At 37.7% G+C, this 72,089-nt stretch overlaps 1 pseudogene; it reads right to left on the bottom strand.

Annotated features, from left to right (window-relative positions):
* Positions 1 to 24,606: 24,606 nt before the first annotated feature.
* Positions 24,607 to 32,079, bottom strand: LOC125166514 (short coiled-coil protein B-like; annotated as a pseudogene).
* Positions 32,080 to 72,089: the final 40,010 nt, after the last annotated feature.

Raw genomic sequence — 72,089 nt, 5'->3', positions numbered from 1 at the left:
TCTCGCTTACTTCCTTGAGTCTGTCCTGAAAAACTTTATGTATCATTTCTATTGCAATGGCACAGATGTTTTTAAATTAAATTGTGCTTCAAACTACTCTCAATGTAAAGCTCTGAGGACTAGCAGCAAAGGCTATACATTAATGATGAAAAGGGATACATTTGTTTGTAATTCGGAATAGACATCCCAGAGACGAGAAGTGTTTCCCTGTCCTCAGCCCACAATCCATCAATCCAGTCATCAAAATTAACTACTACATGGGTATTTTCTCAAAACAACTCCTGAGTGGGAAATAAAAATACAAGGAAATAATTGAATACTGTAATGTCTCCCATCTCAATATGTTGGTGTATGTGTGTGGAAAACACTATTTTCTGTATTTTACCTCCTCTGAAATGCTTTCTGTCATCAAGTACCTAGAATTACATTTTGACACTAGAAAAGTTCCTACTCTGGAGTCAACCCTACGTGCAAGCTCACTTAATTGTCTGCCTAAATTGTTTCTGAAAACAAGATTGTATTATCCCTGTGAGCTTATGACTGCAATTCTGTTCAGTTTTCTAGAATTCTACATGTTCGTTTCTCTGAATATTGCATGTTTTCTGACTTTGATCGGGGCACCTTGCCAGCTGCACATTTGAGAGCTGTACTGACTCACCTAGTCAGCTCAAACATTATAGAGGTCTGAGCTAGGTCTGGACTACCTATCAGAATTTATTACTTACTGGATTTCTAATTTTAGAGTATTGAAAACAACATTCTATTTCTTCTAAATACTATTACCTTAGTATAGATACGGCAGACCACCTATTTATTTCAATTTCCATTCAAATAATCTAAATAACCATATAGGCATTGTATATGGAATATTTACTACCATAGTGTGTAATATCCATCTACATTACTTAGAGAGAGAGAGAAAAAAAAGGAAACTATTTTAAAATGAAGAACCCTGTAAGTACTTAGCACATAAAATGTGATAGTACAAATTCTACAATATTGCATTATTTTTATCTATATAAACCTACGTCTAAGGCCACAGTTAGTTGCAATTCCCTAAACTGTGGCAGATTAATCCATGAAGGTTGTCTCCCAAATCTCTAATTATAATTAATGAATCTAATTACTGATGGCTTGAGAATTTCGCTTTTGTCTCATAATGTACTGTGTCTGTTTTCCGTTTTCCATGAAAAGAACATCACCCTAAAATTCAAGAACGCTGAAAATTTCCCCTCCAAAAAGGAAATTCAACTGTAATAATGCTGAGTGTATTTATTCAAGACTTAACAAAGTTTATTGAGTAAATGATCAGACACCTTCCTACATTCTGGAAGTTTTTGAGAGCTACATAAATTTTATGCCATGTGTGTTGGGAAATATCTTTAGGCTATGACTATGATATTCTTCTTCATGTTTCCAGAAATCGGGCAGTCAATTTTCAATTATGTCTTCTTTAGATTTTATTTGCTTTTAAATCATATTATATGGAAGATATATTTTGACATCTTCCTCCTAAATGAAATTTTATGTAAGTGAAAAAGGAAACAGCATAAAGCAACATTCCTATGTAATAATTACTTGCTAAGTTCTCTGTACATTTTTAAAAGCTGGAAGAAGTGGCATCTTAATAGACAGATTTGGGAAATTTGATTTCTATTGACCAATTCTTAATCAAGAGTAAAATATCACTCAAACAGAAAAGAAGTACATCTTCAGAATGTCTTACTTCACTACCAATCAAGTTAAGAATGACTCTTATGTTTTACCCTGGCAAGTTTTGGTTCCATGTAATTGTGAATAATCAAAGTCACTGAAATAAAACATTTACGAATGATGCGTTTTTCTAATCCACAGGTTATATTAGCAAACATACATATGCCTAGATTCATGAATCAACAAATAAAAACAACTTTAGTGCCACTTCCTATATTTAATGACTTTTTTTTTTCCTTATTCAGCATCCTCCCACTCAGAGGAAGGTACAGTCATAAAGTAATTGCCGAAAGCAATGTTGCATTTTTTTTCAAAGTGAAGAAACAGGCCTGGTTGAGAAATGTACCTAAGAGTGTAATACCATCCATTCAGCTTACTCATTTAAATTATTCATATTATTGAGCATAGAAACCTAAGGATTGGAGATAGATGCCAGAAATAGTTAAAGGAAGAGCAAACCTTTTAAAAAGGTGTGAGAGATGGAAATATGGTAACAGCATCCCTGGATCTAGACTCATGGAATTATAGAGCCTTCAGTTTGAAAGAAACCTCCGTTACACATGTAGTTCTCTCACCACTATCAAATTTCTCTCAGACAGCCCTGTTTATACGATTTTGATAATTGGGAATCCACTGCTTCACAAGGGCAGCTGAATTCATTATTTAAAGAGCTCTGGCTATTTTAAACCTGTTATTTCATCGGTCTCCCTAAAACTTCTATTTCTGAATCTGAGCTCTTCCCTCTGAAGTTAAACAGCAATCCACTATATACATCATCCCCTCATGTATACAAAGGTAATCGCCATGTCTACTGTCTTCACTTCTTCACTTCTACAAAGGAAATGTCCTCCATTCATACAAATGTTCCTCAGAGGGCTTGGCCTTCAGCCCATTCAATCATCTTGATGGCACTTTTGTCATTGTCTTCTGGAAGGAAATACTCTTGTGACTTAACAAGAGGGAGTTCAATAAAAGATGAATGTGCAGATATGTCCACTGATGTGTCTATGTTTATTTGGTAATTCAGGATTACTAAGGGACAACAGATGTCCATTGGGTGAGGAAGCGTGGAAATGTGATCTTGACCAAATGTCTTCAATGGAATCTGCTCCTATCACTAGGGGACTTGACATGGTGGCTGAAGATAATTTCAGGTATCCAAGAAGAGAGATTACTCTCACCATGAAGTGCATAATTTTAAGGATATGGAAGATCTGATGATGGAAGCAAATTTACAGAGCAAGGTTACACTGGTGCCATTCATGAAGTTTTGTGCTGCTTTGGACCCCCACCCTTCCCACACATATATGTGCACAAATCAGAAAGGAAAACCTTTCTATTAATGACTTCTATATCAATACTACTTTTCCTGACTAACTTTCTGAAAAATTAGTCTCACCATTCTAAAAGAATAGTCTCACCAGTAGAGAAGAAAAAAGCCTGTAACACTAAGACTTTCTTTCCCTCACCTGTGGTGTGGTACCCTACAAGATAGCTAGAAGAAGAGAAGATTCAATGAGCCTCAGAAAAATCCAATATTTCTCTACTGAATATTGAAAAGAGACCGAAGTCAGGTTGCATGGTTTCATTTGTTTGTGTGTGTGTTTGACTTTGGAAGCCACACGTCCAAGAGGTGGGGCAAGGGGGATAGGCAGCCACGGCCAATTTGTAGACATTCTTTGGCCAGATACAAGACTCTAGATGGCAGCATGTCACTGAGTAGGGTAAAGGGCTAGTTGTTTTAGAAGGTGACTCATCTTGAGCACCAAAATAGGTAGTGATGGTTGTGGCATTCACAATTATATGCATAGAGCTCCACACTGCTCACCTAACTAGAACAGCCAGTGACCATGGCTGCAACAAATATTCACAGATGCACTCTCCGGGCCCACAGTGAGCACACTGAGCATCCTCAAAGGATGATAGAATCCCAGAAATTTCAATGAGTAGGAAAATGTCAGAGCAAAGAGTTGACTGGAACATTTGGAGAATCTCATTTGGGGCAAAAAAAAAATTCCATGCTTGGGACCTGAACACCATCTCCCATTTCCCTAGATGTGCACACATGCAAATTGCATGAAAACAACAAAATATCTCCTCTGCATTTTACAGCACAAACTCCCTTGCCCTTATTGGGCAGCTAAAGAGGTGTATTTACTAAAACATAACAAGCAGAAGGAGACAGAATTTTGGCTCAGGGACAGAGGCGAACACATCTATTAGCTCAAAGACTTTGGGAACATTGACAAACATAAAAAAAAAAAGAAAGAAAGATTTGATTGGTATAATACTCAACTAGATGATGTTAAATAAATACTAGTAGAAAAAATAATACAAACCCTTTAAAAATCTCCCACTGCCCCAACTCCTTTTTTACTCCCTTATCTCCCACTCTGATTATTTTTCAAAATCAATTCATGTTATAAGCTCATTTGGTCAACAAAAATTCCAAGATAGGTTTCATATGAATCATGTTCTGGACAAGTCTTTTCTCTCTTATGTATAGAATTAATAGCATGAACCTAAGCGCAGGTCTTGACTTTGATTTCTATTAAATTTTATCTGGTTAGTTTGGGTCGATTATTTGAACCTATTGAAATAATTTTTCCTCTTGGCTCTCTCATCCATTATATTATCTCTCTCATCATTGTATAAATTAGTTGATAAGTAGTATCTTTTATCCTTGAGGTCCAAATGGGCCAATAACAAATAAAAAATGTTCCTTAAGAAGTGATTCTCTTCAGTCTATTGACTTTTGAGAGCAATCCATTTGCCTATTTCAGGTTTAATGAATGTACAGGTTATGAACTGAAGCTTTGTCTAAAGACTAATATATATAGCTTTTGGAACAAAGCATCATTAACCATGATTTGTAGAATGATCATCAATCAAACTATTCTCCTTATTTACTTACATTTTTATTAATGCACTTAACTTTTATTATTTTTTTCATACACTTCCATTTTTCTATAAGACATTCCCTAAATATTTAATAGTTCAATTCATGGAAAGGAAGGGAGAAGATAACAAAATTCATGATTATTCCATATGATTCAGGAACTGTGCTTGACATGTTATGCTTGACACCCTTCATCCCCACAATCCCATGCATAATGTCTTATTCTCATACTTTTTATAGATGAGGAAACTGAGGTTCTTAAAAAAAATTATGTGCATTGGCTAAAAGCACCAAGTTGGTAACTGGTGAATCTATAACACAAAACCAGATTGCTCTGCTTCAAAAGCTTGCCTGGCTTGCTTTCCATGGAGGGTGCACTCTCCTGAGTTCACAAATCTCCCTTGCTGATTTGTATTAAGATGTTGCAAAAAGCACTCAGGAGAAAAAATACAAATAAAACCAAAACCAAAACAAAACATACACAATCAGCAGGAGTAAGGATAGTAAGGATAAGACAGGTATAAGAATATCTTGAATACAAGATGAATGAGACCGGCAACAAGAAAGATATAAACACTATGGTTGGAAAAGAAAGAGAAGGAAAGCTACCTTTTATTGAGGAAGCTGTATTTGTCCCATGCCCCTTCCTTCATCTGGACTTTCATCCCTGATTGCATGGTTCATTCTAGCTTTTCCCCACCTCCTTTATGTTGTGGACAACCACCCAGCACAGGAAAACAGAGCATGCTTTGGAATCAAGCACACCTGGATCTGATCCTTGGGCATGTCACTTTACCTCTCTAAATCTCAGTTCCTTTTTCAGGAAAATTGTCACATTAGCACCTGAACACAAGATTGTAATAATAAAATAAATTATATCATACATGTCATGTTGGTATTCAGAAAATGGTTTTCCATTGTCTTACTGTTTCTCAAACTATTTTTCTTTGAACACTATTTTATGTGATGTGTAATTCCTGGTTTTGGGTGTTATATGTCACTTCTCTCTTAAGAACCATTAATGACTCCCTTTGCTTTCCTTGTCATTCTGTGCCAGGTTGATAAAAATACTTCCTAATCCAGTCTTTCTTACTTGAGGACATTTTATCCACAACTGTGTATGAATCAGAACAAGAGCACTACTAACTTATGAATAGGCCTCACCCTCACCCCAGTCTCAAGGCCTCTGACCATTTTTACTCCCTCTTTTCCTCTGCTTATTCTTCACACAAGTCTTATTCATCACCTAAGACTCAGCTCTGGTTCCACCATAGCTACAGTGAATTTCTCCCACTTTATTGATTTATTCTTCCTCCTGTGAACTCTTACAGTGATTAGTGTTCATAGAAAAGAATTTAGCACTTCATTTTCAGCTCATCTCCAAGACTCCAGCCTTTTTCTTCCCTTCAGACTCCCACAGGTAGGCATCCCAACTTAATCCTATCCTGATTCTCAGGCCAATGTGAAGATGCAACTTACAGGTCTACAAGTATTATGTAGGCTCAAATCATGCTATCCTTTTCCTTTTTTCAGATTGTTTTCTTTTTTTAATTTTTATTTTTTTAATGTTTATTTTTGGAGACAGAGAGATAGTGAGTGGGGGAGAGACAGAGAAAGAGGGAGACAGAATCCCAAGCAGGCTCTACACAGTCAATGCAAAACTCAAACTGTGAGATCATGACATGAGCCAAAATTGAGAGTCGGATGCTTAACTGACTGAGCCACCCAGGTGCCCCACATGCTATTCTTCATACAAGCTGGTCCAACTTAAGATCACTCAGGTCCAGGCCCTCAGTCCAGCACAGCCTCTTAGGCTTCTACACTGCTCCTTGAGTCTGTTCAATAGCATCACCAAGGTTCCTCCTCAATGTCAGTGTGTTTTCAATTTATCTGTTCTCTAATGTTGGCTCAAGGCACAAAGCTAGATGTCTACCTTGTCCCTCAGATAATCTTAGCATTCAAAACCTACTTGGAAACTATCGTCCTCGTGCACTTACTTCCCCCCTCCCCTTGGTTCCTTTGCTGCTTTTGCCAGTTATACTACCCCCAATTAAATACTACTACTACTGTAATAATAATAATAATAATAACCTCTGTTGAATGTTTACCTTGTTTTAGACACTGTTTCAAGAATTTTACATGTCTTATTTCCTTTTATCTTCACAGCAATCTGATGAAGCTTATTAAAATAAAAACCGAAGCAGCAAAGGATAAATATCTTTTCCCAGGTCACATGGCTAATAAGTGTGACCCAGCAGAGGGCACAAAGCAAGACAAACAGTCTCCACAGTGTACCTTCATAGCATTACTCCAGAATTAAGAGTTGTACCACTTCATACCCATTAAAGAAATCCTTGAAAGGTGATCAATTTTGCCAGCTGGACTCAAGACACGATTATAGCCTAGCTTACCCAATCTGAGCTTCATTTTACTCAACTGAAAATTCTTAAAGCCAAATTCTTAAAACTTGGGCCTCATATACCACCTCTGTCATTCAAACTGGTCCCAGCTGGATCAGTTCCCAGTATCTGGCAATCCCAGTTGCACAGGTATTGTGGCACAGTCCAGCTCCCATAAAATGGGCAAAGTCTTAACTTGAATGTAATTTTCCTAAAGTCAAATAGTGTGCAATCTAATTGACATGCCATCCTATATCTGCAATTAACCATCCAGAAATAAACGTTACGTACAAGCCTATACACACTCCCTGGGGAGCAAGATCTAAAGTCTTCAGTGATTTTAAGAAAGCTGGGGAAAAAAATCTGAAACAAAAGAAACATAGGAAGCATGAGGCAAAAAAAATAGAACATACAATAAAGAGATTCAATGCATGACCTCTCCAGTCATGGGTTTAAGTAAGGACATACGTGTCACCTCTTTTGGCTGTACAATTCTGGGCAACTGAACTTCAGTGTTCTTCGCTATAAATTAGGGATGATAATTTAGACCTACCGGAATGTCTTATGAGAAGGATAAAAAAGTGATAGTACATATAAAAACACCCATTACCCTTAAATTGCTATATAAATCCTATAGCTTTGCTCAATTTTATTTACACTTCAAACAACCCTATTGAAAGTATCACCTCAAATTCCACAAGCAAATAATTCTAACCACACAACCTCTATCTACACATACAAAGTTAATGAATCAGTACGTAAAGGTGCTTTTTTTTCTAAGTACTTTAAAGTTTGTGACTGAGAAATACATTTGGTGAATTATTCTCTTTCTTTCGCATGTATAGAGTCAACCGTGTCCTTAACTCTCCCAACTCAGACCTCACCATCTGGTTCCCGGCAGTTCTTAAACAATGTCACTGGTCGGTGGCATCTCTACCCCCAGGCTAAATCTGACAAAAGTCTTTCATCAAGTTCCCTCATTTCAGTGCACAGAATTTCAATGTATTATCTGTATTAAAACACACATTCGAAAGCTCAAACAAAAACAGCATGTCTACGCCTTTATTTTAAAACATCCACATTAACTTCTTGCTCTTTGGCTTCCCTGTTGGTTGGTAGAATGACACCGAACACCTGAAAACACTACTGCTCTGATTACCAGAATAACGTGCTGTTCTCTCTTCTATTTGGTACAGGGTTATGATTCCATCCTGAGTCTGGAATAGCTCTGAGATGGGTTATATAAGCACGAAAACACCTTGTCATCATTTGCTTCAAAACTTTATTTGAAAATGTTTTAAATCCTAGAAAATCAGGGAAGTGTCAGCAAAACCTAAATTTGGTATGGCATTTGAGAATCACAAGATTAGAGTCCTCTGTTGAAAAGATGACTGAAAACACGGTTGTTCAGAGATGTATGTGCTATGAATGTGGTAAGAGGCTGCAGCAAAAGAGCTTGGCTTTGATGATGAAGCAGCAGAAACGTGAAATGCCAAAATAGCTCTGTGCTTTCACAGAATTGGTTAGAATTACAGGAGATCATAAGCAGAGAATCATAATCTTGTTTGGCATTTGAGAGTATTAGGTAAAATATCTGGTTTTATTTTGTGGACTATTCTATAAGAAGAAGGAAGTGATTGGATTAAAAACAACAAATTATTTTTTTAATTCATAGCACTTTTATTTGGGACTGTCGCTTAAGAAATATTGCTTTTAATTGTCACTTAGAATGACAGATATTAATGAATTGGGGACTGTTTTGCAGCCCTATCCTTGGAATAGAAAATGGACCTAATTTTAAAGAATTTCAGATCTACTCTCTTTGTGAACTAAGCTAAGAAGCCTAAGGACTGGTAAGTTTTTCTTGGTACAGATCATTTTTCATATCGTTAAAGCATTCTGCAAAAGAGATATAAAAGCACATAAAATTTTGATAGGAGAATTTTCCTTATTGGTGATGTTGATCTTAAAAAACAAAAGAGCCGTTATTTTACCAGCAAATAGAGTTTATTCAGAAATAGCAGAGGAATAGCACTTTGGGACAAGCAAGTATGGGAAACCATAGGCAAGATAGAGGAGAGTGGCTTGCTTTTATAAGGGAAAGGAAGGAATTGGGTAGGGCTGTTCTGCTGAGTTTTCATTGGCTGGGCTGTTGTTGGGCAAGGAGAAATTCTTCTTTCCTCGTGTTGGGTATGTAAAGTAAGCGTCTTTCTATTGGGAAATGTAAAGTGTGCTTAGTATGATGAGTGGTAGCTCATGAAAGCTCCCTCTAATGGGCTTCCCAACTCCATTTTAAATGAGGTTTCCTTTATTTATTTTCACTTTGGCAAAAGCAAATACGATTAGCACATTTAGGCTTATAAACCAATTTCCGGTCACTGTTTTCTAGCCTCAAAATCTTGTTTATCTCTGCCTCACTACAGGAAAAGAGAACTGCTTCTAAAGCACTCACGGGAGACTAGTGAGCATTACATGATACAGTGGAGAGATGTGAGGTCATTATGTCTTACCAATGGGGGTAGGTCTCCACCTAATATAATAATTGGGAAGCAATTTCATTAACAGATGCCATTTTGAAGCCTATCTGGTCCTGGTTTGGCTACATAGAGATAAATATTAATCAGAATCCACTATTTAAATCTTTCTGTTAAAATAAGCAGAAGCAGAAATCAGATATGAGGAAGTTCTGCAGAGATAGCGAGGGATGAGCTTTTTTAAACAGAAAACAAATTCACCATCTGTAGACGAAGCCAGTCTGTTACAATGTACTGACCAATCTTCAAACTCCTTGGAAGCTAGGGGGGACCACAGTAACCCAAGAAAGACTGAGGAGATGGAGAATTACACTACTAAAAACTTTAGTAATGAGGGGTGTTTGGGTGGCTCAGTCAGTTGTGTCTGACACTTGACTTTGGTTCAGGTCATGATCCCAGGGTCATGAGATCTAGCCCCACATAGGGTTGCAGGATGCAGCCTTATTAAGATTCTCTTTCTCTCTCTTTCCCTCTGCCCCTCTCCCCTGCTCATGTTCTCTCTCTCTTTCTCTCTTTCTCTCTCTCCTCCTCTCTCTCAAATGAAAAATAAAAATAAGTTTAAAAAAATAAGTTAAACAAAGCTTAGTAATGAGGAATGACAAGAATTATGAAAATGGATGATAGCATCCTATCACAATGTCCCAAAACCCATGACACCACAAAGGACTATATAATAAAGCCTTCGTAACAGCAGTCATGCATTTCAGATTCAACATTCTTCTTAACCTACATAAAAAACACCAAAACTTTCAGCCTTACCTGAAATGATGCAAGAGAAAATAAGATAAGAGAAAACAAACATATTCAAGAACTATGTATGAGGACTTTCATATCCTTTATCTATAATAAAAGTGAAGTGGGACCCCTACTTCCATTATAGAAATAAACCAGAATGTAATTTCAAGGAAAATCCATTTAATTATGAGAATTAAAACTGGACGAATACCATTACCATCCTAAACCAGTGAGTGGAATTTCCTCTCCAGGCTTTTTCCTTCCAAAAAGATACAGCTAGAGAATATGAGAAGGCTATTTTGACTTCTTGAAACAAAACTTGAAAAGCAAGAGACACACAGACATGTAGTCTTTTTTAATGAGCTGAAATTGTTGGCTTTGCAGTGACACCACCTGGATTCAAATCCTAGCTTGTTTGCCATGTGACAATGGGCATGTTACCTAACCTCTCGGTGCCAGATTTCTTCACTCATTAAACGTAATAAGAGGAATTAACGCAAAGATTGGCTGTGAGAATTAAGGGAAACGCTATTTAAAAGTGATTACAGGGGCGCCTGGGTGGCGCAGTCGGTTAAGCGGCCGACTTCAGCCAGGTCACGATCTCGCGGTTCGTGAGTTCGAGCCCCGCGTCGGGCTCTGGGCTGATGGCTCAGAGCCTGGAGCCTGTTTCCAATTCTGTGTCTCCCTCTCTCTCTGCCCCTCCCCCGTTCATGCTCTGTCTCTCTCTGTCCCAAAAATAAATAAACATTGAAAAAAAAAAGTGATTACAATGCCTCCCAACATATTCCTAGTACTTCATTCATTCATTCATTTTGCACATGTTTATTGAACACCTACTCTGTGCAAGTAGGATCTTAGTGCTTGGGTTACAGCAGTGAAGACAACAATGCTTCCATCCTTATGAACTTTATATTCTAGTGGGTTTCTTCTATTACATGAATCAGTTATTATGCAAGAACTTATTAAAAACATTTCATGTCAACAGGTACCGATGCACTAATGCATTATAGACATAAGACAGAGTCCAGCACTCATTTTACAGTAAGTGAAGCCTAAGGAGAAGTGAGAAAAGACTTTAAAGTAACCAAAAACATCTGCACTCATGCCCTAAAAGCAATGTTTCTTAAAAAAATTAAATTCGGGATGTAAAGCTCTTTTTGAGAGTTTATTAAAAACCACAGATCTGTTTCTAATAAAGTTAAAATACCTACCGAAACAGCCTACAATTCCACTCCTAGGTAGTGACACGTCTCCCCCTAAAAACTAAAAGGTATGTCCACAAAAAATACATGTAAAAGAATGGTCATAGCACCTTTATTTGTGATTGTGAAAAGCAAGTCAAAGGTCCATCAATAGAAAAAAAAAAGAGTTGAAATCTGGTATAGTCATATGGGAGAATACTGCTCAACAGTGAAGAGGAACTAAGTACTGATAGATGTAATAACATAATGAAATTAGCACACATTAGAATTAGACAAAAATGAATATCTATCGTATGGTTCCATTAAGATGTCTTCCAAAAATAAGCAAAACTAATTTCTAGTGGTAGTTGCTCTGTGGTGCATAGGAAATTGATTGGACAAGGTGCCCAGGAAACTCTGGATGATGGAAATCTTTTATATATTATTTTAAGTAGTAACTACACAGGTGTATACAATTGTCATAGCTCATAGAAATCATCTTTTAGGATGGGTGCATTCCAATTACATATTAACACATTTAAAAAATGTCATTAAAAACTGTAGATACTCATATATTTTTACATAAAATTTCAGAGGTAAATAGACCCCAGAGTGAAATTTTCTGACGTAGGTACTAGTGATAGTTGGTTAAATTAAAAAAAAAAAATGTTTAGATAGATAATTCAAGAAGGATCTTGTAGAGAAAAAGCTTGATCTAAGTCACTGACATTTCCTATATACCAAATTCTATTTTGACATACTTTCCCCACAGACAGTCAAAATACAAGGTTGTACTTGATCGGGACATAATCACCATTAATTTTTTAAAGGCACAATTTTTGAGTCATTTTGCTATTTATTTTGACAGGTACATAAGGTGAAACAGAAGGTGTTTCTGTAAGTGTACTATGAGACAATCAATTCATATCTCCCCTTAAATGCCATATTGTTCTTTGAGCAATATTTTTTTAAATTTTTTTTTCAATGTTTATTTATTTTTGGGACAGAGAGAGACAGAGCATGAACGGGGGAGGGTCAGAGAGAGAGAGGGAGACACAGAATCGGAAACAGGCTCCAGGCTCCAAGCCATCAGCCCAGAGCCCGACGCGGGGCTCGGACTCACGGACCGCGAGATCGTGACCTGGCTGAAGTCGGCCGCTTAACCGACTGCGCCACCCAGGCGCCCCTTGAGCAATATTTTTATATATTCTAAAGAAATATGTGCTTGGGCCCTTTAAAAAGAAGCAATTTTCCGTCAGGGATCTGTGACCCTGGCCAAGCTATACATCTGCAAAAAAATGCCTATAGAGACTAATAAGGAACCCGATTGTATGCTAATTTCAAATTAGCTTTTATACTAGCTTCAGGCTTCAAAGGGGGCTAAGAGAAAAGAAATACTGATATGGAAGAAAATTACTCTTGATTAGAAAAAGACCATCGTAAGAGAAAAAGACCATCCCATTTCTCTCTCACTTCTGATTGGAGCAAAAGGCGTGGAGAGAGGAAAACAGAGAATTTTGACAAAAAGGAGACAGAAGAAGAAAGCTAAATATAAAAGTGGCAGACCAGCCCAAAGGAGGAAAAAAAAAATCATTCGGACCAAGTTTGTACTTATTTCTAGGAGTGAAAAAAATAGGATTAGGCTGAGGAATGATTAAAGTTTAATAAGAAAATATCTGAGTATACTGGCATATTTACTTAAATATTTTCTGAGTTTTATTTGAACAATGATTTATTAGTTAATAGTGTTGCTTGTTGAGTTACAAGAGTTTAGTTTTTACAGAATAGAATAATGTCACAGGATAAGTGGTTCTATCTTATATATGCCTTTGGGCAGTTTAGACATTTAATTACTTGCCCCAAGTCTACTGGCTTTTCTCCCCCTGAGGAAACTAGCCTTTACTGTAGGCATAGAACCTGAGAGGCCATAATCTGTACCCATATGTCTTATTCCTCTCACCCTAGCCTATAAAAAATGACTATTTATACATCTTACATAAACCATTAGCACAGAGCAATAGCTTTTAAAGTTTTGACCAAAACCCTCAGTGAAAGATGCATTTTACATCATGACTCAGAATGCATGTCTACGTCACTGAAACAAAAGTCCACGAAATAAATTTAACTCTTACCGAATGCAATTTGCTTTGATTTTTTTCCATTCCCTTTTTAATGCTAATTGTTATCCACTGGATGGATTTCACTATCGCGGTTTAAAAAGCACATGGGGCGCCTGGGTGGCGCAGTCGGTTAAGCGGCCGACTTCAGCCAGGTCACGATCTCGCGGTCTGTGAGTTCGAGCCCCGCGTCGGGCTCTGGGCTGATGGCTCAGAGCCTGGAGCCTGTTTCCGATTCTGTGTCTCCCTCTCTCTCTGCCCCTCCCCCATTCATGCTCTGTCTCTCTCTGTCCCAAAAATAAATAAACGTTGAAAACAAAATTTAAAAAAAAATAAATAAAAAGCACAAATTACAAATGCTTATCCCACTCCTCTTTGCCTAAATTACCTTTATGATTTGTAAAATGGCACTGAATTTCCTCTGGCAATATGCTAGATTCCAAGAGCCTGAAGACTTACTGAGGCATGACCTTTGGATCTTCAAAAGAGATCTCTAAAGAACTCGCCTAAAGCAGATGTGAAACTAGTAAGATACCTTTTCCCCTTGCCCTTACTTCCGCTCACTCTGATGCTCACACTGTCCCCCTCTGAAATATGATCCACCTCTATTCCTGAGGTCCCAGGGCAGGACCCGGCATCCTGCTTTTGCTCCACTGGGCAAGGCCATGTTGGCCTGCTCAGAAACGGAGATTTACTGATTTAATACAGCCATCTATTTTAGTCAAATTGTGGTAGCTTTTAGCCACTCGACCAAGTATTTATTGTTCTTTTCATTAACTGCATGTTGTGCTCTAATCCCCGTGTACCTTCTTGAGTATAAATGGTGAGGATGGCGACCAAAGAGAAGGAAGGCTTTTCCCTCTAGGAAACTCTATGTAGTGAAATGGAGCCACAGCACAGTGTCTGAACCAAGCCTACATCTCTATAAGGATGTCTAAGAGAAGAAAGGGCGGTCTCCCAGCGTGTTCACTCACAGCAGAACGGAAAGGATTTAGGACACTGGGAAAAGCAGAAGCAGGGTAGGCAGACAGCAAACGATGCTGATTGTTGGTGAAGCGGGAGGAGCCGGGACATCCTTTACGTGCACAAGTGGTGGTCCAGTGATTCCTGGTCTCCGTGTGCTTTAGAGCCACCTGAGAAGTCTGCTTAAGCCACAACGAGTTGGCCAGTGTGCTGTACAACCCTAGCCCTGACAGCGAGCCGGAGGACAGATAGGGAAAAGCAGATACAGAGTCCTAAAGGAGCAGGAAGCAAGGAAAGGTAGAGAAGGAGTGTATAAGCCAAACGCTGGTAATGTTTTCCCAAGACGGGTGTTTCCCCAGGATCACACGGCTGATGAATCATAACACGAACCCAACCTAACATAGTGACACCAGAAGACTCTTACTTACGTATGTATATAAGGAAAATGGGGGGAGTTTACCCCAAACTGCACAACTTGATCCTTGGGCAGATCATGATCATCATTAGAATCATGTATTATTCTAATTTATGCACCCATGTGGCAGTCCTTACCCTCTAAGGGGGGAATAATAGAAGTTCACTGATGCTGGAGCTGGGTTACTCTATCATGCATATGATGCTATCCAGCACGCTGGATCCACTGTCCTAATAGGTGATGTATCCTATTAGGATAATAGGATACATAATAGTATCCTAAATTAGCACAAAACAGCATGAATAAAACAGTTCTACAGTGCGGCTATTTCACAAGACAAATGGTCTCAAAGCCCTGACCTTAGAACTGACAACTATTCATAACATCTCTACGAGAAAATATGTTCCAGGCTCCACGCAGCATTCTTCCGGGCAAACTTTTAAAACACATTCTGCTTAGGAACTGTCCCTACTGATCCGCGATGCGTTTGTTTTGCACATGAAGTTTGTTCAGACTGTTTTACAAAGACATTTCCGGCTCGCTCTTGGAAGATGACTTCAAGTAATAAATTGTCACCAAACATGGACATGAAACTTTAAAAAAAAAAAAAAACAGTCGGGAGGAGGAAAAGATGAACACGCTGAAAACAAGTCCATTTTGGGAAGGTTCTGAATGTCCCGGTGAAGGGAGCTTTTCACTTTAAAGGACAAGCTGCTCATCTGATATGTGTTTCTTCGTTCGTGGCCCTTAATATAGAATTCTACCACGTGAAAATAGGAAGCCGGATTTATCCGGCTTTTGCTCTAATGGTACTAAACTGCCCGGAAATTGCAACGCACGCTGTCCCAAGTTCCAAACATTAAAAGAAAAGCTCTACTACCAACCCCCTTTCTAAAGTTTTATACGAGGCTCCAGACTTTGTGGATGTTCAAGAGCAAATCAGGGCAAATACAGGAAATTCATAGATAGTTTAGTGGCTTCAGGCTTCCCAATTATATTAAAACGTTGAAAAGATGCTTTGGCAGATTCATGGCCTCTGCTGTTACAAGTCATAAATTCCAACGTGTTGGTGTCAGACTGTGTCGATTGCACTCATTTATTAATATTTGGGATCCTATAAATGAGCTTACTGAACGTTAAGTATTACCCATTTACTCCTTTACGGAGGTCTACTATAACTGCTGCAGCTATAGCTTTCAGTCATCTCTGTAAAACCATACATGCATCGCCCCAGGGGAGACTTACATAAGCCCCCTCGGAGGAGAGGGGGGGAGGAGGAAGTAGCAAATTGCAGGATCTGTTGATCTTGGATATCGGTCTCTGCAGGAGCTTCCAAATGTGTCTTTGTTTATGTTCTGAGCTCTGGGTTGTTGTGGGGTACAGATCTAAAGAGGAAAGAATTTGTTGCCTCAATAAAAAAAAAAAAGTGTGTAATTAAGCTGTGGAAGAAAGGTAAGGTGAAAGGAAGTTGAAAGCCTATCTCGGTGTATGCCAAAACATTCACACATTTATGAATTTAAACATTATCTTTTGTTTTTGTTTTTGTTTTTTTAATGTCCGGTCTTCAGTCTTGTATAGTGGTTAACGAATCTCCAGTTCTCCACACAAAGTAAAAAAAAAAAAAAAAAAAAAAAAGGCATGCCAAAGATGCATATAATTCAGACCCAAAAACTACCCTGCATGAACCATCCATATAATTAATGCAGTGTTTCTTGGCTGGTGTTACTGAGGTCTTAATTCGGCACTTTGTGGAACTTACTGTGTAATAGAGAGATCACTGGCTCGGCTTCCTAGCCATGCACTGTGTGTAAATTAGTCGACCTCTCTGACCTTCGGTGTGGTTTTATTAAAATGTGAATTATAAGGAAATATTAAAGTGATGATTAAATAAATGGAAAAAAAAATTAAGCAACCAGCACACCTCTAAAATGCAGTTTCCTCCCCCAGCTCTCCCTCCTCTTCCCTCTTTAAGAGCTATATATACATTTTTAATAAGAAATGATATAAGTGATCAGAGCAATTATCCAGAAAGCATAATGTTTCATTGCAGATACTGTTAGCGCACTCCACATGTTATGGGGTACGAGTAAATGGGACACCACTTTGGCCGCCGAATCCTCCGGGCAGAGGGTGAGGGGAGCAGGAAGGAGGGTTAACAGTGGGTTTACCAATGTTCCCCGGGCAGTCTGGCCACTCCATTCGTGAAGCTCCATAGTGTTTCTTCTTAGACTCCAACCAGGCAGAAAGTGATTCTCTCAGTCCAAACAAGTTTAATGGCCCTACTCTCATACTGCCTCACAGTAGGACACAGAAGACTCCTGAGGAAGGAACCAGCATTTCCCTGGATAATACGGAAAGCAAGTGAGTCACATGTCACATAGCGTATTGGAAGGAAGCAAAGCCTTCTCAGCAGCATTGCACTAAAAGGATTCAACTTCTATTAAGCCTTGAGTATTTGCCTAAGTAGACACCAAGAAAGTGACATGAACAGTAACAAGCTCCAGTATCTGTTCAATTCCAGTTCAGAATCATGAAATAGAGAATTACACAAAAGCACACATGCATTCCCTCCTGTCCCCCATGCACCCACGCGTGCACACATATTGGACAATAAAGGAACAGAAATTTGGACTATTTCAGAACACAGACAAGTGTTCTGTGTCTTCACCATAAGCTTAGTGCAGACAGATAGATGAGGTGTATCAGAACTTCATTATAGAACATTCTAAATCTGTGACACATATTTATGCTTTTCAAGTTTGTAACATGCACGTAATTCTCCTTCATTTTTTCTCCCAGTATTTTTTTTCTCTGAGCTAAAGGAGGGCATGAGCTTTGTCTTTTTTCTGTAGTTTTTTTTTTTTAAGAACATTTTCTCAATCGGGTCTGTTTCTGTGTGTCTTTGCTTCAGTTGACTGAGGCAAGCACACTTTGAAGGTTAATATGGCAGTCTGTTGAGAGGCATCACTATGAAAGATAAAGATATTGGTTATGTTTGTACAAGTATCTACACCAGGGTGAAAGTGAGTAAATCTCTGTCTTCCCTTAGTATAGATTGGTAATTTTTGAATTTATCTAAATTGATCTTACATTAATTTAGGTTTTCAACCTAGTCTCCTCCCAGGCAATGAGTTCCATACTATTGTTCTCCTTTCTCCAAAATAATACAGTTAATTTTTGTTAGAATTCACCATAAACAATTCACCAAAATTTAATTCACCTCCTTCTACAAAATACAATAACATCAAAATGTTGTCTTCATTGATATGAAGACTTTCTTTTACTTTTTCTAAAGTTGCAACTTTACTCCTTCCCTTTTGTTGTGACCTTCCAAAGAACCATAGTGGCCCAGTCACCATGATTTCTTCTTACAAAAACCACATTTTTCCCCATGAGGTCATGTATGTTTGACCACTAATTGATGACTCCATCATAACTTCCAGTGGGTGGTGTAGGGACTTGAGGAAGAACTACCAGTTTCCTCATAGAAAGGAATTTCATTAACAATCCCCCCAAATTTCCTTCCATCTGTAACAAAAGTGTCACAATTTAGCCCCTAACACTCAAACCACTTTTGATTATTAAAATAATGCCCTAATACATATGTCAAAACCCACAAAATGTACAACACCAACAGTGAACCCTAACGTAAGCTATAGACTTTGGGGGATAATGATGTGACAGTGCAGGTTCATCAGTCATAACAAATACAACATTCCAGTGAATGACGTAGATTGGGGGAGGCTAGGCATATATGGGACAAAGGGCATATAGGAAATCTCTGTACTTTCTCAATTTTCCTGTGAACCTCAAACTGCTCTAAAAAGTTAGTCTATTGGAGCACCTGCGTGGGTAAGTTGGTTAAGCATCCAACTCTTGATCTCAGCTCAGGTCATGATCTCGTGGGTTCGTGGGATAGAGCCCCACCTCAGGCTCTGCACTGACATCCGAAACCTGCTTAGGATTCTCTGTCTCCCTCTCTCACTGACATGCCCCTGCTCATGCTCTCTCTGTCCCTCTCTAAATAAATAAATAAATAAATAAACAAATCTATTAAGAATAACTTACATAGAACATGAACAACAGACACTGTTTGGAGCACTTAATATATTTTATGAAACTGAATTTATGTAATCTTCATAACAACTTTCTGAGAGAGACATTAATACTCATATCCCCTTTTTGATGAGGAGGAGACCGCAGCAGAGAAAGATTAACAGAACCCAAATGGCACAACTGCAAAGTGTCCGAGCCCACAGCTGGTGTAGCCTATGTACCCATCATTACACTGTTGGATTACTTCTCAGTCATGCATGATCAAGTCCCCCCTCACACATTTCACCTCTCCACCCCAAGCACACTCCCTTAAACTCTTAGCTGCAGTTGCTTTCATAGAAGAACTGTATACTTTACATAAATATATTCTTAACAATTCTGCATGTGTCAATCTCAAAGATATGCTTCATAAGGAAAAGGGGAAGTGAAAGAGTCTGTAATGGTTTTCTCAGTCAAGATGAATATAAGGAGTCATTCGAGTTTTTCATTTGCATCAGAATCAGCAGATTGCCTCACTAGGTCTTTGGCTAACTGCCCAAATCTGAAGTATTACGCAAATTTGTATTTACTGAGTTAGCACCTTATTGCCTTGGTTGTCCCATGGTTGTTTTGGGAGGTTTTTATTTTCTTCTTTTACATTTTCTGTTTTAAGAGTTGTGTCCTTCTAAAAACAAACAAACAAACAAAGAATCAAAAATAAAAATAAAAACAGAAAAGAATCAACATTTTTTTAAAGTTTTGTCAAGATAGAGACATCTAAATTGTTTTGATAGTCAGGGTGCCATAGATGAGAGAACTTTCAAAAGAATCACTATTTGTTCCCAGAGTTCAAGTTTCTTTTTGAGTAGTTTCATGAAAATTATTTTTTAAATACATATACATACATATATATATATATATATATATATATATGTGTGTGTGTGTGTGTGTGTGTGTATATATATATATATATATATTTACATGCAGGGTTATGTTCTGAATGTCATACACACATGCAAAAGTCACTTTACAAGGAGAGTTGCTTGGATGCAAGAAGAATCTCACAGAATACAAATGAACTTGGAGGAATTAGTAATACTTTGAAAACAATAGGGAAATGACAGAAAGAGTTAAAGACGTAATTGAAATTTGTCTTTGACGGAAATAGTTTCTAAAAGAAATGTAAGCATCTGCTGGCAGCTTTTAAAAATATTAAAGATTACTGAAATTGAGAAATGCCAACAGTATGGAGTGAATAAAAACTACTTCCCTAATGAGGTTTCATAAGATGAGCAATTGTTTTGTACATGTTCTAGACTTTACTTTTATATTTAAGGATTAAAAAATAAAACAGTGCAAAGAGTGTTTAAATATAAAAAAGAAGACTTGTGACAAATTCAGATTATGATATAATTGACCATTAAAATAGGAATGCCTTCTTTAGCCAGAAAAATGAATAACTTGTGTTCTCTGCGGCATGTTTTTGCAAAGAAAAAGTAGAAAGGATGTTTACTTGAAATGATGTTGATCTTTAGTGTTGAAGTTTACAGAAGAGAAAAATATAGAAATAATGTGTGCATGGACAGCCCCAGGATGCATACAGTGGATGCATTGTGTTCTCTCGGGTTACATAACTGCTTTGAAAGTTTTCTTTTCTGTGTCATCAAGGAAGAATTTTGGGCCCTGCCAGGACACTCTACCATTTGGCCCTGTAGACTCCAAGCATGCCTGGAGACATGTGCCAATTGGTTGTTGGTTTTTGAAGAGCATTCTGATCTCCATGGAGTTACCCCACTGGACTCGGAAGAGACTGACCCACATGTCACATTCCAGCTGTTGGCTTGTTTGTTTTTAATCTCAATCTAGTTTAATTGGAATAAGGTGAGTCACCTTGCAGGTATGTCGGCTGACACGTGTGTTGTGGAAACTGATTAAAGGGGTTGGACTTGAAATTGAACAGATAAGACTGTAATTTAATGGGCCTCCTAGGAACTGCATTTTGTTTTTGTTCTTGTTTTCTCTACTTACCTTGTAAACAGATTCCTTAAGCTTTACACTGTGAATTTGGGGATGCCTGGGTGACTCAGTCAGTTAAGCATCTGACTTTGGCTCAGGTCATGATCTCAGAATTCTTGAGTTCAAGCCCCACACTGGGCTCTGTGCTGACAGCTCAGAGCTGGAGCCTGCTTCGGATTTTGTTTGTCCCTCTCCCTCTGCCCCTCCCCTGCTTACGCTCTCTCTCTTTCAAAAATAAATAAACATTAAAAGAAATTTTAAAAAAAGTAACAGTATACTACGAATCTTAATCTTTGGCACACATAGAGCTTTTCTTCTGTGAAACAGGGTTACTCGGAATGTAGTCAGTATCTGAATTCCCATCTTTATCATCAGAACACTTATAATGTGTCAGGTAGTATTCAACGTGCTTTCATAGATTACTTCACTTAATCATGGAAGCACCCACATGAATTTGTTTCTATGGTTTTATCCTTCTTTATGAAGAGGAAACAAACACAAAAAGGCTAAGTGACTTTCCCAAGAACATCCAGTTAAGATGGGGAAGAGACAAGGTATAGATGTCAACACAATCACAGAACACAACCAACTTGTCTTGCAATGTGAAAATTATTCACTGAATCAACATAAAGGAAATAAACTATTTTCCTAGCTGATTTGGTAATTACTAGTGTCTAAAATAGTTATCAAGCAGTTTGGGTTGAAATAATTTAATGGGTTGAAATAATTTAATGAAATTAAAAAAAAAATTTTTAGGATTATTTATTTTGAAAGAACAAGAGAGGGGAGAGGTAGAGAAAGAGAAAGAGGGAGAGAATTCTGAGCAGGCTCCACACTGTCAGTGAAGAGTATGACACAGGGCTCAAACCTTCAAATCATGAGATCATGACCTGTGCTGAAACCAAGAGTCAGACGCTTAACTGACTGAGCCACCCAGGTGCCCTCAAAATAATTTAATGAGTTTTTAATGGTAGAACCCCTCCCCTCAAGATAACAATAAATTCCTAAAACCTGGATGAACAAATAAAAATAGGAGAAAAAATTAGGTATTTTAGTCATTTGCGATTATGGTCTCAATTTCAAATTTCAGAAAGCCATAACTAATAATAAGGTGTACAACATTCACAGTTCTTAGAGCAGACCAAGATGGCTAGACAAAAGTTGATTAAAAATAACAACAGAACACATCAATTCTCACTCAAAGTAAATATGTTTTCTTAAGATATATCTATATATTTTAAATTATTTCTAATTAGAGAGATGTTACTTAATATATTTTAAAGAGGCTGGTCATAACCAAAATACTTCTGAGGTCATTGTATTAAATTTCAATTTTTTTATATGCACAGACTTCTAGGATATCTTTTCCATTTACTTTAGATCATCTAGTACCCAGACCATGCTATGATACAGAAGTGATCTGAGCATAAGAGAAAAGATCCTTCCTTCCTCAGAGTTCCTCCTGGAGGGCCTAGGAAATAATCCCCAGGTGGGGAAACCCAAGGACTGACAGCAATGTGGTGCTTGAAGGTCAAAAATAAATCTCCTTAAGGGAGAACTGGAAAAAATCAGAGAGGGAGAAGGGAAAGGGGCAGGGAGAGGAAAAAGGAGGAACTGAGGTTTGAGGCAGCAAAGGAGTGTGGGAAGAAAGCAGAGGAGCAGGAGGGAAAAAGGAGTAATGGAGGAAAATGGAGGCCAAAGGAAGAGAAAGGAGAGGAGGACAGAGAGGTAAGCACAGTTTCATTTTCTTTCCCCATCAATGAGCTAGCTTAAAACCCAAAATCAGACACTGTGAAACTAAAAATTTCAGGAGATAGGGAAATATTTGTAAATCATTTAAAAATAATAACAGCTTGGGGCGCCTGGGTGGCGCAGTCGGTTAAGCGTCCGACTTCAGCCAGGTCACGATCTCGCGGTCCGGGAGTTCGAGCCCCGCGTCGGGCTCTGGGCTGATGGCTCAGAGCCTGGAGCCTGTTTCCGATTCTGTGTCTCCCTCTCTCTCTGCCCCTCCCCCGTTCATGCTCTGTCTCTCTCTGTCCCAAAAATAAATAAACGTTGAAAAAAAAATTAAAAAAAAAATAAATAAAATAAAAAAATAAAAATAATAACAGCTTCCTGCCATGATAGTAGAGGCTATAGGTCCCAACTCCCTTAACTGATTTCAAATGTCTCTTTCGAGAAGGTGAGTAAACGTATCTATCTTCCCCATGAAAAAAATTCCCATTCCTAATGGAACTGAATGGGGTTGAAGGCATTTATTATATATTCCACTTTCTTTGTATCTTCTCCAGTCCAAACTAGTCATAAACAAGCTTAGAGATTGTTAGACTCTGCCTCGTCACACATATAACCAACTTTTACAAAATGTGAGTGAAAGCTAGTATATTGTTAGCGGCCTCTTGTGAACATAAACAATTCACCACAAAAAGGCAAGCAAAAATGGCTTCTCATGAGTTTACAGAACACTGGAATCTTATTTCTGAAATAGTAATAGCACATCTGAAATAGTGATAACATTTGGATGTTCTATAAATGCCAAATAAAGCCATGGTGGTGACTACGTACGTGTGATCTGCATATGTGTGTACATGTACATATCCCACTTAAAAAGGAAGATCAGAAAAGCTAAAAATATCCTGATGACAGCTGAGGAGCTGGTTGTTGCCTTCCCCTGTAACAATGGAAATGCCAAGAGGAGAGGAATTACTCAGCTTTGGAGGGGTGATGTGGCTTAATAAAATCAGTTTAGAAGAGGAAACTTAAGCCTATCTGGGGATCTTCCTCCCAATGAAAACTATTAGATAATGGAACCACCTCTCAAGAAAAATGCTAGAAATCCATTTAAAACTCAGCTGGCCACTACAAGGCATTGTGTTGTCCCAGACTTCATGCCCTTTGATGTCCAAACACTTTTATTTGATAAAATGTGTTCAAATCCCTCTACAAGGACTATGTATAAAGAGAGATCATATATGCATATACATGTATTGTGTAAATATAAGAATGCACACATCATTTATAGATGCACATATGTACATATAGTCTGTGCATATATATTGTTATATATGTGAATATATATATACATGTATATACATGTATATACAATATATACATCTGTGTATGTGTGTGTAAATACATACACACACACACACAGGCTTACATACATACACATATATTGTCTCTCTCTAGTCCGTGTGTGTGTTTGTATACCTCACACACACAGATTACATGCAGACTATGTTTTTGTATGTATATAACCTCACACACACAGATTACATGCAGACTATGTTTTTGTATGTGTATAACATATATATATGTGTGTGTGTGACTATATATATGTGTGTGTATATATATACATATATGTGTGTGTATACATATATATACATGTGTGTGTGTGTGTGTGTGTGTGTGTGTATATATGTAAGAGAGAACTTTGAGATTCAAGGCTCTTTTGTGTATATATGTTTTTAAACTTGCAGGTCCCAAATGAAAACACTAAAAGTTGTGATAGGTGGATATTTCAGAAATATGCTAAGATGCATATTTTCCTTATTACTCTGATTATAATTTTCCTCATTACTCTAATTATACCCTGAAAGTCAGAATTGACCAGGTTTGCATTTCTTTTCAGTTAGTGCTTGCAGCTTCTGAGAACAAGCCCAAAGATTAATCTAAAATTCCAATAAAAGCAACAGAAAAAAGTACAGATGACAAATTGAAAATGCTCAGACTCAGAGTGAGAACTTCAGGTTCAATGACCTAACTTTTCCTTGAGAAGGGAACAATTGCTTTGAGAAAACCTCTGCCCCCACCGAATGACGCAGCTACTTCCTCCTAAACATAGATCACGTTATCAGCGTTGCCAAATATATCAACAACCGCCTGGCCGTTGAATACCATGTTTATCGAATGGACCATAACAGACAGCAAGAACAAGCACAGTTGGAGGCGGTGATCTCTACAAGTATTTTCCAAACCAGCAAAATTCTTTATTTTTCATTTTTCTTTTCTCAATTAAGGGAAAGAGGGTTACAAAGCAAAACAGATACAAGAGAAGCACAGTTTAGATACCTCCTCTGAAGCCCTTTCTCTGGGCCAACATGTAAAGTAATTATGGAGAGTTAGTTAGATTTTTATGTCTTCGCATAGCAACATGGACAGGGGGGACAGAGGGCCATGGAGTGGAGTTTATATTGGCCAGCCAACCAAATCCACTTTGAACTGCATAGAGAAAATTCCTAAGGACCCAGAGATAAATTCTCAACTTTTCCCCTCTACATAATGAAAGAATTCAAAGCTGAGTGTTTGGATGGGGTCAAGAGGGGTTTTACGTAACTATTTGTGAGACAAAAATGAATACAAGTTTACAAATTGTTTCACATTGTTTAATTTTTAAAATAAGACAAATTTGTTGCCAAGTATTCAGGAAACAGGTAATTCAAAAGGAGAAAATCACATGGAATCCTACAATGCAGAGTAAGCAAACACTTTAAAGATTTTGATTCATGTTTTTTCCAATCTATATCCCGAAAACAGATATTTCAAAAACAAAAAGAGAATCATTTTGCACATGTAACTTTGTGCCCTGCTTTTCTCATGACACTATATCGTGACCATATATTTCCGGTAGTATTTATGTACAACACCTTTCAACTGCTATTTGACACTCATACAGCCTTGCCCCTCATTCACAGACTTAATTCTCTATTGCTGTTATCAGTGGTTTGCTGTCATTAACCGTCTGTGTTGTGAATCCTTACATTTTCCGCTTACGTACATCCATAAATATTTCTCTAGAATAATTTATTTGAAATCTGTCAAAAGGTAAAATCTCCAAGACTTTGTCATATAAACAGTTAAAATATACTTTAGAAAGTTTGCAATAACGTTTTCCTTTCTACCAGCGGGTTTGTTTATTGTGGTTTTCGACAGAGTACTTCTTTGTGTGTTTGTTTGGTTGGTTTTTTACCTACTCGAACCCATCAATATTCTTTTAGGGTTGCTTTCATGAGTTCATGTTTAGAAAAGCTTTTCCTATCCAAGAATACTAAAGTACTATATACAGAAATAAATCACCAAAGTAAATTGGAATTTTTAAGGTGAACTTTTATTTTCTTCAAGTCTCTATACCTTTTAAAACATTGAACTGATACTAGAATTTATGTTGATTGTATGAGATAAAAGTCGACCAATATTCTGAATACATTTATTAAATAAGCCATCCTGCCCTCACTGACTAGATGTGCTACCTCATAGAATTATTATATCCACATTATTTTTTAGTTACTTCAATCTGTAAAGTTATTACAACCTCATTCTCACTTCTCTGGAAAGACCCAGGAGTAGCGATTATTTCATCTGTGTAGAAGTAGCTAAAGTCGAGCAGATTTTCATCTTCTACGTTTGTTTTCTTGGTTAAAAAAAAAAAAATAAAAAATCAGGGGTGCCTGGGTGTCTCTGTTGGTTAAGTGTCCAGCTGTTGACTTCGGCTCAGGTCATGATCTCACGGTTCATGTGTCTGAGCCCCATATGGGGCTCTGTGCTGACAGTGGGAAGCCTGCTTGGGATTCTCTCTCTCTCTCTCTCTCTCTCTCTCTCTCTGCCCCTCCCCTGCTTATGCACTCTCTCTCTCTCTCTCTCTCTCTCTCTCTCTCAATAAAGAAACTTAAAAACAAATCAAAGGTTAATCTCCCCTCAAAATCTTAATCCTATTCATGATTGAGATGAACATAGAAATCAGTAGATGAAATCAAGAGAGGGTTATGCAGCCCAACTAGAGAGCCAAACTGCACGAGGAAAATACATGCTTAATCAAAGGACCGGGAAAATCTCAGTGCTTCTTCCTGCTTCCCTGTCCTTTTGTGATATTGCATTTAATGCAGGTGTTCTCAAAGTGAAGTTCCCAGACCAGCAGCATTGCCAGGGAACTTGTTAGACCTCCTGAATCAGCAATTCTGGGTGTTGGGCCCAGCAAGCCATGTTTTACCCAGCCCCGCAGGTGACACAGAGGGACACGTAAGTTTGAACTACTGATTTAAAAGGACTTTGTCAGGAAAGAATCTGAACATAACCCACATAAAATATGATATCTATATGAGACCCCAGCCTTCACCTGGATATGCAATGCAGACCTTTCTTCATTTGCCCTTCCCCATTTATTATGTAGCCATTTATTAAACATGTTTTATGGGCCCAGACTGGGGCTGGGTGCTGAGTATGAACGCTAAATAAGCCAAACCCTTTGCCTTCAGAAAATTTACTGTAAATTTTATAGTAAATATATATATATATGTATATATATATATACATATATATACACACACATATATAATGCCCACAACTATTTACTATAAAATAATACTATATATATTTTGTTCTGTCTGAAAAAAATACCTTATATAGATAAGGAAAAATTCCTTATAGATAAAGAAAGAAAACTCATCTATTAATTTCTCATTTGTCATTTTTTATCTACATGACTAGTTAAAATAAATATAAGTATTCTGCTTCTTCGAATAGAAGCTTTTCTGTTGAAAGAACAATGCTATGATCATTTGCAAGATGAGAGCCTATAAAAATAATATTAAAAGTATTTTTAATTAGAAATGAAAAGGAACCACACATGGAACCATGCTAAAATAGTTAGGAAAAAGCCCAGGTAAGCAAGAGCAGTTTTAAAGAGTAGATAACTAAAAAAAAAAGCGGAGGCTAACACGTAAGTTTGAAAGGATAGTACTGTAACCCCTCCCCACCCTGCATCCATGGGGGATAACCTTTCAAAGACCCCCAGTGCATGCCTGAAATTGAAGATGATACTGAACCCCATACATACTATGTTTTTCCTATACATGCATACTGATGATAAAGTTTCATTTACAAATTAGGCACACTAAGAGATTAATAATGACCAGTAATGAAATAGAACAATTATAACAATAGGGGTACCTGGGTGGCTCAGTCGGTTAAGCTTTTTGACTCTTGGTTTCCGCTCAGGTCATGATCTCACGGTTTGTGAGTTTGAGCACCACATCAGTCAGCACAGAGCCTGCTTGGGATTCTCTCTCTCTCCCTCTCTCTGCCTCTCTCTCTCATAATAAATAAACAAACTTAAAAAAAGAACAAGTATACTGTAATGAGTTCTGTGGACGTGGTCTCTCTCTGTCTCACATATCTTATTGTACCCTTCTTCATGTGCTTATGTGAGATGACAAAATGCCTACATGATGAGATGACGCGAGGTGAGTGACATAGGCATTGTGACATAGTGTTAGGCTTCTAATGACCTTCTTAATGTTACATCAGAAAGAGGATCATCTGCTTCCAGAGCATGGTCGACCAGAGGAATAAAACTGTAAACAGTGGAACTATGGATAAGCAGGAGACTGTCATTGCAATGAATATTAACCAAGGTATAACTGAAAGGTTTACCTCTTGGAAGCGAGAAAAGCCAGATGCGATGTAAGAGATAGTAAAACAGTAACAAGGTAGAAGACCTGAGGAGTGAATATAAATAATAGCAGCAGAAAGCAGGATGACCTTGAGTATTTTTAAAGCCAAGAAAAAGAAAGAGGTAACCACAATTATTATTGTTTAATTTTTTTATTAGTTTTCTTTATTTTTGAGAGGCAGAGAGAGACAGAGCATGTGTGGGGGAGGGACAGAGAGAGAGGGAGACACAGAATCCAAAGCAGGCTCCGAGATCTGAGCTGTTAGCACAGAGCCCGACGTGGGGCCCGAACTGGCAAACCGTGAGATCATGACCTGAGCCAAAGTCGGGCGCTCAACCGACTGAGCCACCCAGGGGCCCCCACAATTATTTTTTAAAAGAGGGACTAACAGGTTGGTTATGTTAAACCATGAGTTTCTCTTCTCTAAGTCTGTGACTCCTTCCACAGTGAGCGAAGCAATCACCTTTCCTCTGATACCAAAGCTCCACCTTCCCTTCAGGCTCCACTCAGGACACACTTTCCCTGACACGCTTCTTCCTCACCTTGACTCCACAGTCAAGGTCTCCTATTCCAACAACTCTTTTAATAAAGACAGGAGACCCAGTGCTATTTTAATATTCCAGTACAGATTTGTGAGTGGCATAGTGATGTAACTCGCCTTGTGTCATGGCAGAATGACACAAAAGGGGGATGTTCTCCAGAATGTTCTGGTAGCAACTTCCCACAGGGTATTTCCATTATCTGGGGGGAAAAAAAATTCTCCCAATCAAATCTCATCATCTTTCTTTATCGGTCAATATGCTTTCCCTTCCTCACTTATGCAACTCCCACGCATTCTTCAGTTAAAACTTCGAGTGTCAGTTCAGCCACAAAGTCAATTCTGGACAGTTCAAATTCTTCTATTAGAAGTTATCACTTCTCGGGGTGCCTGGGTGGCGCAGTCGGTTAAGCGTCCGACTTCAGCCAGGTCACGATCTCGTGGTCCGTGAGTTCGAGCCCCGCGTCAGGCTCTGGGCTGATGGCTCAGAGCCTGGAGCCTGTTTCCAATTCTGTGTCTCCCTCTCTCTCTGCCCCTCCCCCGTTCATGCTCTGTCTCTCTCTGTCCCAAAAAATAAATACAAACGTTGGAAAAAAAAATTAAAAAAAAAAAGAAGTTATCACTTCTCCAACCTCCCTCATCACATCATGTGTTACAATTATAATTTTATATATATTTATGTAATTAAAGTCTATTTACTCCACTTGACCCTTCTCTCCCTGTCTATGTTTGTCCACTTTTGAAACATCAGCCCCCTTTCTAGCATGTGGTAGGTGTTAACAAAATAATTAAATATTTATTGAATGAATAAATGACTGTTTGAGACCTTGAACAAGAGAAGTAACCCTCTTTCCCCTTAAGAACTTACTTATTATCCTCTCAGTCTAGAATAACTTTTTTCTGAAATCCGTGCCTTACTTTTACAATTTTATTAGCAGCATTTGTCTAATTATCAATGGGGGTATTTCACCTGTTTTTATAATACAATAAGACCCTTCTGCCCCACCCCCTGTATGTTCTTATTTACTTCTTGTTCTCCCCACCCTTCTAAAAGAATAAATCTTTATGAAGACAAGGACTTCTTTTTTTAATCCTGAAACAGGTTTTTATTAAACAGCAAAGCAAAATTGTAACACAATTTTAAATGTTTGCATATTAGGCCACAAAAGGGATGCAAAATGTTTCCAATGTGGCTATTTTCTATATTTATGTAGCTGAAGTCATTCATCAAATCTTGCATCAATACAAACATAAGATTATTCCATGATTAAAAGTAGCCCACATCTAACAACCATAAGTTGTACTCATGGATCCCTTTTTCTACTTAACACTTTCACATTATTTTGTGATACTAACGCCCTTACCTAAAGGGATCTACAAGCTAAAGTTTAAAAAATTGTCAAAGAATGACTAAGTCTGCAAGGTGGTAGGGTTCACAGAAAATTTGGGGAGAAGTAATGAGATAAAATAACAAGAAAGTATCAATTAGTACATGTGTAAAACTCTCCCATTGTATTCATGATTTTGACACTAATATACTCTCAAGGGATTTTGCAAAAGTTGAGCTTCCAGGTACTACAAATAAACCTTGAGACCAAACTCTTGTGACCATTCTCTTCTTGGTTTACATAAGGTTAGTCAAACTTAATCCACTTTCATATATGTTCCCCAAAGATCTCCTCTGTGCCAGAGATAACACAGATTTGGAATAAAAACATTTGGAGTTGGTTACTACTGTTTACCAAGCACTTTTTCCAACCTATTTCTATTTTTCCTCAAAATTTTACATTTCAAACATACGCACAACCAGCACTCATTTTCTGATACCAAGGGGATTATTTTAGGCGAAGGAAGTTTTTAACAACAAATCTTCCCAAATTTACGACTCAGTTTCAAGAAAAATCTTCATTTTGACACCCTCTGTTTTTAATTGATTAAAGAGAAACCAACAATCCTCTTTTATTACTCCATGTAACGAGTTCTAACTGAGCAATACCTTATTTTGGTTATGTTTTCACAGTTAGAGGTTAGGCTGCTCTCATAGATGATTAACTACTGAAATTTTATAAACGTGAAACCATTTTTTTTTCCTTAGGAGAAGGGAAATGGGGAGGAGAGAAACAGATGGGGACACCTAGCTGGTTCAGTCCACTGAGTGTCCAACTCTTGATTTCAACTCAGGTCATGATTTCACTGCTTGTGCGATCAAGCCTCGCGTCAGGCTCCAGCTAACAGCATAGAGTCTGCTTGGGATTCTGTCTCTCCCTCTTTCTGTCCCTTCTCTACTTGGGCACACGTGCATGTTCTCTCTCTCAATAAATAAATACACTTAAAAAAAGCAAATAGAAAAGAGGCACAAGATGGTGGAAAGGGTAGACAAAGCTACGCATTCGGTACATGATTTTGGTCACCTTCTCACAACATAATGGTTATTTCCTTGTATCTCTTACTATGCCTATAATAAAAGACAGTGTTAAATCTATAAATCAAAGCAAATTTGAAATACATTTGTTTTCATGTTTCATAAATAATACACATTACTAATTATAAATTTCCTACAATACATTTGCACATTTTCATAGACTCATAATACACACTCATGCAAGTCTTCTATTATGCTCCTAGTTTTGCCCAGATCTGACATTATCTTCATACCCACTCAACGAAGCCACACAAAAAGGTACTATAACATTTGGAATTGATCCAAATGTTAAACAATAAAAAGATTGGCAGCAATCTCATAAAACAGAAAGGAGACGAGTCCCTCACTTTTCTTTTTCTTTTTGTGTCAGCATTTTGAAAAACACTAGAAGATGACATGAGATTTTCTATATAGTGTCCAAGAATTTGGTTTTATGATTTTAGCTTCAGATTTTCTTCCTCAACGGCATATACTCTTCAGATTTTCTTCCTTAACTGCATTACACCCTTTAGGCGTGTGTTGGAGTTCCAACACTTGATTGAGAAGGTGTGTGTGTGTTTTTTTCCCCCTCCAGTTCCACCTGCTTTTTAGCACCAACTCCAGCCATGTCAGCATTCATCATCTTGGGTTACAAATTTGGGGGACTTGGCTACAAAATTCTTGATGAATGGTTTGCCTTTGGAGACACCAGGAGGTGGAAGGTTTGGGAGGATACCTCAGGCCCTGACACTTGGACCAACTTGAAAATAAGAATTTTGACTGGTTCCCTGCTATGGTTCCAGTCCCTGGCACTGTGTTGGAGTAAGTAGGGGGAAGAAAAAGAAGAAATGTTCATCTCTCTCAGGTTGGAATAACTGAAGCAGACCAGCACAGAACAGAGGCACACTAGACTTTTCCAAACTGTCAGTAGCCAAAAGATAAGTATACCATCCATTTTAGGTTGGTTACAGTAGGAACGACATATATGGGAGTCACAAGGAGCAGAACAGGGAGGTGATGGTAGGGAAATGTGAGGATGTCTCACATCTTTAGCCATTGTAAGCAATGCAGATGACATTTCAAAATTTGGGGAACTGAATAGCATGAGTGGGTAAGGCAGGGAGGACTTATTCAAACACGAGTTAATGACGTATAGCCAATACATAGTATTTTCTGTTAGTTAAGTATGTAAATATAACCCTGGGCACCAGCCCTTACAAGATTTAGGTTCTGGTAAAAAAGAACACTGTCAGGTCCTACATAATAGGTTTAAAAAAAAAGGTCCAGATTATCCTCTCACTAAAATGATTTCATCATAAGAGCTACAATCTCACCTCTTCAGACAACAATGACCACTATGGGTGGTAAGGAGATTGTATATATTGTGACATATATTTTATTTGTTATTGCCTTCTATTATCAGCTAAATTGTGTCACTTTTTCTTCCAAAAGTTATATATTGAAGTCCTAACCCCCCACTACCTCAGAATATGACTGCATTTAGAGACAGGACCTTTAAAGAGGTAATCAAGGTTAAAATGAGTTCATTGGGGTGAGCCCTATCCCTTATGACTGGTGTGCTTGTAAGAAGACATTAGGACAGCAACACAAGGGACCAAAAGACCATGTGAATATATAGAGAAAAGGCAGTCATCTACAAGCCAAGGAAAGAGACCTCATAAAAAATCAACCAAGCCTGCTGACACTTCCATCTCAGACTTCCAGCCTCCAGAAGTGTGAGAAAATAAATATCTGGGGGCTCCTGGGTGGCTGGGTTGTTTAAGCATCCGACTTCTGTTCAGGTCATGCTGTCATCGTCCATGAGTTCAAGCCCCGCAGAGGGCTCTGTGCTGACAGCTCAGAGCCTGGAGCCTCCTTTGGACCCTCTTCTCCCTCTCTCTGTTCCTCCCCTACTCATTCTCTCTCTCTCTCTCTCTCAAAAATAAATACACATTAAAAATAAATAAATAAATAAACAAACAAACAAACAAACAAATACCTGTTGTTTAAATCACCCGGTCTCTGGTATTTTGTTATGGAAGCTCTAGAAAACTAATATACCCTCCATTTTAAGATGTTTTAATTTAAATATAAGAACTCAGAAAAGTATATATGTTCCCAAAGCCCATTTGTTGACTTACTGAATGAGCAAAGAAGAAATAGTCAAAGTTAGAATAGATATCAGCAACTATTAACAACAACTGAAATGAACAAAGTGTTTGGAGACTATTCACTGGTGATATATCTGGCTGGGAGAAAAACATGATTATGCAGACACTGGTTGTCCAGGAAAACACCATATATATTCCACTTCACATAAACTGATGTCTGAGAGCACATCATTTGTACATACTAATAAAAGGGGAGAAGATACAACTGAATCTAGAGAAGGAAAAAAAAAATACATTTCAAAAGAGGTGACCAGTCTTAGAGATTTTAAAACACAGAAAAAGAGGCCAAAAAAATAAAATTGTTGTAGGCAGCAGATCATGAAGATGACAGTGAAAAAAATAACCTATGGAAGTGATAGAAAAAAGAGTCCAAAACGTAGAGGCAGAAAAGCAAAGAAAAAGAGTTATCACCACATACTCAAGGCAAGGGTATTGTAATTTTTCAAGGGCCCACAGACATCTCTGAAGTTTTAACAGAAAATATATTGGATTTGAAAATGACAGTTGAAAAATAAAATTTTACAATATATAAAAGTTTACAAGTTTTAATATTACATTCTCCAATCCATTGTATCCTATACCTATATAACAGTTGCGTATCAACTTTATATTAAGTTGGGAAAAGGAAACGTTTTAACATGTTTCATATGATAAATGTAGTGAATCTATAATAAGAGCATCACGAACCTTTGAAAGTCCTAAAATTGCCCCAGAGAAAGATGATAAGGCAATGTAGAAAGAGAAGGAAGATAGGGTAGAGACAAAATAGCTTTATCGGAGCTATAAAATCATGGGTTCTCTAGCAACCCTTACCGGTGCACTAGGCCATTGTTCCTAAGAGAAGATATTGGGAGAGGGAATAATCAATGCTAAGAACTCAGACATCAGGTATGTATCTTATTGTTTGGCAGTATGGTTGCTAAAATATAATCCAAAAGTATGTTCTTACCTCAGCAATTTGTGGGTTTAAACAAGCACAGGGTTAGGTCTAAATAAGGACAAAACACTAATTTAATGAACTCAGGGAAAAATCTGCTATCAGAGTGGAAAACATCATTCACCAGTTGCTCGGCATTATGAAGAGAGAGCTATTTTACTTTTTCAAGAGATTGAATCATCACTTCCTACAGAAATGACCTAATAAAACATATTGCGTTGCTCACATCAACATGAATCCATTGTTCAATAAAACACAACCAGATTAGACCATTAAAAAATAGTTTTCCAGGGAATGAAGATAAGCAATTGTGTTGGTATCTTCAGGGAAACTTATATCCTACTTTGAATACAATAAAAGACTATTGATTAACACTTAATTAAAAAGATAAAGCAACACAGTGTGATTTCACACTTGAAAGGAGAATTATGACAACTGAATTTAATGCCAAAATATAGAACTTTATTTTTAATAGGATAGTATGGGAATTTTAGGGAGAGTATAACAAATAATAAAAACCAGTATGCTTATCATATTAATAGGTCATAATAAATTTTTACAACATGCTGCCAGCATGTGAACCTTGAAAGTAAATTTGCCTATATACTATAAAAAAGCCTACGTTTCAATTCTTAGAAAAGAGAAGTCAATTGTTTAAACCATGAAAATTAAAACCATATTTAAATTTTCTATTATAAAGGTTCTAACACCTATAAGTACATACTTTCTAATGTGTATTTAGGTAGATTTCTTAGGCAGTAGGACTAAGTAAGTCAGGAATCCTAGGTACGTCACACAATGTTTACAGATTATTAGCTTTGCAGTTATGGAGTATAATTATCGGGTACATACCTTACCTCCTTTTTTGAAACTGAAACTATCATTTGGTAGAAATGTATCACTATGCAATGAGTTGATACACTTTGAGTGCAAGTATCACTGCATTCCATCAATATAAAAGAGATTAACTAGGATGCTCTGATTCACAGATGGATATTTCTAGAATGAGAGAATATGGGAAATAAACCTTCACTGTTAACGTGGACAATACTGCCAGGAGGTAACAATGGCCCATCACGCTTAGTTATATTTTTGACCTTTGGGTTTTTAAGTGTAGACTTTTTTAAACAATACAGGTGATCAATACACAAATGTCAAAGCCTTAAACTCAGTCCTATCTCAGCAAGTATGGTTAGCCCTTGAACAATGGGGGGTTAGAAATGCTGGCCCCCAACCCCCACACAGTTGAAAAATCCACACCTAACTTTTGGTTGCCCCCAAACTTAGCTACTAATAGTCTACTACTGACTAAAAGCCTAACAGACAACACAATCAATTGACATGTATTTTGTATTGTAGATTGACATGTATTACACACTGTATTCTTATAATAAAGTTAAGCTAGAGAAAAGGATATGTTATTAAGAAAATTATAAGAGAAAATACATTTACAGTACTGTACAATATTTTTTTTCTAAAAATCCATGTATAATTGGACCCATGCAGCTCAAATTGATGTTGTCAGTTATATACATGGCAAGATTCATCTTTCTATGTATGTATTCCTGGTGTTATAATAAGCATACCAGGCTACATATTCAAATGCAAAGATGTAGGCCAACCTCTATACTTATTAGTTCTAGAACTATGACTAGTCCTTAGGTCTTTAGATCCCAAGTTTCTTCAATTCACTCTGTAAAATGGGTATAATTGTACCTACCCTGCTTATCTTGCAAGAATATAGGAGGGCATAATTGTAACATAACATTTGTAAACGTTACAAGTAAAATCTCAGTCAAATACTAATCAGATACTTGGGAAAATGACTTGGGAAATGACTTGGGACAATCGCTTTCATCTCTTTGGACTTCACTTATAAGTAACAACGGTAATAATAGTATCAGAGACTCGTATAGCACTAATTCCACATGACGGGCAGTGTTGTGTGTGCTCCAAATAAATCCATTAAGTCCTCCAAATGCATGTAAAATCTATATCTCTATTGCCTAGTGGATTTCAAGACACAGATTAAGCAGTATGTTGAATGAGAGTTGGATAAGTAAAATGGAAAAATGAGGGCCACCTGGGTGGCTCAGTTGGTTAAGCATCTGACTTTGGTTCAGGTCATAATCTCACCGTTCCCGAGTTTGAGTCCCGAGTGGGATTCTGTGCTGACAGCTCAGAGCCTGGATGGAGCCTGTTTCAGATTCCGTGTCTCCCTCTCTCTCTGCCCCTCCCCACTCGCACTCTGACTCTCTCTCGAAAATAAATAAATAAAATCCTTTCAATAAAAAATAAATAAAATGGAAAAATGACTTGAAATTCTTTCATTTTGACTTCCTGAATAAGAAAAACTATGTAAATTTTCTTAATCTACAAGACAGGGGAAAAGGAGGAAAAAGTAAAACCTCTGTAGGTAGAATCACTGTGAAAAGATACGTTTCTAATTTTCTGTAAAAGAATGGATTAAGAACCAAAGTATGTGAAAAAGAAACAGGAAAAAAAAAAAGTCTGCTGATGAATATGTGGAAGACCCCATGCTGTTAGAATTTGCTAGAATTTGCTGTTAGAATTTGTTAGAATCTGCTACCAAAATGCTTGTAGAAGCCTTCTGGTTAAAGACTCTGTTCTAACTTTTTTATGTAAGGGTGTCTGGTTGCTAATTAGTTAAAGACACTCTGGGAGCCATTCACAGCTGTGGCTTTGGACATTCAGGACAGGGCAGTTAACTGGAGGGCAAATTATATACCAATAACCTAGGGAGAACCATGATCCATTTTCAGGATTTAACATCAAGAGTGGCAAGAAGGAATAATTATACCGAAATAAACACACACATACAAGCACACGGAGATAATTTTAAAACATTTAATGGTAGCGAAGAGTAAATTATTTAACTCTAACCAGGGATAAGAGCCTTTTGGTAGCTATCACTTACTGCAGTAAATCTGCTGAAGTTTGCATTTCCTGGCTGCTGGCTCTGTTTATTGAAAGTCATTCTGAACGCTCTGCTAGAAAGAATTTCAGCGGGGCTGCCAAATTTTCACTAGATTAAAAATGTGCACTGCTGATAATATTTTTATACACATTGCACACAGAACAACAGCAATGTTCTTTAGATAGCAATTTGCTCCTCCTCTACAACTAGTCTTTCTGCGAGGCTTCCTCACGTGGCAGAATCAGTTCAATCTGGTTATTTCTGATGAAATGTGCTAGAAAACTTACACCGACCGGAGTCTCCTTATGGGTTAAGTGCTGAATTAGATGTCTCTCATTAACTGGTAAAGCCCGAGGACAATTCATCAATGTGAATGTTGGAATGTCTAAATATTTGTTAGAAAAGTGTCCATGAAGCGAAGACTTTCAACTCCAGAAAAGATAACAAATGACGTGATGTCAAATGTGCCTTGTAGAAAAGTATTCAGATTAAATACATCTTCCCTCACCCTAAATGCCCAGGTGGAAGTTGCTCTCACTGTTATTAAAGTAGTTGTAGTTAAGGAATTCTTAGGCTTTCCATTATCCCCTTGGCTTTATCCTGGGATACAAAAACCACAGGAGTTTTATTAAAACAGAGTTGCTCACAATAGGTTTTGTGAGTGGCAGAAAGGAGCCTAAACTGAAAACTCAGGAGTCAGCAAAAGTTAATGGCTGGAGCAAGGGGGAAGTCAAATTGTTAAAAAAGAAAAGCTTTGTCTAAGGAGCAGCAAAAGTTGAAGAAGAGAAAATGCACAATGAGAAACAGAAATACATTTCTCTAGGGCCAGAGACATTAGAAAATCAAGTAAGGAGGTCAAACACAGGCAGCAAAAAAAAAAAAAAAAAAAAAAAATCCGGAGGAAAATCATTAAATAGGTAGAGGTGGAAATACTTATAATATTTATAATTCCTTCCTGGGTACCCCATCTTCTCCGGGTCTCTTCCTTCAGATGATTACTTTCAAACTAGAGTTTTTGTACACCAAAGGATATCCAAGTCCTTTTAATATAGGCCAGACTATCTCCCTCACACATCTTGTTTAGAGATGAGAGTAGAGGTGTTTAACGTTGTTTTTAAATTTATTTTTTTTTCACAAATACGGCTGATGTTTTAGAGAGCAAAGTTACATGACCTTTTAAACTAAAATAAATTTAGGGGGGCCTGGGTGGCTCAGTCGGTTGAGCGTCCAACTTCGGCTCAGGTCGTGATCTCACGGTTTGTGGGTTCGAGTCCCACATCGGTCTCTGTGCTGATGGCTCAGAGCCTGGAGCCTGCTTCTGGTTCTGTGTCTCCCTCTTTCTCTGCCGCTTCCCTGTTCATGCTCTGTCTCTTTCTCTTTCTCTCTCTCTCTCTCTGAAAAATAAATATTAAAAACAATTTTTTTTAATAAAGTAAAATAAATTTAGACTGGCACAGTTTCACTTTATGCCTTGAGGTCTCCTGTCTTCCCATCTAGTCAGGGGCACTTCAAGGGACACAGAAAGATAATTAAATTCCAGCCACTGAAAAGGGAATAAGGCTATAGACTAAGTTCAGGAAAGATTTCTTAATCCTTCCCAGGTACTTAGACTTTCCTCTGGTAACTGCTTCCAGCTTCTTAATGGGACCTCATTAGGGTAGTCCAGGCATGGCCTTTTGACTTTTAGCAGAGATAACTAAGAAACAGTTATGTCTCAATTTATTTTATATAGATACATACATGCATGTGTTCGCATGTGCACACACACACACACACACACACACAGAAATATATTTAGAAAGCAGGCAAATTCATGCCGTTTTTCTATATATAAAAGTTGAGATATAACAGAGAGCAAGTGTAAAAAAATCAATTCAGGGTAGTAGTGTTTTAAGTGAGTATTTTTCTTTCAGATTTAATGTATTGCAGGCTATTGAGCCTAAGAAGATTGAATATGGGACATTGATGCCAGACATGATATAATTCCAACCCAATTACCACTACCATCAACTTCTTTTTGTGAAGGCTAAGCATTGTCTTTAGAAAAGAACTCTAATTACAACAAGGATTGGGGTTCGGGCATGTCTACCTGGCCAGCAGGAGCCCAACAGAAGTTAAGTGCCAGATACGGAAGGTGAAAGAGAAGAAACTGGAAGTTTCTTTAAGGCTCCAAGGATGAAATTCACCATGAGAAACGATAAAGTCTAGCACCTTGAGTTAGATTCTAGAGTGGAGAATGAAGACGGAAAAGGCATAGCGTGAAAATAGCTGTTGCAAGAACCTGGCCAGCCTTATATCATATAAGACCCTGTGGGGAGTAAGGCTGCGTATGGATAAGGCTTAACAAAAGAACACTTTGAGGCTTAAACTATAATGCAGTGGAGACCCTGTGAAACAGCCTGAACTGGCCAAGGCAGGGCTGTTTCCCTCCCCCTTTCCAGGGGGGCAAGAAGCAGTCCTCAGCAGAGCATAGCACTGCTTCGTGTGGTGGCCCAAGCCAAGCACGTAGAATTCAGCCTTGAGAGGCATGCCAAGGGATGACAGCAGCATCAGCCTAAGGCAATGACAGCAATATGACTGGCAGCTGCTTACACCGCAGACCAGGCAACAAGATGTCAGAGAACAGAGGAAATGCGATGCGTGGGTGGAGCCGGAGTCCCTGGCGTTTTATGGGCGAGAAATAGCCTGACCGGAAAGGCTGGGTGCGCATACCTGTGTGTCATGGTACCCACAATCCAGAAAAGTGTGGGAGGATTCAGAGAGGAGAGGGCAGATGGGACCATGTGGCAATAGAACTGAAAGGAGTAGGAGAATGGTGACAAGGAAGAAGGAACAGTCAAGGAGAATAGCGATGTCTTGAGTCTGAGTCTCTGGTGGGAGATTTAGAAATTATTTTTATAACAAATAATATCTAAAAATAAATAGAAGTACTTGTCGATTTGACTGTCATCTGGTGTCCTGACTAGTACATGCAATGCAACCTATCTGGAAATGAATCCCCTGAATCCTCCCGGGCCGAGAGGCACAACATCCCTGGGATCTCTTGACTACTTGCCCTTCCTTGTGTCATGTCTGGAATCTGAAGTCTCTGGATTCTACCTCATCAATATCTTCTACATGTCCCATTCCTTCCATTCTTACTGTCTGTTACAGAACATGCCATCAGCACCTTTCTAGTGGCTTTAAAGAAAGAGTTGCCATACTAATCACACACAAACTTCATTGAGTTCTCAAGCAGCAATCACTCTCTCCTCTAATCTCCTAAAGCATAGTACTCTATATCTCTTTTGCAGCCATTTTTGCTAACTACTTATAATAATTTTTTGTGGACATTTCATCTCCCCATCAGACTGTAAGCTTCTGGGAAGAATCCAGAATGATTCATTTTCAATGAACTTGCACACGGTAGCCAAAGAATAAATGTTTGTTTGAATTATGGGTGGGTAATTATAAGTGGGAATATAAGTGAGTGGCATTCGAATTATAGACAGACTAAATATTAGGTAGTCTATTAAAAATAATCCATGTCCATTTTTAGTATAGTATTTCTAACACTTATATTGACATTTATAAACTCCTCATATAAACATTGTCTTAAAATTCTCCCACCTAGAGATATCTAGGAGGATCTACATACACATATCCATGCATACATATTTCGCTATGCTATTGTAACAACACTGCATTTCATAATGGTAGACTTAATCGAACGACCCGAATTTTAGCTTCTCTGTGCCAGTTACAAAGCCAGGTAAACTGGCTAACTTACCTCTCTAAGCCTCCAGTTTTTCTCATCTAAGTGACTGGATTTCTGGATTTGTTGTAAGGCTAAAATGATATAGGAAAACAGTCTCTTAAATTAGATCTCAGGGGGTGCCTGGGTGGCTCAGTTGGTTAAGCATCTGACTTTTGATTTTGGCTCAGGTCACGATCTCACAGCTGGTGAGACTGAGCCCTGCATGGGGATCGGTGCTGACAGCGTGGAGCCTGCTTGGGATTTTCTGTCTCTCCACCCCCACCCCCACCCTCTCTCTCTGCCTGTCCCCCCTGCTCTTTCTCTCTCTCTCAAAATACATAAATTAATTTAAAAAAAAAGTCATTCTTAGTAATTCATAGGTCTTAAGCAATACATGTCCTCACAGTGACACTGATTGCATATTTTCCTTTTTTCCTTTTATCTTTTCCTCCTATTGCTTTCTTTCTTCTTTTCTTCAAACTATTATTTGATGTACTGAAACAAATACTCTACCAGGAGCCAAAAGACTTGTGTAGATTTTAATAGTTGAGTGACCTCGGGCAACATACTTAGTGTTTACAAATCTCAGTTTCCTTTTCCATAGAATGAAAAATAAAAATGGAAGTGAAAAATGCCATGAAAGCTATAAATCTTTATTAATCTATAAGTTTTTATTAGATTTAAGAAAAATAGCATAAGGTTATTATGACTGCCCGAGTTGTTTCAAATACTTTCCCTTGAGATCATGCTCTTGACCTTGAGTATAATACAAACTGGAGTTTTAAGGGATGGAGTTTTTTTTTTTTTTATTATTTCTTCAGCAAAATCTGAAATTGAAGTTTAGTTTTAAGTATAGAGATGCCCATGTGAAGCAATTCAATTACTGGAGAACAGGTTGGTAAGGCTAAAGTAAGTTGGCTTCAAAGTCATTTTTATTTGCCTTTGTAATGTGCTGTACCTGGACACTGATACATACATATTTTGAAAAGTAACAGAAATTCAGGCTTTGAATAATGAACGTATCCTGAGACAGTCTGAAGAAAAACAGAAAGTTTTCCACATTACCCATTTTTACTTCATGGCTCAGAATCTTCTGTACTCCTCATATATTCTAGAGACAAGTGGGCCTACCCGACATATGGTAATAAAGTACCTTTCCGGTTGAGCCCTTACTTTCCTACTATCTCAGAATTATTACAAACGCTTTCCAGCTCATTGCTGGTGCTGCGAGAGAATAAAATCAAATAAAAATTAGAAAAGAACTCCTAAAGTACTTTATGACTTAGTATGTTTAATCTCATCAATAAAATCTGAAAATAGAAGCTGTCAGATACGCAAATACTCAAGAATTGGCTAGCATTTTGCTTAGCTCTTCATCATAAAATTTTTGCATGTTCTGGCAAAGATTGTCAAATCATCCTAGCTGAAAGAAAACTAATTTCCACAAACTGTTATTTGCGATATTCTTCCAAAAGTCTGTCATTACCACCTGTACACATTAGCTAATTATCTCCTGTCTGTTGTTTCAATAAATGTATTTTGTTTACAATTGCCTGTACCACTAAGTGAGAGGTCTTTAAAAATAATTGATTGTGGAGAACTTTAATATGAAAAAAATAATAAAGACTTGTGGAAAGGAAATCTCATTGTAGGAAAGAATGTTGCTTAAGACCTGCAGGGAAAAGGGCGCCTGGTTGGCTCGGTCTGTGAAACATCCAACTCTTGGTTTTGGTTCAGGTCATGATCTCGTGATTTGTGAGTTTGAGCTCCACACTGGGATCTGTGCCAGGGGTGCCGAGCCTGCTTGGGATTCTCTCTTCTTCTCTCTCTGCTCATCTCCTGCTGTCTCTCAAGATAAATAAATAAACTTTAAAAAAAAAAAAAGATCTGCGGGGGGGAAAAAAGGTGGGGAGGGAAAGAGGATAGGGGAGGAAGATACATTCACATATTATTCATTTAATACACTCAGCCATTTTTAAAAGGCGGGCATGTGCACACAAAGAAAAACTAAAACATATGTTTTACCAGGTTATGACCAAACAGGAGTTCTTTGAGAAGCACACATGGTATATACACCATTTTAAAGGAAAGTTCTGGATCCACATCTGCATCTAACTGTAGTGTGGGTGAGAATGGAAACTTCACTGTGTGAAGGCACTGAGGTATTTAGGTTGCTTTTCTTAACATAGCAAGAACGAAGTACCTTAAAAAATATAATAATTAAATGCTAAGTCTTAAGGTGAAAAATCATAAGCGCTATAAAAGTTTTTAAAAGATAGAAGTCTTTTAACATCCAAACATGAGCTCGAAGACTGCAAGTACTGCTGTTTCACCCCATGTTTATAAAATAGGTTGAAGCGGTCAAGAGAAACAAAACATGAAAGAGGAAGAAATCAAGCTGGACTCTGGAGGTAAGCATGTAGTAAGTAAGTAGTAAGATTGGTATTGATCTGGTTACACTGTTTTGCTTTTTCTTTATTTTTAAAATTTTTTTTAACGTTTATTATTGAAAGACAGAGTCAGAGCGTGAGCAAGGGAGGGGCAGAGAGAGAGAAGGAGACACAGAATCCGAAGCAGGCTCCAGGCTCTGAGCTGTCAGCACAGAGCCCGACGCGGGGCTCGAACTCACGGACTGCGAGATCATGACCTGAGCCGAAGTCGGACGTTTAACCGACTAAGCCACCCAGGCACCCCTGTTTTGCTTTAAAAGAAGAAAACACTGACAAATATGTCATTAATTTGAAAGGTAGCACGCACTCAAGTCTCCATCCAGGAACCATACTAATCCTACTGAAGTGGAGAAAAGGCAATGGTGTAGGGATAAAAAAAATAAAAATAAATAAAAAAAAAAAGAAGAAGTTTGGTTAGGTTATGTTAGTTGATAAAAAACTGGCTGATGGGTTTTGGTGGGCACATAGCAGGCATTTCTCAAAAGCATTATTCCAAATTATCAACTGTCATAGCACAAGTTCTGAACTATCTTGGGTTATCAAGATCATGAAGACAAAATCATTTCAGGTACCTCTCTGACAACATCAAATCTCCATGATGCTCAAATAATTATTCCCGGTATTGACCACATGTTGTGTATGAGGACTTTTTAAATATTTTATTGAGTTTCTTATTACAATTCCAGTATAGCTAACATACAGTATTATATTAATTCAGGTATACAATATAGTGTATCCACAATTCTCTACATCATTACTCAGTGCTTATCATAACATGTGTACTCTTTAATCCTCATCATGTATTTCACCCATTCCCTTACCCACCTCCCCTCTGGTAACCATCATTTTGTTCTCTACAGTTAAAAGTCTGTTTCTTGGTTTCTCTCTCTCTTTTTTCCCCTTTGCTCTTTGTTTTGATTCTTAAACTCCACATATGAGTGAGATCATATGATATTTGTCTTTCTCTCATGTATTTTACTTAGCACTATACTCTCTAGCTCCATCCACCAAGACTTGATTCTTTGTATGGCTGAATAATATTCCACTGTGTATGTATACACCACATCTTCTTTATCCATTCATCAGTTGTTGAACACTTGGGCTGCTTCCATAATTTGGAAACAATCAACGAAACCAAAAGGCAATCAATCTACTGAATGGGAGAGAGATTTGCAAATGGCATCTATGATAGAAGGTTAGAACCCAAAATATATAAAGGGCATATAAAACATGGGGCACCTGGGTGGCTCAGTCAGTTGAGTGTCCAACTTCGGCTCAGGTCATGATCTCACGGCTCATGAGTTCAAGCCCCACTTCAGGCTCTGTGCTGACAACTCAGAGCCTGGAGCCTGCTTTGGATTCTGTGTTTCCCTCTCTCTCTGCCCCTCTCCCACTCATGCTCTGTCTCTCTGTCAAAAACAAATAAACATTAAAAAAAATTTAAAGAACATATAAAACTCAACACTCAAAAACCAAATAATCCACTTAAAAACTGGGCAGAAGATATGAACAAACATTTCTCCAAAGAAGACATACAGATGGCAAACAGACCCATGAGAAGATACTCAACATCACTCCTCATCAGGGAAATGCAAATTAAAACTACAATGAGATACCACCTCACACATGTCAGAAGGCTAAAATAATAAATATAAGAAACAACAAACGTTGGTGAGAATGTGGAGAAAAAGGAACACTCATGCAGTATTTTTGGGAATGCAAACTGGTACAGCCGCTGTGGGAAACAGTATGGATGTTCTTCAAAAAGTTGACGATAGAACTATCCTATGATCCAGACACTGCACCACTGGGTATTTACCCCCAAAATACGAAAACACTAATTCAAAGGGATCTATGCACCACTTCGTTTATTGCAACATTATTTGCTATAAGGTGTGAGGATTTTTAAATGACTCCTGCACACCGGAAATCAACATCAATTGAAATCTTAGGATAATTTCCTGAGATTTCAGCCCGCATCCATAATCCCATCCTCACACCATTGTCTCTTCTCCCATCCCTTCCTCCAGATTCTTAACTCTCCTTAACATTTTGTGTACATGTTGTGAACGACGTTTTTTGGTAAACATTTTTATAAGGGCATAAAAGTATAAATCTTGAGTATTCAGACTGAAGAATTTTTATTAAGTGAACATACCACCGTAACCACCACCCAGATCGCACAACAGAATATTTTATTACCAGAACCAAAAAATTAAAAATTTATTTTATAAAAATTTAATTTATATTACCAGAACCAAAGGAGTCTTCTCCAAGTCCCTTAGCTAAGAAGTGGCCACTATAATGATATCTACCACAAGATTTTAGGTCTGCTTTTGATCTTTCTATGAATGGAATCACATAGTGTGCATTCTTATAAGTCTGATTTCTGTGCAATATAAGGTATCTGAGATAAATCAATAAGGCATTTATAAAGCATTTTCACTTATAAGATTTACACTAAAAATATGTATCCATTGAGCTGCTTATCAGTGCTGGCTTCAGTTTTCAGCTGTGAATATACTTCTGTTGAAAATATATTGAGAAATCAAAATGCTAGGTCAGGGGGTATGAGTATAGTCAGCTTAGTAGATGATGACAAGGAGTTCACCAAAGCAATTATACCAATTTAAACTACCATTATCGACTAAAGTTCCAATTTCTCTGCATCCTATATTTGGTATTTTCAAAGTATTTTGGTATTTTGTTTGCTTATTTCAATGTTAACCATTCCAGCGGTGAGTAGTGTATTCTCAAAATGATTATTAGTTGCATTTCTCTGATAACTAGTGATGTTGAAGTTCTTCTTATTGGTTGAGTGTCCTGTTATAAAAAATACTTCTTGGATTTTTTGCTGATTTTTCATTGAATTGCCTACCATTTTCTTTCTCCTGTTTTGGATTTCTTAATATCCGCTGTATACAAGTGCTTGGTTGGATATACGCATTGCAGCCAAATCACACTCTTCGTGGTTTGCCTTTTCAGATTCGTGTTGATTTTTTTTTTTTTTAAAGTAGGCTCCATGCCCTATGCAGAGCCCAACACGGAGCTTGAAATCACGACCCGGAGATCAAGACCAAAGCTGAAACCAAGAGTCAGACGTCCAAATGACTGAGCCACCCAGGCGTCCCATTATTGATGCTTTTGATAAAGTTCTATTTATCAATATGTCTTTATGGTGCTTCAGAGCTTTTTTGTACTCTATTAAAGAACTCTTTGCCTGTCCCAAATTAAGAATTTTTCTTCCATTTTCTTCTAGAAATTCTATTGATTTATGGTAAACAGGTAGATCTAAAACCAGGGTGGAATTTACTTGGAGGTGTGAGGTTGTCTTCCTCCCCTCTCCCTCCATGTGGATATCCATTGGATTCTGGACCCTTATTTAAAAGATCATTCTTTGTGCATTATGTTGCAGTAGAAAGTTTGCCAAAAATTTGATCAATACCACACTGTACTGAGTACTTTATAAAACTTAATATCAGATCATGTAAGTTTTCCAGCTTTTCCCTTATTCTTCTTTAAACTATACTATGCTTTGGGGTACCTGGGAGGCTCAGTCGGTTAAGCATCCAACTCCAGGTCAGGTCACAATCTCACAGTCCGTGAGAGTCCCCTGTTCATGCTCTGTCTCTCTGTCTCAAAAATACATGAACGTTAAAAAAAATTTTTTAAACTATCTATGCTTCTCTTATTCTTTGCATTTTAATATGTTAGAATATATTTGACGATTTCCAAAAAGTTCTCCGTTGATATTTTGATTGGAAGTGAAGTGAATCTATAGATCAATTTGGAAAGAACTCTTTATCTTTGAAATAGGGGCCATCTAATCCTTGAATACAGACTATCTCTCCATTTGGTTTAGTTTTTTTTTTAATTTTTTTTTTACATTTTATTTATTTTTGATAGAGAGAGAGCACACAAGTCGGGGAGGGGCAGAGAGAGAGAAGGAGACACAGAATTTGAAGCAGACTCCAGGCTCTGAGCTGTCAGCACAGAGCCCGACGCGGGGCTTGAACTCACAAACTGCGAGACCATGACCTGAGCCGAAGTCGGTCGCCCAACTGACTGAGCCACCCAGGCACCCCATCCATTTGGTTTAGTTTTATAGATTTCCATGTAAAAATGTTTCACTCCCCCAATAAGATGTATTCTTAGATATTTGGTGTAAAGATATCGTGAGTAATATAATTTAAGTTTTTAAATGAAACGTTTAAAATTTAAATAAAATTTAAATGAATAAAATATGCAAAAAATATTTTAATTTTTGTTGGTATACTAAACACATATTTTAATTAATCAACTTTATTGAGGTATTATTTACATAATATAAAGCGTACCATTTTATACCATGACATGTAACAAAAGAGTTCCATATTCTTAAAAATACTTGGTATTATCAGTCTTTTATTTATTTTTTAAATTTGTTTATTTATTTATTTTGAAAGAGAGAGAGAGGGAGAGAATCTCAAGCAGGCTCCACGCTGTCAGCGGAGAGCCAGACATGAGTCTCGAACCTATGAACTGCAAGATCATGACCTGAGCCGAAATCAAAAGTCAGATGCCCAGGCACCCTGGTATTATCAGTCTTTTAAATTTTAACCACTGTACTGGGTGAGTAATGGTATTACTTTGATTTTAATTTTTTTATTTCCCAGTTGCATATAGATGTTCAATATCTTTTCATGAGCTTATTGGCCATTTGTATATCTTCTATTGTACAGTATTTAAGTCTTTTGCCTATTTTTTTTAAAAATGGAATTATTTCCATTATTATTTCTCTGAGTGTATACATACATGAACACACCCACACACACATAAAGCCAAATTCACTTCTGCCCACATTTTGCTTTTAACCAATCTGCTTCTTTGTATTTAAAGATTTCTTTCTTCAGGCAGCACTTAGTTGGGTCTTGCTTTTTATCCAGTCTACTTCTGCCTTTTAATTGAGGAGTTTACCTTTTATATTCAGTATGGCTATTATTCTGTAATCCAGTAATCTATTTATTTTAGTTTTTGTGCCTTCTTTTCTCTTTCCCTGTCTTTTCGGTTATGCATTTTTTAATATCCCAGTTTACCTCCACTGTTGGGTTATTGGTTTATTTCTTTGGTGTTGTTTTTTTTTCTCATGGTTGATCTAAGTAAGCCTTAAAATACGCATTATTTACGTCTCACAGTAAATATGTTTAAATGATATAATTTCGGGGCGCCTGGGTGGCGCAGTCGGTTAAGCGTCCGACTTCAGCCAGGTCACGATCTCGCGGTCCGGGAGTTCGAGCCCCGCGTCAGGCTCTGGGCTGATGGCTCGGAGCCTGGAGCCTGTTTCCGATTCTGTGTCTCCCTCTCTCTCTGCCCCTCCCCCGTTCATGCTCTGTCTCTCTCTGTCCCAAAAATAAAATTAAAAAAAAACGTTGAAAAAATAAATGATATAATTTCTCTTCACTAATAATATAAGGACCCTCATTCATTTCATCTTGCCATTCTGTACACTGTTTTTAGGACTTTTAACTTCTATATATTTACAAAATACTTTGCTTCTACTTTTGCTTCAAAAATATTTAAAAATTTTTCACTGTTTTAAAAAGCCTTTAATAGTTGCCATTATAGCATTTTTAAATTATATTTTCTGGATTGAAGTTTCCACCTTGTATTATTTTCATTCTTCCTCAAGAAGTAACTCTTAACTTTCTTTTAGTGCAGATTTAGTGGCAATAAATCCTCTCAGCTATTATTTTTTCTGTAACAATCTTTACTTCTCTTTAAATCTTGAAAAAAATATTTCAAAATCCCAAATATACACTTGTATTTTTTTTTAATTTTTTTTTTCAACGTTTATTTATTTTTGGGACAGAGAGAGATAGAGCATGAACGGGGGAGGGGCAGAGAGAGAGGGAGACACAGAATCGGAAACAGGCTCCAGGCTCTGAGCCTTCAGCCCAGAGCCTGACGCGGGGCTCGAACTCCCGGACCGCGAGATCGTGACCTGGCTGAAGTCGGACGCTTAACCGACTGTGCCACCCAGGCGCCCCTACACTTGTATTTTGAGTTTTGATTTTTTTTTTTTTGAGGGTGGGTTACAAATGTCATTGTCCCAGCTTTTGATGTGCATTTGTTTCTGATAAGACATTTGCAGCCATTCTCATCTTCATTCCCTTATGTATAATATATCTCTTTCTCTTACTGTTTTCAAGATTTTCTCTTCATTTTTTTTCTCCACCAAATTATTATTTTATCTGTCGATTATCTAGACTTTTTACATACACAATCATGTGGGGAAAAAAATGAGAGCTTTGCTTCTTAGTTTATAATTCTTAAGTATTTATCTTTTTTCTTAGTTTATTGCACTGGATAGTATCTCATTATGATGTTGACTAGAATGGTAATAATGAACATCTTTGTCTTATTTCTAATTTCTTGGGAAAAAGATGTGAATCGGGAGCCTGCCAGAGAGACAGAGTCATGTGGTAAAGATATGACCAGCTATTTGTAAGAAACAACCAAGTTTGTGGGGTTTTCTTCCCTTCATTTAAAACAACAACAACTAGGTATAATATTCTTACAACAGAATAATAGACTGGGGACAATGCAGACACCTCAGTTTATCTATCAACTATAATTACCTGTATTAGAGTAGAAAAGTCACAGAGTAACCATATAGTCCAACAGCCTCATAAAATGCTGGCATCGTCTTTCCAACGTCTCCTGAGTTGATAAGAAAGCTTCACTTGAGCGTTTCCAGAGATAAAAAGCGACAGCATATTTTTGAAACTTTATGCTACAAAACCATGCATTAAATAATTCCAAAATCTACATGTGTCCTTCCTTATTCAAAGATGTAGTTTTGCCCAGGCTCTTCAACCAGCATGTATTACTTACAATTAGGTTTGGTTGAATGAAAGGATAGAGTGAGGGGTGGGGGAGACAACAGTGACATAAACAGAATTTTAGGTCTCCCTCACTTATCTGGGTAGCTTCCCAGACTCTGCCCTGTGACATCCCAGCTTAGATTTCACTGACCAAACTTACTCACCTGGCCATACCTAACTGCAAAGGAGCTTGAGAGACGTAGTCGGCATTTCTTTTGCGGTACTTTCCGGCTGATAATCATTGCTCGTGACTCCAGGGACCCGCTGTTACGTGAACACAGCTAGCCTCTCCTTTCCTCCTCAGGCTGTCTCCACTCTTTCTGCCACTGCTTTCTCACCCCTCTCTCTGCCGTGGCCTCTACATACCCCTCGTGTCTACTGCCCTCGGTTTCTGTTTGCTATCTTTTCTCTGGGTAGCTCTGTTTCAGCCTTACTGCAATGCCTCTCCTTAAATGCCTTAGATTGAGACTCTCCAAGAAGATGGATTTTGATTGTTTTACATAATTACTGCACAGTGTAGAGTGCCCCAGCTGCACGGAGCTGTCAGGCTAATTCATACCCCAGTATCCTGGACAGCCAGAGAGGGCTCCTTACAGTTTGAATTCAAATTCAAATTTTTTCAGACCATAAAAATTGCTCTTGTATTCTCTGTGTACTACAAAGGCCTACTTAAAAGGACGTGTGGCGTGGGATTTGTTTCGTTTTCTAGACCACAGGTAATCTTCCTAATAGATTTTGCATAGAAAATTGAAAAGAAAAAGACAGTAATTTCCGTCTGTTAGAAGTCACTGGCCAGATGTCGTAAAAACAGCAACAACAACAAAAACCCCACTGATGAAAGGTCTCCCTGGAGATTCAAAATCTTGATATTCAACCTAGTGCTCTTAAAGAGAAGATCAAACTTCACTGACATACAAGGCATCCAAGTTCAATTAAAAGGTTTGAAAATACCCTTCCCTGAAAGGAAGCCTAAGGGACAGATTTTGGAGTTTACTTACTTTCCTAGAAGACTTGTACTTCTCTCTGCCATAAACTGAGTAATTTTATTCAATTTGACTTCATGCCATTCAACCTTCTGAATTAGGCCTCCTACCACTGGCTGTTCAGTTCAGGTGAAGTTGAATCCAGAATCACACTTTGTTCAGGTAGAGGAAAACGAGCAGCTAACGTAGAAATTAATTTAAAAGGCCAAAACAAACGTTCTTCTTGTTCGGAACTCAGGAGGGGAGAAAAGACAAAGGAATTAAATCTTTCAATTGGTAGCCTTCCCGAAAATCAGTGGTCAGTCGTTTTCTGTGTACTTGACGCGAGAAATAATTGATCTGGGAGAAACCAAATTTAAGAAGAAGCAAGACATTCAACTTCTTTGAAACAGGCCTGACATAGTTATAACCTTATCTCCACAAGTAATTCAACCTTTTCTTTTTCCATTTTTTTTTCTAAAACCAACTTATTTGCAGTCGCAGCTTTCATTCTGAAGGACTGCCTGCAAAAACTCACTTCCCGGTTATTCATGGCAAAATGATTCCTTGCCCCACCCCCATGTGATTCTGATGCGATGAGGTAAGGAACAGTTGTGTGCATCACTCATTTTCTTCACTGCTGGGAAAACAGGAGTTGCTTGGGGGGAGGGGGGCAGTGCTCTTTTAACAGTGCAACCCTCCGTCTACTGCAAGTTCATGTTTTAAAGAAAAGTGAAACAAAATGTGAATTTTCTTTCTCCTTTTGTTCACCTTCATTTTAGAGAAAAGGAGGATAATTGCCGTAGTAGACGTCAGTTTAGAAGACTGCCATATTTGTCCAGGAATTTGGGAGAAAATACATCAGAGAAATAGAAGTATTAAGAAAATGACAAAGGCAGGAGGGCTGCAGGAGGTAGAGGACTCGACGCCCAAATCAGAGAAACAGCAAGTTTCGTGAGAATGTCTGACAGAAGAAAGCATTGCCTCGATGACTTTTACATACAGGCAGGCAGGTTCTGCTAATGTGTTGAAAATAGCCTTTCCTGGTTTCTGTAGTGCTGCTCTTCCTGGACCCTAAAATGAGCCACACTAGAGAAAAAACTGACAGTAATTAGGATATTCGATAGGAATTACCTGAGCTGACAACCCCCAAGGGCAGGTGGCAAATGCCAGGGCAAAAGCCAGAAAGTTATGTGGGCCTCTGCACAGGAAATTGACACCTTCGTGCAAGGCTTCTGCTGATCTCATTGAGAAAACAATCACCGAAAACCCAGGAAAATGGTTTACCCGTGAAAGTCCATGTTTGTCTCTGTGAACACTTACCTTTCCGTCTGTGAACCATTATCTTCCCTATCCTTCTTGCCTCACACTTCTGTCCCCTTACCCACCTGCTTGCTCATTTCACTTTGGCTTTTGTGTGTGTGTGTGTGTGTGTGTGTGTGTGCTTCACTGACTACCGTCGCCCGTCTATGTAGCTCATCATCGTAGGCTGTCCCTCTTGCCTGTGTACTCTGCTTTATAAATGTTTCAATGCTTACAAGTAATACGAGGAGGAAGGTCCTCAGACTGAGCAGGTAATCTAATTTGGCATCTCTCATCTCCGCTGAGCAAATGACACGTGGAATGCCCCCCTAACTTGATGGAGTCACAACCTTCCCAAATCAAGAAGGGGGGTGAGGGTGGGGGGCAAGGCAGCTATACCTGAGGACTCCCTCCACCTATCCACAAATTCTGAAAAATAAATAAATGAATAAGTACAAGTTAAAAGAGAGATCTTTACAAAAGGTATGTATCCACAAAGGCCAAAAGAAATTTAAGTGTTGGTTTGTCTTCCTCTTCAAACACAACAGCAGGAAGCTATGTGTCCACTGGAGTCATTTAGTCTAATGGCACGACTGCTTTTCAGCGAAACTCAGTAATCAACAGCACAAAAATACTAGCGAAACGTTCATAAGACGGCACGATCTTCTAGAAAAATTGCTATTTTTGCTCTCAATAAATTTTAAGTTTACTTCGGGGTACCTGGGTGGCCCAGTCGGTTAAGCATTCGACTTCAGCTCAGGTCATGATCTCACAGTTTTTGAGTTTGAGCCCTGCATCCAGCTCTGTGCTGACAGCTCAAAACCCGGAGCCTGCTTCGGATTCTGTGTCTCCCTCTCTCTCGGCCCCTCCCCTCAAAAATAAATAAACGTTAAAAAAAAACTTTTTTTAATTTGAAGTTTACTTCGTAACTCCAAACGTTCAAATTTTGGTTTAGGATATGACATGGTAAAGAACTTCATACAAAATATTAAGAACTTTCATACTGTGGGTCTTACATTAGCTTATTGCAACACTGTCACAGTACATATATTTTTATTGTTAATTATTGCTCAACTTTTGTGTAAGAGGGTTTTCCATACCTTTGTCTCCCTAATATAACCTTCTACCTCTGTATAGTTTATTTTGCCAAACAGCAGCACAGGAATTACAGACAGAGCTGCTAAAAGAAAAGTTATATTGAGCCAAAACATCCCCAAGCCTCTTTTTTTTTTTTCTTTAACAAAACATTGTCAGTACTTCTCAAAAGTTTGAAGAAAAGATGATAAAGGGGTGTGGAAAATAAATGCATAGAACTTCAGACCAGGGCACAGCCTCAGTTTAGAGTACTTTTATTCACAAATGCCCTGTAAACACTCTCTAGGAAGCTCAGTGGTCAGGATTATGCATGTTAACTGTATGCAAACTAACTAACTATAAGCACACTAACTATAAGCAAACGAAGTTGACCGGAGTCATGAAGAAACAAAATCAGAGGCTTGACAGTTGTAGAATCTCTCCTGATAAAACCATAGTTCCCAATTGTGTTTCCAAAACCAATAGTGTGCCACAGATATAATTAAATATTCTGTAGGGAAGGAGGGGAAAGCATGCCACGGTCAAAAAAAAAATGGGGTCCAACAGATCTCTTTACTGTAGATCTGCTCTGCATCTTTGGTATGTAATTCCATTTTGAACCACCAGAAGGGTGAGAAAAATGCAATCCTTTCCAAACTAATTGGACTGTAAAGTCTTGGATCACAGAAAACTATTAACATTGCCCAGAACACTAGTGTCCCAAAGAACGATTTGGAAAATGCTGTATGTGAAGTTTAACAGTCCTCGATATCAGTATCTTTATTGAACATTATGGCTATTCATCAAAATATCAAAATAATGAATTAATATGAGGAGTAGCTACATGTATAAAACCTAGTTCAACCATCACTTTCCTAAAAGTGTAATCAAATAAGCAATCCACAAATTTATTGTTATGCACAACACTGCAATGATCATTGCTTCAAGTTCATACTGATTTTAAAAATACATATCGTACTATTGGGGGGACTATTGTCTTTCCATGTGCTTGTTTTCATGAGAAAATGTAGTGTGAACAGCTAATTTATTAATTGTAAAGTACTTTGATCTTAATCCTTCTATCTCTTCTAATGTTTATAAAGTATTTTAGAGATTTTCTCAGTTCAGTAAATAGGGAAAGTGGCTCAAAATGGAAAGACTGTTTTGTGCCCAAATATTTATTAAGAAGTCACTCAGAATTCTGCCAATCCCATTTTTAAACTGGTGATTGAAAAGTCACCTGTGAGCACCAAGGAGCTTCTTTCTCATTTTTAATGACTAAGGTGACTCCTTTCTGCATTTTTCCTACTTTATTGGTGTCCAGTCTGAAAATTCAGGGTCTCTTTCAGATGTAAAGCTCTTTTACAAGCACTGAAATTGTTGAAGCGGCTTATTTTTTATACAATGAAGCCTACATATAACATGTGTCATCCTATAACCTTCATGCTAATCCAAAATAAATAGAAATCATACAGGAACTGAAATCTGGCCTGTTCCTTGAAGCATAGCTCCATGGGAAGGCAGTGTTTTAAGATATTTACATTTAAAAGAAAGGAAATAATTCTTTTACCTTTAAAAACATGGTAATCTTAGAAGTTTTGGAGACAGTTAAGTTGTATCCAAAGCAAAATTGTCCACATAACTTAATGTCCATGTATCTTTTAAAAAAAATTAACTCAATAATCATTTGTTAATATCTGCAACTTTCTTTAAGGCTAAATAAACGAGGAAGCCATCTTGTTTTCCACATCACTGGCTCTAGCATGCTATAGAAGATCACCATGACAACAGGAGCTGGTTTGCCTGGTGTGAACACAACAGTGTAGGCCTCATTTCCTAAATGCATGTTTCCACTAAAGTTGAATCACCAATTAAAAGACTCCTTTCTGTCCTTGGGGGCTTCAGAGATGCAAATGGTCTTGGGAAGGCTGGCTGGTCAGCTGCTATACCTAGTAACTCCTCCTGAGTATCTAAAAATAAAATGATAAAATGACTCTTGTTTAAAAAAAAAAGTATTTCTGAATTACATAGAAAGGATGTAATACTCAAAATCAAAACACTTGCTTGAAACTGTGACCTACTATCCTTGTTATAAGTTGCGATCACCCTCTAAATCCCTGAAAAAAGACTATTCTAATATGTTTTTAAGAACATTATTCTAAATATCTTATTACGAGATTATTAGATATGTAAAAATGTTGTTTGTTAACACTTTGTCAATCATGTGAACAGAAAACATAGACTTAGTAAAAAAAGGAATATAGATTCTTCAAAAGATATGAAAAAGTATGACGATTACAGAAAAGTAAAATTTTAATTTTATCCTGATGCTATTCCTTTAGAATACCTTTATAATTTAAGGCAAGAAAATAAAATATTTTTTTCACGACACAGGTTCATAAAAGAGAATTTTCAGGGCATTTAGCACTCAGAAGGCAAATGTCATTAATGAGTTTTGATTTTAAGAAATATATGTCTATTTTAGTGGCTCAGTAAAGAAACTAAACAGTTTAATGGGAAGTATTTTTGAATAAATATAATAATTTTAAAAATATAGATCAGTATTATTATTGTACAGAATGATAAATGATAACTAATGCTTGTTGTCTATCTCTCTAGCGTATATTAGTCTCTGAATTTCTCTCTTCTGTATCAACTTGATGAATAGATATTTCAATTTTGACATTTTACCATCCTTATTTACAAATGAAATGCTAAATATAACTAAATTATGTTACTCAGTATATTTCCGATTTTTATAGTTAGAAAAAGAGAATATAAGAAAATCAACAAAATTAATTTTCAGGTAAAATTACACATTTCCACTAATAAGCATGCGATAAAGATATGTGTTATTAAATGGTGCTATTTAGGAATTATGTGCACAAAATTAACAATGCACACTAGCCAATTTTCTGTAACGTGTGTTTGTATATTTAACTGTTTCTTTGTATAGCTAATTAAATGTTTGTTGCAAAGTCTCATGGGAAGCTCATTTGCATGTACCTTGTTATAATGGCTAAACACTTTCTCACTAAGTATCGCCTGATGAATAGATATTTCACAAATGCCTGGCATAGACACAACAACAAACTACGGACACATGTCATTATTACTGTAGTTCATCAGACAACTCTCTATGGTTCTCTCTGCATAATTGGACTCATTTAGGAATCACTCATTGGCTTATGAGTGGTAACTAGTGTAGCATTGCATTTTAATTTCAAAAGTTTAATTAAAGTAAAAATGTATTCAGGTTTTTTTTTTTACTTACTTGAATATGTATAGCTATTTGAATGGGAGTTCACACACAAGTCTGATGTTAAGAGAACATGTCACATCAGAAAATAAATTGTCAAATTCAGATATAAACTGAAATAAAGATGAACAACAAAAATATTAACACTGTACCTCCTTCACACAGTTATAAGGAGAATTTTGTAAGGTAATCCACGTAAACGACGTGATCATTGACAATAGGTTTCACTAAGCATTAATTTCTTTCTAGCTTTTTCTCTAGACTGAGACAACTTAGAGTCACCTCAACCTAAGTCACCTCAACCCTTGTATGAACAAGGGTTGCTTAGTTTGGGTACGATCTTAGTTTTGCAGCCATGCGACATTAGAAGAGCAGAATTCATTATGCCTTCTACTTCTTTGAGTAATTGGTGCACTGATTAATAAGCTTTTAAGGAATTCAATTAAATATTTTGCAATCTAAACATTGTTTTGCTATTTCTTTCACATATTTCTAACTTCTTTAAATATCTCTCCTCACAGATATTCTTAACATCTCCCAATTTAACATGATCTATACATTTAATTGAGTCTTCTTTTTATCCCTTCTCGTAGATCTTTGAAAAGTGTGGCAAATTAAACCACGATCATCTCCTCACAGACTCCCAAGTTGTCTTGTCGTGCGAAACATTGTCCCTCACAGAGCACCCAAGTTAGAAATATTATTTAATTTTTTTTAATGTTTACTTATTTTGAGAGAGAGGCAGAGTGTGAGTGGGGGAGGGGCAGAGAGAGAGGGAGACACAGAATGTGAAGCAGGCTCCAGGCTCCAAGCTGTCAGCACGGAGCCTGACAGGGGGCTTGAATCCATGAACTGTGAGATCATGACTTGAGCCGAAGTCGGAGGCTTAACCGACTGAGCCACCCGGGTACCCCCGCAATAATATTTTAAATGATGCAGGAGTTATGCCGATATTCCATTTCTGCCAAAAGGAGGAACTCTGAACGTTATTTGCTGGGAAATTATTAACATTTATAACAGTGATGGCAACCATAATTTTGATATTGGAAGAAGTTATATTAAACCCACTGGACTGAAATTGCTAAAGACACTTGAATCGACGTGTTAGATACCTACGTATAAAACTATCTTGTTTGTATCAATCCGGAAGCTCAACTACTCAGAGGAACAGACTGGGGAATAAAGTCTGGGGACAGAAATTAAGGCACTTTGACTTTTTTGGGTGTAATTTTTGTTTCAATTTTCTACAAGTGAGCACGGCTTACTTGAGTATTTAAAAACTACACTTATTTCTAGCCATTATAGTACATACCTGCATAATCGGCCTTCAGCACCCCAAATGGGGCACTTTTTGAATCAGGTAAAATGACGTCACCAAAATAAGGAAGTCGTGCCTTTTTTTTTAAAGGTTTTATTTTATTTTTGAGAGCGAGAGAGCATGAGAAAGGGAGGGGCAGAGAGAGAAGGGGACAGAAGATCTGAAGCAAGCTCCGTGCTGGCAGCAGCAAGCCTGATGCAGGGCATAAACTGAGGAGCCCTGAGATCATGGCCTGAGCTGATGTTGGACACTCGACCCACTGAGCCCCCCAGGCCCTCCCCAAAGGATGTCGCTTTTTCTAGTTCGGGCAAATTATCATTTTATTTTATTTTTTTTTTAATTTTGTTTAATGTTTATTTTTGAAGGAGAGAGAGAGACAGAGTGTGAGCAGGAGAGGGAGAGGAGCAGAGAGAGAAGGAGACACAGAATCCGAAGCAGGCTCTCTGTGCTGAGCTGTCAGCACAGAGCCCGACTTGGGGCTCGAGCTCACAAGCTGTGAGATCATGACCTGAGCCGAAGTCAGACACTTAACCCACTGAGCCTCCCAGGTGGCCCAGGCAAACTATCATTTTAAAACATCAAATTTTGTTCATCCAGTCTCAAACAAATTTATCTTGAAAACACATTTCAAGGGAGACATTTTGCTAGGTGGTACTTAGAAATCAGAGTTCATTCATCCAGAGGCCGCATGGTTTAGCCAAATGAAAACCTTTGGTTTTAGCAGCTACTAGCTATGTGGCCTTAAACAAATTCGTTGACCTCACTGAGAATCTGTTTCTCCAATTTACAAATGAGTATCATAATAATACTTATCCCATAGGATTCTTGTAAGGATTCAATGAGGTGGTTTTTACCTCAATTTTTGTAAAACCTCGAGAACACTGCCCGGTCCTAAGTAAGAGCATCATGAATGTCGTATTTATTTTAATTAATGAATTCAATGCAAAGATATTGAGAGATGGTCCCAGCTGTCTTACCTCCTTTCGGGAGTAAGGAGAGTTGTAGGCAAGTGCTCTCTATAGCTGATCATTTGCATCCTCTGGAAATTCATATGCTAATACCTAACCCTCAGCCCGGTATACAGAGTTGGGGACTGTGGGAGGTGCTTAGGTCATGACGTGGAGCCCTCACAAATGGGATTTGTGCCCTTATAAAAGAAACGTCAGAGTGCTCTCTTGCACATGCCCCCAGGTGAGGACACAGAGAAGACAGCTATCCATAAAAGAGGAAGCAAGTCTAATCAGACATAAAATCTGTTGGCACTATTATCTTGAACTTCCCAGCCTCCGGAACAGTGAGAAATAAATTTCTAGTGTTGTTAAGCCACCCAGTCTATGGTATTCTGCTATAGCAGCCGGAGCGCAGTAAGACAGGAAACAAATAAAATATTATAAATACATAAACAAAAGCAACTGAATGAATTCTAATAAATGATCTCTTGATGTAGTTTAGGTTCTAATTAAAAGGAGGAACAAACCAAGTAGGTTGTGTGATACAAGGATACATTACCAGGATCCTCTGAATAAAGCCATAGGGAAATACAGACAAGGGATTAGCTGTACCTGTGAGTAAAGAGAAAGTTTCAGAAAGGATACGATATTATTGTTAAGGCCAAAAACATAAATATAAAATACAAATACTTTATAAAATATAAAAAACAAGCCTCAAAAATCATATTAAGCCAGGCCTCCCATGCATACTTCTCTCATGTTTATAGGTTCAAGTCCAAACTCATTAGCCTTGGAATAAAATACCCACACAGAGTCTGGCTCCAAATTATCTTTCCAGTTTCATCTTTTTCACTCCGCCTTAACATCCAGCAGAGCTTTTTCCTACATCCCTATCATCTCTTATCCAACAGTGGTAGAAACAAATGTGTCTTAGAATTTAGAATGTCTCAGACTTTAGACAGGTGATTCGGCACCCAACTTTAGATGATCAGTAGTCTGGGGTAACACCATAGAACGAAACACACTGAGGCATCTGCAGTAAAGCGAAATCATTCATCTCATGCCAGTTCAAATGAGGTTCTCCTGACCACTGAGGTCAAATCAGATCAGGATTAATACCAACAGAGCAAAAACAAACTTTCAGTTTACGGAACTTTTTGGACTTTGGAACTGTGAATAAGGGATTGCTGGTCACTGTCACCTAAATGTGCTATGCTCTTTCTTTTCTTCTTCTTTAAAATCTCTGTTACTGATGACCGTTCTGCCTTCCAAGAACTTTACCCCTCAAGGCCCAACTCAGATATCATCATCTTGATGAAGATAATCTCTGACAGTCATGATACGTCTTTGGGTCTCATCAGTACTTTGTTAATCCCTCTCTTATGGCTTTGATGACATTGTACACAAATTATTCATTTAAATATTTGTCACTTCCTCTTAACTGTAAGCTTTCCAGGGCAGAGATTGTGGCTAACTTTTCTTAATATCCTCTTTTCGTAATATAGCATCTGCCGTATGGTAAATGTTCAATATTAGCGGTGGAATAGAGTGAGCTCATCACTATTTAGGAATATAAGGCAAATAGACAAGTGCACATAAGTCTATCCTCCAGCTTCAAATGATAAAAGTCATATGAGTAGTTCAGACTGAAAGTTATAGGAAAACAATCAGAAAAAGTTTCACTTCTACACACACAGATCGGAGAGAGTATCTGAGAGATGGTAACTGAAGAAATATGTTCATGAAAGGGAATTCAGACTTAAAAAAACGTATTAAGGAAGCAGTCCAGACGAGCTAGAGGGAATTATTGCTGGGAACAAATAGGAGATAAGGCTACAAAGGTAGACACTGCTAAATTAAAGAGAACTTGGAACTCTGTAGTTTTCATTTTACTGCACACCAGACACCAGTATTTTTATGCTTCTGTACTGGACAAGTGAAAACTCAGTAGAGCGAAATTGGGCAATAAATCCTTCCACTCTGATATGTTATGATTTGGCAAGAAAACAATTTATACTGACTAATAAGCAAAACAATTTTTTAGGTGGATGGTTGATGAAGGAAATCATTGCTCATTCCTGCACACTGAACCATGAAAAACAAATACAGGTAAGTTGATTTGACTGTGAGACAGTAAAATCAATGAAAAGGAGGTTAATAGTTTTCTAAAGGAAAAAAAAGGGTAATTGATGGATGAAGTTTTAAAATGCTTTAGTATTTTATTCCAGCACCAAGAAGAAAATAAAATATGCTTGTTAATTTGATGAACATGGAGAGGATAATACAGAATTTCCAAATCTATGGGAAAAGGGAATATGAAATTTTGCAAAATTTTCATTAGTGGCCATGGCTATAGGATATTTTTTTTAAAGAGAAGTACACAGAGTTTTGTAGGAGCACACTAATTATTAAAGTTGATGTTATGTATTTTACAATTTCTTTTTCCAAAATACTGTGGCTTTAATATCAATGGTGTCTTTTTACTGAATTAGAGACTAGTAAAAATTCGTATGTCCCAACGTGTACCTGAGAGCAGATCTGGACAAATCCGTGGTATGATTTTGATAAGTTCATCACAGAAATCTTTCTCACTCCAATGTCAGCCGCTGGCCTATCATAGAGACTAAATATCCACCATGGGACATCATCCCATTGGGTCGTGCAGAGTTTCCCTCTACAGACTGGATTTTCCTATTCAAATGCAAATATTCTCCAAAAGGTGATCTTTTCAACTCATATCAACTATGATAATTTTTAGTACTTATTCATTCATATCCAGATGCAAAATTGAAGGCAGTGAGACAGCATGTGGACACCTCATTTAGAATTAAGCAAAAGGTAAGAAGTTGGGGGGGGGGTTCTAGGGCGGTGGGAAAGAGAGAAATTTCACTGTATTTCATGAAATTAAACACACAGGAAAGTGCATTCCTGAAATGCCAGCTCGTCTTCCCTTGCAGTACCTGATTTCACAGCAAACAAAACTGACCCTCAGTTAATCATAAAATGGCATAAACCAGGAGCTTGGATCTCTCAACCATGCCCATGAATTTCAGTATTACCCTGCCCGATCCTTCTCCTTTTTTTGAATTGTTCTTTTTTAGAAACCACTTTTGATTCCTAGGCAACTCTTTAAGAGATTGTATTGTGGAACCACTTACATTAAAAAAAAAGTCACATTTATTTTATATATATAAAACATGTGTATTATATATATAATATAAAAAATATATTACATATAATACAGGTATATATATCTGTATATACATATATATATAACTAAAACAGTAATAAACAGCTTCTTTAAAAACTTGAGATATTATTGACATTGAACATTATATTAGCTACAGGTATAGAACATAATGATTGGATATTTGTGTATACTGATCACCACCATAGGTCTAGTTAGCATTCACCACCCCCACAGTTACAAATGTTCTTTCTTGTGATGAGAAGTTTTAAGACCTACTCTCAGGAACTTTGAAATACAATGCAGTGGGGCTTTTTGTTTTGTTTTGTTTTAAGTTTATTTAGAGAGGGGAGGAGGGGTAGTGAGAGAGGCAGAGAGAGAATCCCCAATGCAGGTCTCCAACTCATGAACTGAACCATGAAATCATGACCTGAGCCAAAATCAAGAGTCAGACGCTTAACCAACTGAACCACCCAAGAGCCCCTACAATACAGTATCATTAACTACAGTCACCATGCTGTACATTACAACTCCATGACATTTATTTTATAACTGGGTGAAGACGGTCAAAAGGTACAAACCTCCAGTAATAAATATCTAAAAGTAAATGTTTACATTAAATTAGAGAAGGTGGTTACCATTCTTAAGTAAAATTTTTGGTACCAAACTACATACAAATAACAACACCAATAAATAATGAATACATTAATCTCTCAGTCCTATCCATGTTAGCATGAACCTTATTACAATCTAATTACATGTCAATCAGATATTTAGTTCCTATTAACATAACTGCTTAAATCCTTTTTGGAACAAAGAGGAATCAAAATAAATATATCTTGTTTTAGTAAATTTAGTTGAAGGTACACTCAGGAAAGCATGATCTATGTTTAGAGTAATAAACTGGCTGACCTCTCCAACCACTTTCTTACATAACCAACCAAAAGCCTTGAAAGTTTTAAGGTAGAAGTCATACAATTTTAAGTGTTAATATATTCTCCTGGCCATCCATCTCACAAATTCAGATTTTTGCTGTATTTTTTCTATATTTATCTAGCCCAATGTCATGTCACCATGGAGTCTGAATAATTTTATGAGGATTCCACGGAGATAAGCAGTAACATATAGTTTATGAATTTGGGGAAATACAGCTCTCTCATACACGAATGCAGTCATTAACACATGCACACACCTGCCAACACATAATTCTATTAACTCACTTATGCCCTAACTTAATTCCAATAGGAATAAATAATGAGTTATTTTACAAATGTATAAATACTGAAAGATTAAAAAACAAAACAAAACCTGTTACAACAAAATAATGACCGCAAGTAAACACTTACGGGGAAACCCAGAGGAAGAATGCAGACAGGAAACCCTACCTGAGGAACAGGGCTGTAACTGGGCCAGCTCTTAGTGCATTGTTTCCTAACAGTCTAAGCAAAGAGACAACATGATGGATTACAGGGCTATCATTTTCTACGGAAAGAAAACACACCAGTTCATCAACAGAGGCAAACTTTCCTATCTCCGAGTTCGAAGATGAATTTGTCAAAACGCTCTTTATATAAGGGCAGTGAGCTCCATAATGTCCCCCATAGCAATTTTACAAGCAATATAAAGACGTTCCACATGGCTATTCCTTATATTGCTCTGACACTGAAGCCAAGTGCATGTTAAAAGTTGTAGTTCTATAAAGGCAGTGTGAGAGGTGAAGCGGGGGAATGGAGAGAAAAAGGAGAAGGTGACAGAAAGAAAAGGTACAGACATGCATGTTTCTGCAGCAGAGCATGGACACAAATGTATGTGTAAACAATACTGAAAACTTGATAATTAATACTTCCTTAGAATATCTGGCTTGAATATTAGTGTCTCCCCAAGCTTCTGGTCGAAGTTATATGGCAGATCATTTAGGCACACTAATTTGCTGGTCATGCTACTAAAAAAAAAAATGGTGTATTATTATGACAATTGAATAAATTATTATGTGTTTGTCATATTAAATAGCCAAATCACATGCACATGAAGTGGTTTGTAGACAGTATCTATTGTTTGCTATTTTTTTCTGTCGTGTATTTTTCCAGAAATGGTTCTGTATTTTGAATAAGAGCTCAGTAGAAGTGTCAAAGTTCTGTCCCATATGAATGTAGTTTATGTGGGCACTTAACTCTTGCTTCACTGATGCATTTAATAAGCTGTATTGAGATTTCAGAACATCAAAATTATATTTCAAAGCTCTATGCTTTTCTTAGAAGAAAGACAAGCGTTAGACATGCAACCTATAAAGATGATTTTTTTGCCCATTACTTATAAAAGAAACTAAGATTTGAAGCTGTCCTTTAAATTGGGGCACCTGGGTGGCTCAGATGGTGAAGCGTCTGACTTCGGCTCAAGTCACAGTCTCACTGTTCACGAGCCCGAGCCCCATGTCGGACTCTGTGCCGACAGCTCAGAGCCTGAAGACTACTGTGGATTCTGTGTCTCCCTCTCGCTCTCTGCCCCTGCCAGACTCACTCTGCTTGTCTCTCCCTCTCAAAAACAAATAAACATTAAAAAAAAATTTTTTTTAAATATTACATCTTATTGAACCTTACAAGATCTTTGCGGTTAGACCTGGGTTTTAAACTCAGCTCTGACAAATACTGGGTAAGTTAGCTTAAACAAGTGACTTAACCTTCGTTAGCTTAAATTCCTTCATCTGTAAAATCGTGATGAAATACCTCCCTTAGAGGTTGTCTGGAGGATGGTGGGTCAAAGGGTGAATGCATCATGCCTAAAACATAATGTGAATATTAGGTCAATCAATCAATGAATCAATCGGCCATAGTTAGTAAGCATTTTGAGTAATACAATCCGAGCTTCAGAACTGATCTTTCTTTCTTTTCAGAAAAGCAAAGCCTCCAGTTTACGCCACATACTGTTTGCTAAAGAATTTGTGGTTACTAAATGCCAGAAACTATATAAAAATAAATATATGCATAAATAAAAGAGGTAAGTAACAGGGCGCCTAGGTGGCTCCGTCGGTTAAGTGTCTGACTCTTGGTTTCGGCTCAGGTCATGATCTCAGGGTACTGAGATCGAGCCCCACATTGCTTTCTGCACTGAGCATGGAGCCTGCTTACAATTCTCTCTCTCTCCCTCTACTGCTCACGCTTGTGATCTCAAAAAAAAAAAAAAGAGAGAGGTAAAAACAGGTAACAGTAAGTGGCTTAGGTAGCAAATCTCTCTCTCACTGTGGCTAGATATGTGAACCATAAAAATCTTGGGTTTTATTCTATCCACAACCTTATTGGACTTATAATCGTTTTTAGGGTGAATTTGTATAAAGAGATTTTACAAAGACTGCCTAAAACAATTTCCTAAAGAAAAACGTTGTTAATGTTTTCACGATAATTTTCATGGAGTTAAGTTTTTATTGAAACTAAAATCTGGTGAACCAACTGATCCAGAAGCTGCTGCAGTGGGTGAAGCCCACTGATTTCTCTCTGGCACTGAGCTAACAGTGGTTTCTTGCTAGACCATCACTTGACAACATCAGCTCATTTTGTACCATTAGAGGCAGAGTCACAAAATACAAAGGAGTGTCTCAAAAACCTGAGAGTACCCTAAGAGAATAGCACTTTGCATGAGCTTATATGAAATTTTGCTGACTTTGGGTGCGTGTATCGGACGAATATGAATGAACAATACCTTCACTTCTCTTTCTCTCGGGAAACTGTGCCAATGAGGACTGTAATTCTGCAATCAACTATTACTTTCCTTTTATCTCGTTTATTATCTACAAGAAGGAGATGCTATTGACTCTCATACCTGTTTATCTTCTCTCACGTAACAGCAGTGTGATGTAGCAGACAGAAGGTGGGTTTCTGAATTGGCCCAGCCTGTGTGCTAATTTCGCTTTCTCTTCTTTACCAGTCGAGGGACCTTGAAATCGCATACACACAAACCTCTTTAAACCTTGGTTTCTTCATGCATATATAAGGTCGTAACACCTAACTCATGTTTGAAGTCAACTTTTCTATTCTAGGGGGAGTAAAATAACTTTTCATTCCCCTCTTCATTATGTACCACTATCTCGCCGTGGACACTCACAGGGAATAAATGAAACCCAAGCCAGCTGTAATGCCACCTTTTTCCTCCAACATTAAAAAGATAAGGAAGGGGAAGGAATTCCAGTCAGCTAGGGATGTTAAGGGTCACACATCTTTACCACTCCAAGCAGGCATGGGATACACTAACAACAAAGAAGGACTGCAGTGTTATCTGGACAGCCACTTACCCTTTGAAACCCTGTTCTTTTCTCACAAGCCGAAAGAATAACAGAACTTCTATCAGGAGATCCCAAGGAGGATAGGAGCAGAATGTCAAGCCAACTTCATGTCTGTGGTCTCAGACTGTCCCAGAGAAAGACTATAAGGAACCCCCAGTCTTACAGATTCAATGGGATTGGGTAGAGTTTGTAGAGTGGGGGTTTGGAGACAGCCTGCTCGCACCTTGAGTGAGGAAGTGTTTAAAGGATAGAATTTGTCAGAGGTGGCCAGGAAGACAGGGACTACGATTGGCCAGGCAACGCCAACCAAACACAGCATTTTAGATGATAACTAAATTCCAATCCTAAATGTTTGGTGATTCCCAAATCAGACTGTGATGTGAGCTTCAAATGCCTCAGACATTTTATATCTAAGGCCTACAGCATTTAAATTTCTTTTCTTTTCTTTTTTTCTTTTTTTTTTAATGTTTACTTACTTTTGAGAGAGAGAGAGAGAGAGCTTAAGTGGGAGAGGGGCAGAGAGAGACAGGGGGACAGAGCATGTGAAGCAGGCTCTGTGCTAATAGCAGAGAGCCTGATGCAGGGCTCAAACTCACGAACGTGAGCAGAAGTCTAAAGCTTAACCATCTGAGCCACCCAAGTGTCCCAGTTTTAAATTTCTTAAGGGCTCCTTTTGTGACCAGATGAAATCTGATTACAAGTGGCTTCTCCTTAGAAGAGTCTAGGAAGACGGAATGGTCCCAGGGACCCCTTACCAACATAAGAGCCAAATGAGATACTGTATGAAAAGTGTCTGGCCCATTGGAGGCACTCAATACGTACGAATTCCTTACTGTGATTAGATTCATTTCTCCACTATATATACATATATATATATATATATACACATATATGTATATATATATACACACATATATGTATATATACATATATACATACATATATATACCTACATATATATACATACATATATATACATATATATACATACATATATATACATATATATACATATATATACATATATATATATACACACATATATTATATATGTAATGACTCAAAAAGGCAAATCCAGAGCCTCATAGAATGTAAAGTCTGGCTTTGACCTATGCTTTAAACTATTTTTCCCAGACATGGTCTTGGAGTGGGATCTGTTAGAATGAGCACTTTACCAGGAGTTAAAAGAAAAAAAGTTAGGATGCTATCTCTACCATTAATAAGCTATGACATTGGAAAAACCATGTAATGCTCCTGGATGTCAGTTTCTATAGAAAAAGAACTTTGGACACATAATTTCTAAAACCCCTGTTTTTCTGAGCATCGGTAACTACATGAATCTCAAACATGTGTCCTTGGATTTGTTTGTGCCATGCTTCAACCAACCAAGATAGTTAGTCCTCTCAAAAGTGATATATATATATATATATTTTTTTTCCTGATCCTATTACCACTTTCTCTTCATGCCTGCTTGGCTAATAATGACAGCAGTGTTTTGGGGTTTTTTTTGTTTTTTGTTTTCTGGGTTTTTGGCCCAATTTTAGCCATGTTACTGTGGCACAAAGGTTTGCAGATCAAAGTGACTAGAGAGGCTTAAAACACAACCATTGACAAACAGATCTCAGGGCACCCTCTCCAGCAGTGGACAGCTGCTCAGAAGCTGTCTACACCATGATTTAACACTGTGAACTTGTTTTGAAACAGCTCTTTTCGACACCAGATGTCCAACAATGGCTATTTTCACAGGCCTTACACAGTCTCTGCAATGCTCACGCATGTCATTTTGTTCCAGAATGTGCTATATCAATGACATGTCTCGACACCATCTCCTATCTCGGGTTTCCTGAGAAAAGGAAGGCACTGGGGTGAAATGTAGAGACTGTGCTGGACTGATTGGTAAGCCTCAGCCTTATCTAGATTCCCTCATGTTTCAGGGTAGTTTTGTGCACTTTGGTGATGCTGAGAACAGATTGATGCCAATAAGCCATTTGAGATAAGAACTAATTGGAAACAGAAGGTTGAAGAATGATGATATTGGGAATGAGCAAAGGGGACAGACAAGTAATTATTCAGGCAGAATTTCTTTACACAAAAGGCAGATGGAAAAGGGAACAAAATTCCAAAGTCCATGGCACGAGTAAGCAGCTGCACATTTCTTTTTTGTGGAAAAGCAAACAGAGTGAGTGATTCACTGGGTTGGTAACGGGCTCTGGGATCCCTAGGGATTCACAATGTGCCGGCAGCCCACAGTATGCAAAATCACTCAGTGGTCTCAATCTAGTTCACCTCCTCAACTGACTCTAATTGCGAGGCATAGGAGACGCGACTTAAGGGAAAGACTGAGGAGACACAGCCTCCTGTTCACACACTGATCAGGCAGAGTTGCCCTGTGAGGAAGGCTGGAAGATCAACACGCACACGTTGCACATTTGCGACGAGCCACAGATCAGATCTAACTGAACATTTCCATATACAAATATAAACTCACTACAAATAGAAATCATGAGAAATATTCCTCAAAATTATCAGAGTCCACGGCTTGTGGCTAAATAAAGCTCTGTGATCTCCACACTGGATTTGAAAGACAAAGGCAATAATAATTAGTAATCAGGGTGGGAAACGGAGCCTCACAACTTCCCCCCAAAGCAAAATCCATTAGCAGGAACCTTACTCAGCAGGACTAATTTAAAAGCTGTTTAACACTGTACTGGTTACAAAAAAACAAAATAAAGACCCAAAAAATCTTCCTTAGAGTTTGTCTCAGGCTCTATCATCTATCTATCTATCTATCTATATTATATATACATATATATGATATATACATGATGATATGTATATATTATATATACATATATATGTTTATATACACATACATATAGGCATAATTATATGTATACATATAATTTATAAACTATCTACCTTATATATATTTTTATATACAGTAAAACCTTGGTTTGTAGGCATAACTTATCCCAGAAACATGCTTGTAATCCAAAGCACTTGTATGTCAAAGTGAATTTCAAGAACCATTGGCTCAGTGGTGATGATGTGACATTTAGCATCACGTACTACTCGTAATGCAAGACATCGCTTGTTTATCAAGTTAAAATTTATTAGGAATGTTTGCTCACCTTGCAGAACACTCACAGAACAAGTTACTCGCAATCCAAGGTTTTACTGTATATATAACCTATCTAATACATATAACCTATCTATCTAATATGTATATTATCTCTCATATATATATATATATATATAATTTATATATCTCTATATATACCATCTACCACATGCACAAGAGTGACCTAAGGACAAATGCCCTGAGGGAACATTCTTCAGGGACATCCCTCCCAAAGAAGGATAGACTCAAGGTGAAGCTGGACCCCCACTTAGCTGGGAACCTAAAACCAGATCGCAGGCTTCACAGCAATGAAAGTTTTTCATATGTAGAAAATTATAAAGAAAAGAAAGAGAGAGGAAGTCGTGTACGAGGTAAACACCATCAGTTGGTAAAAAGGAATAAGAAAAGGATGAGTAGTTATCAAAGAAAACAAAAAAGAGCAACAATAGATTCCAGAACAAGACAATAGCAGATTGCAGAATAATGTATTTCAGGATGGAATGAGTCAGGAACTTTTACAATGCTTGACTGGTTTGGGGTTTTTACAAATTGAAGATGAAGTACATCCAACTGCAACAATTTCTCTACCCCAACTTGCCTCTCCCTTCTCCCCTCAAATGTCTTAACTTCCTCCTGCTCTAGTCCAGACACTGAGAGTTCTTCTACTGGCCTGGTCCTTCTTGACCCTTTCCTCTAGTTGAATAACACTCAGTCTTATAACCTCGACTCAAAGTGTCAGAGACAACCAGCTTGACTGCCCTTCCCACCTCTAATATGAAACTTCTAGATTCTCCTATAAAACTCATGGATTCTCTTGAACATCACATAATGCAATTTGCAATTATATATCTATTTGTCTGTCTGTTTACCTCCCGCACCAAACTGTAAGCTGCCCTTGGGCAGGGAATTGTCTATTTTGTTCACCACTGTGACATCTAGTCTCTAGCAAAGAGCCTGACATCGAGTAAGGACTTAATAAAATTTGTTGCTGAATTAACAGACATCACCCCCAGAACCTCTCATAAGCCTTGGCGAGTTAGAAAATGATTGGGAGCAATAAAATTAGACCAAAAGACTGATATTTACTAACAAAATATTCTCAATTTTGAAAAAACAAGTGAAGCAGCATTTTGCCTCCTATGGCTAAAAGTGATAATAAAAATATATGTAATTATATTATTTATGATAAAACAGCAATTATGTCTAGAACTTATACAGCAATTAACCATGTGTCAGACACTGTTCTTACTTACATTAATTCACTTAATTCTCATGACCTCCCCCACATGACATAGGTACTATTATGATATCCACTTTAGAAATAAGAGATATTGAGGCACAGAATGTTAAACAACTTACTGAAAGTCACAAAGCTATTCAATGGTGGAACCTGTATTAGAAAGCATTCTCCAGAGTAAAAAAGCTAATAGGATATGTATATAAAATGAGAGACTTATTTTTTTTAATGTGTATTTATTTTTGAGAGAGAGGCAAAGAGAGAGGGAGACAGAGAATCCCAAGCAGGCTCTGGGCTGTCAGCACAAAACCCCATGCAGAGCTTGAACTCATGAGCTGTGAGATCATGACCTGAACTGAGATCAAGAGTCAGATGCTTAACCAACTGAGCCACCCAGGTGCCCCAAAATGAAAGATTTATTTTGAGGAATAGACTTAAGTGTTTGCAAGGGCATATAGGCTGGAGACCAAGGAAGAGTTGACATTGTCATTTGAGTATGAAGACAGGATGCTAATAGAACTCCCTTTTCCTGGGGGATGTCAGCCTCTTTTTTCTTGAGGCCTTCAACTGATTGGACAGGGCCCACTCACCTTATGGAGGGTGACTAGCTTTACTTAAAGTCTACTGATTCAAATGCTAATCACATCTAAAAAAAAAAAACACCTTCAAATCAACATCCAGAATGTATTTAATCAAAACTGGGTACCGTGGCCGAGCCAAATGAAAATGTAAAATTAACCATCACAGGACTAATACACAAAGTCAGTCTGCTCCCAATATCAGAACCCTTGGTAAATACACTACCCAGGCATATAGACTTTAAGAATTGCCTTAAAGTTTATTTTCTGCACTTAACGACAGTGAAGAAAGTATAGGTATTTGTGTGTATGTGTGAGAGTGTGTGAGAATAAAGAATG

This window comes from Prionailurus viverrinus, chromosome B2 (assembly GCF_022837055.1).
Source record: "Prionailurus viverrinus isolate Anna chromosome B2, UM_Priviv_1.0, whole genome shotgun sequence".
NCBI classification, from domain to species: domain Eukaryota; kingdom Metazoa; phylum Chordata; class Mammalia; order Carnivora; family Felidae; genus Prionailurus; species Prionailurus viverrinus.
This window is presented reverse-complemented; position numbering and strand designations above follow the sequence as displayed.